The 72,089-nt window shown below is 39.4% G+C and overlaps 1 protein-coding gene across 4 annotated transcripts; it reads right to left on the reverse strand.

Annotated features, from left to right (window-relative positions):
• Positions 1–890: 890 nt before the first annotated feature.
• Positions 891–49,295, reverse strand: ATG5 (autophagy related 5). 4 transcript variants are annotated; one of them, XM_083348928.1, is made up of 8 exons: positions 49,137–49,295; positions 43,940–44,101; positions 42,399–42,526; positions 28,542–28,620; positions 26,757–26,919; positions 21,247–21,341; positions 10,057–10,174; positions 891–2,785 (listed from the first exon to the last, which is right to left on the reverse strand). In XM_083348928.1, exons 2-8 carry the CDS (start codon positions 44,045–44,047, stop codon positions 2,649–2,651), a joined length of 828 nt encoding a protein of 275 aa, XP_083205054.1. In that variant the 5' UTR covers positions 44,048–44,101; positions 49,137–49,295; the 3' UTR covers positions 891–2,648. The 4 variants fall into 4 exon arrangements, with proteins under 4 accessions (XP_083205054.1, XP_083205055.1, XP_083205056.1 ...); XM_083348929.1 differs by lacking the exon at positions 49,137–49,295 and adding an exon at positions 49,043–49,087; XM_083348930.1 differs by lacking the exon at positions 49,137–49,295 and adding an exon at positions 48,894–48,998.
• Positions 49,296–72,089: the final 22,794 nt, after the last annotated feature.

A 72,089-nucleotide genomic window follows, 5' to 3' on the forward strand; every position in this document is an offset into this window, starting at 1 on the left:
TTGCTGCTTTTCCCCTGTAATCTCACATGGCATCTCAAATAATGCTATGAAGCTGGCAATAGATTTGGGCACTTGTGAAAAGTTGCAGGAAGGAGGAAGAATTGCCAAAATAGAACCTTCTTCTGGTTTTACTGATTCTGAAAGTTTCTGTCAGCAAAGGAATTATCAGAAAGATACAAGTACAATGTTCTTTCTGTGACAGCATGTAGATTAGTTCTTCTGTTCTGCACATGTAGGTAAAAGGAGAGAATGCTTGAGCAAATCACATTTGTCCAAAACTGGACATCACTCTGGGTTTAAGAAGACACCAGCATTTCCAAATATAGAAATACATTGTTCTTTCAGTTATCTAAAGTATTGTGGGTGTGCAAATTAGGTTGATATCTGAACAGAATGCAGGTACAACTATTAGTTTAATAATGGTTTGAAGATGTAACAGCTTTGGAAAAAGTGACTTACAACCCATCCTCAAAGTTACAGCTGTCACACCACCCCTATGATCATGTGATTGTCATTGGGCTACTTGGCAATCAGTAAAAATCTACAACAGTTGCAGTATTTTGTAGCTATGTGATTGTGATTTGCAACTTACTGGCTTCCAACAAGCAAAATCAATTGTGTAAACTAGATTCACTTAACAACTACAGGAACAATTATCATAAAATCAGGTCCAGACATGTTGTGACTCCCTGAACCACCGCATTGCTTAGCAATTGAAATTTTAGTGTCAGTTGTAGTCATAAATCAAGGACTATCTGTGCTTAAATATTATTTTTCAATGCATTCAATATCATGAATTCATTTTAGCATCACAGTTTCAGTTTGAATTGTGACTAAACTATTGCAATATTTTATGCATAGGTGAAATACTTAAAAAAACACAATTCTGAGAATAGCAAATTTTATTTCAAGAAAACGTTCTACATTTTATAATGTCTAGTGGCCATGAAAAAAAATCTTATTTAGAAGATGATACAAGGCAGTTAGGTAAGAATTCAGTACACACTCATTACTTCTCTTATTTACTACTGGAATAAAGGAGGCAATTGCTACTGTTGGTAGGTCTTCATTATAACCAAAGTATGTGTCTAGAAGCTTCTTTTGGAAAGTTCTGGAACAAATGTAAGCCAAAACTATGAAGGAATTTCTAATACTTCCAAATATAATTTTAAATCATTGATTATAAAAATAAATCCCAAACTCCAGTAAGACCAGAAACATAACACATAATTTAAAAATGGCCTTGTGTCTAAATGTTTCTATGATAATAGTTGACCTATCCGCCTTGTTTTATGTTAGATGCCCAGAACTAATGTGCTAAAGTTATCTTAAGCCAGGGGTGCCAAACTCACAATGTCATGTGATGTGACTTTGCCATTGCCGGCAAGGGGGTGGGCGCAGTTTCGCTATGATGCATGCGGCCCGCGGGCCGGCAGTTAGACACCCCTGTCCTAAGCTGACAGAAGGTATTTTTGGAAGGAGAAGGACTCCTCCATTTGACTCTTGCTGAGGCTTCAGCTCACTTGAGATGTCTTCAGATGTCTTCAGTATCATCTACCTATTACTTCTTTGGGAATTGAAAAAAACCCAAGCCTTGAAATTTCCAAAATCTTCTTACAATCTATTTAGAAGGAATGTCAAACTTTTTTGCTGCATATGATCTCACCGCTTAACTGATACCAATATATTTCTGATATTTCTTTAAAAAAACATTATATTGTCCAGTAGTTTTGGGGGTCTGCTCAGTGCCATATAACTGGACATCTGGCCATATAACAGAGCTCCTCCCCACCTTCACCTTCTTATATTCACACTACTTTTCACTAAACCTTGTTCTTTGACTTGCCAGAGTAGGTAGTCGATTATATAGGAAACTGCTGGGGGGAAAGAAAGAAAGACCTTCCACCTATGGTGCTATTCTGCTGATAGAGAACCCAGTTATCCAATCATCTTGCAGCATGCATTCAAGAAGACATTTATCTGAGCATATTCAATATCACAGTAAATTATGCAAGAAACATTCCAGTATTATTTTGAACTAAGGCATAATAACGCCAGTAAGATTACTGATGCTAGTAATGTGTTTAAGATCATTAATGTAATTTGTGTAATACAAAACATGTGGTTGTTTAAAAATTCAGTTGCCAAGTACAAAAATGGAAAGAAACGTTGTGTATGAAATCCCAGAGAAAGGACGTTAGCATGCCATCTTTTTTTTCTAAAGAGATACCACACATTAATTTTTATAGGATACTCATCTAATTTTCTAGAATAAATCAGACTTTTATTTTAAAGGTAAGTCATTACAACTTTGGGAAACACCCTTTTATTGATTAATAAGAAACACAAAGTGGTGCATATTTCCACTTATTCCTCATGCTCTCCACTTCATATTTACCATTAGAAAAATAGAAGATTTGCAGTAGTCTTCATGAGCCACATTCAAAGTTAATGATGACATTGGGGAAAAAAGGGCTAATGCAAAAATTGGCCAGCTCAACTGCTGTTATCACATGAAGGATCTTTCTTCCCGTTCAGCTTGCAGGAGCAAGGATTTTTGGTCAGGTCAACCTCACCAAGCTTGATTGAACTTAGGTGTACATTTTGCTGTCCCCAACAATGGCTGATCCTCAGTCAAACATGACACTTCAATCTGCAGACAATGGAATAACACTGATGTGTAGAAAGTTATCGGGATAACTCATATGTTCACTTAGCCACTGTATTGGTGTCTCCAACATTGGTTCTATTCCATGAATCATCACTTGAGTCTTCTTTTCACCATCTAATTCACATAGAGAGGGAGAGAGAGAAATTGCTAAGTTAGCAATTGTCAGATTTAAAAAGAAACAACTATATTGTAAGTATATGATACATTGTTTCATAGTGAAATTCTGCAGAATCCTTGCTTTATTGCTACTGATTATTATCTTACTACAGTTCAAATGAGTTTGTAAAGGTACACGGAAAGTTCTATTAAATGAAGTTTTGTAATATTATCAAGAAACTGCTGGGTTTTTTTTTAAAAAAAAAACACTGTAATCTTACTACACCAACCTTTCTCTCATTGTGCACACTGAAATGAAAAGTAATAGTTTTAAGGCAGCTTCAAAAGATTTCTTAAATCCAAAGGTTTTAAATACATTTGAGTGGCAGTAATTTACAAAAGGACAAAGCATGTGCACAATTGTGGAATACTTAACTGGATCCAGACTAAATATGCTTATAGCAGATTGAATGAAATAGTTTGGAGCAGTTCTTCAAGATTTCAGTGAATCTACTACAGAATACGACTAAACTAGGCCCCATCTTGTACATGTCATAGAAATGAAATATGTACAAATAATACAGGGGTATATGAATATAAGGTTCAGAGATTATGCAAAGAGCTAAATTTGGCTTGGGTAGACATCAACGTTGGCCAGTTTAATTTGGGTTTAAATTTTATTGCAGAAAATCCAAATCAAATTGCCCTCATTGACCAGCGTTAGAAAACAACCAAATGTAATACTTTCTCGAAAGTTGCTTCTTGGAGAAAATAACCCTGCCATATTTCAGCTAAATACAATCTGCTAAATATCTTTAAATTGCTACTAAAAAAAACACCTTTTCATCTTTAAAAAAAGGTTTTAAGGTGCTTGAACGAATGTGTCTAAATGTAAATCTAGAAGAAACATATAGACTTAATTTTATTTGTGGCAAAATGAAACCTATCAAAGTTTCATATGAAAGCTACAAGGGGCTTTGATTACAGTATTTGGAGTCTTTTGAAAATGGGATTTCCACAGCTCTGCTTTCTAGGGATTGGGTTTTTTTGTTTTCAGAATGATATGCAGAGGGGAAGAAAGTGCCTCTGTTAATTGGGATGAAGCTGTAAAGAGACTATGATTAATCTGTTCTTGGCATCCTTCAGTCTCGAGAGACTATGGCATCATGCTCTGGAAAGAGGTCCTAAAGCTGCATCTGGTGTGGCTAAAAAGGCCAATTCGAGAGTGGCAGGCCCTTCCACACTGAGGGCAGATACAATCTGTCCCCTGTCCAGCCCCAGATTTTGCTGGTTCCAGGACTGCCTCTTTGCCTCAGCCTGCACACAAGTGTTTCTTCGAATTGGAGAAGGCCATGCTGCGTCTTTAGCCTCCAAGCTGAGCTATCAGAGGTCAAGGTTTCCCAGCTGTTAATGTCCATTCCCAAGGCCTTTAGATGCCTCTTGCAGATGTCCTTATATTGCAACACTGCTCTCCCTCTGGGGCGCTTTCCCTGCACTAGTTCTCCATACAGGAGATCTTTCGGAATCCGACCATCAGACATTCTCACGACATGCCCAAGCCAGCATAGACATCGCTGTTTCAATAATGTATACATGCTAGAAATTCCAGCGCATTCCAGGACTGCGCTATTTGGAACTTTGTCATGCCAGGTGATGCCATAAAATACATCGGAGACCGCATATGAAAGGTGTTCAACTTTCTCTCCTGCCGTACGTGAAGGGTCCAAAACTCATTGCAGTACAAGAGTATGCTCAAGACGCAGGCTCTATAGACCTGGATCTTTGTATGTTCTGTCAGCTTCTTATTAAGCCATACTCTCTTTGTAAGTCTGGAAAATGTGGTGGCCACCACATTTTCCAGATTAATCTGTACACCTGCGTTTATATTGTAGAGGTATTCCTGAGTAAATAATGCATATAGTTTCAAGGTGATAATTTGAGAGTTTTTCCAAGAGGAGCCTTCATAATTCAGGAGTTTCAAGATGGAGTTGATTTATTGGAACAATTTAGATAAGTATCTTGCATCAAAGAGAGGTCCTTAAAAGGAGAAAGTTGTAAGATTCTGGGAAAGATCAGCAATTGTGGGCACTTTTATTAAAAGTTTGAAGTGAATTGAATTAAACACTTAAGTGTGGCAGAGATAGCTACCAACAACTTGATATTATTAATATGACAGACCAGCAAACAAGAGTGTCCCCATTATTTTAGAAGACCTTCTAAAACCTTGGGAAAAGAGTCTGAAGAACCTTATTCTTCAAAATATCAAAGTCAAGACACTTATACCTATTTATACCTCACAAATCTGCTTGGGCTTTTCCAAAATAATTACTTCCATAGTGATTCACTTTATTTGTAAAATTCTTTTAAAAAGGAGGTATTCCTGGCTCCACTTTTATATACTTTTGAAAAGTTATAGAGATAAAATATTAAATACAGATCTCAGAAAAGACAGAGACATACAAGATCTGATATCTAATAAAGTATAATAACAGTGAGGACAAGATAAATTTATCCTTGATTTATTAACTATGGCAAGGTCTCTGACTGTAGATCATGCCAGAACATATAAATTATTAAGAGTAAGCAATACACCAGAAAACAGAATTATTCTTCCAATGAAATTTTAGAAGAACAAGAAGCTTATATAAGAACTGAATTTGGAAGAACAGAATAATTCACAGTAAGAAGTGAAACTGAGAGAAATATGCATTTTCGCCATATTTGTTTAACTTGTCTAGCAAATAAATTATCAGAATAATAAACTGAATAAAATTGGAGGTAAAAATACCAACAATTAAAAATAAGTAAATGATACCCCTTCTAAAGAAAACTTGGAAGAGCTCATTATGGAAATAAAAAAATGGAAAGTGAAAAATCTGGGTTAATATTAAGAAAACTAAGACAGTGCCAACCATCTAGCTTAGTGAACTCACAGTTAATAGCAATGAAGTGAAGAGTTAGGCCTGATTTAATGACATTTAACTAAAGCTATTTTGTTTCTTTTTTGGCATCTCTTGATTACTGTAATAAGCAGTACTATGCTATTAAATTTATGTACTGTATTTTTAATTGTTAAACTGAATTAGAGGAAGGTAACTTTGCCTTGAATAAATGTTGGAAAAGCACATTCAACATTACATCATCTTAAACCATACCTTAGACCAGGGGTGTCAAACTTGCAATGTCACGTTACATGTCACGACATATCGTGACTTTTTTCCATTGCCGGCAATGGAGTGGGTGTGGTTTCGCCATGATGCATCCGGCCTGTGGGCCGGCAGTTTGACACCCTTGCCTTAGACCAAACTATAAGTTTAGCCATTCTCAAATGTTCTCCTAGCTGAAAAACATGTTGAGGGAAAAGGTGTGTTCATTCAAATGGCAATAACTTGTCAAGTCAACTCATCTTTTCCTCAACACATTTTTCTATCCTATAACAAAATCTAAAAGTAGAATCCTATTACATTATACAATGAAGTCACTTTATGCTATTGTATTAGAAACACCTTACTTTCATTAACTAAACAACAGCTCATTATTTCCCAAATATTCACACTTACAATGAGTAACAATACTATTAAGATTTTAAACAATGCATTAAAGACAATAGGCTGCTAGTAGTAACAACTGATATTTGAAGTAACACTTGAAGTATAAATTCTTAACTTTATTAGGTATCCTATATTAGTTTAGATAATTCAACAAGCTCACACAAGTAAAAAGAATGCACAGTGAAATGCATGCATGCATGCATACACACACACACACACACACACACACATATACAGTAAAACAGAGTGATGTGTAATTGTTGGAAAGCTTGATTGTAGTTCTCCTTAATAATCCATGCTTTTACTATTTTGCCCAATTCTTATTACACACTATTTTTAATTATTTCAGCTGATAGCTAGGCAAAGAACCATTTATATATTTTCATAAGTTTGTTCAAATACATTTTTCCTTTTCTGTGGATTAGTGAAAATTTGCCTAATCAATGAGAAGCCTCTGACTAAAAGTCTGTCCAGGACATAACATTCTAAAAGATGTCAGTCACAGCCATATTGATGGCAGCCATCAACCAAATCACAGAGGGTTAACTGAGTCTGGATATGGCCAGAGCCAATACATCAAACCCTAACTTTAAAAGGGCAATTAATCTTAAGCCAAATCTTAAGAGCAAGCTACGTGATGTAGCAGTAAAAATGTGCATACAAGCCTTGATAGCTTTTATTCAATGATAATAAGCAGAAGGGCAGTATTATTCACAACAAATAATACAAATTCAAGTACCTCCACCCAGGCTCACACACAAATGATGGCAAACGATACCAAGGTTCAGCTACACTAATCATTACTTTAAAGCGTAACAATTGCTGAATAAAAGTGGATCAAACAGTTATGTTCAGAATATTAAGCAAGAGAGACTTCTGATCACAGAAGTAGCAGCAATACCGAAGTAAAGGATACTTTGCTGCTAAATTCATTTAGTTTCAGCTAGGGACCTTGACTTATGAACACAGAAAGCACAGGAAAAGCTTGCCATAATTACTTTAAATCATGACAGCCTGTGTCAAGGGATTTTTTTTTCTCCTTATCTACTATCCATGCAATTCACAGGGAGTGTTCCATAGCCCTCTGGCAAGTGCAACGTGACCAAACTCCATCCTCTTTACAGGTCATAGAAAGGAAGAGTTTGGCCTTATAAGGAGCCTTGGTGGAGCAGTGGGCTAATGCCTCCTTAAGTAACACCAGCTGCCTGCAATCAGTGCAGGTTCACATCCCACCAGGCTCAAGGTTGACTCAGCCTTCCATCCTTCCGAGGTCGGTAAAATGAGGACCCAGATTGTTGGGGGCAATTAAGCTGACTTTGTAATAATGCCGCTTGGGGGGGGGGGCGAAAGCCCTAATAAGCAGGCATATACATAGAATGAAGGCTATTGCTAAGCACATTGGTTTGTGCTTAAATTGTAAGCCGCCCTGAGTCTTCGGAGAAGGGCGGGATATAAATGGGATTAAAAAAATAATAATAATCTGTACTGTATTTCAGAGTTCTGTGAATCTCAGCAGTATGGCATAATTATAAGAAAGATTCTTTTTTTAAGTTCCCCAGCAATAACGTTAGGAGGAACCCTTGAGTTCTTGTTAATCTTGTTGGACGCCTCAGAAAGTATAACAATGAAAATCTGTCTCCACATATTAAGCTCCATGCTGTAAGAGAGAATTGGGATATAAAATGATTTAATGATATCTACAGAGTATGGTGCTGTGGTTTTCAACTAAAGTTTGTTAACTTTTAAGGAATGAGTCTGTAACTTAAAAGTATCCCACTCCCAGAAAATTCTATCATATAAAAAAACCAATGCCATATCCTCAAAAGAATGGCAGATTAAGCTATGTGAGCACACATCAGTGTTAAGAATGATTTAAAAAACAAGTTGGATACTGAATTAATTTAATTAATTTAATGTGGAAAACATTTATAAACATTTATAATTCTGCATACAGACTTGCAGCACATCCAAAATTTGGGTCTCTCCTAATGTAACTTTTTAAAAAAATACTTGATTTTGCCTGACTTGTTATAATAATGAAACTTTCTCAGAATAGACAGAAATTCCTATTGTGTTTGTTCTGATTGATGATTATATTGGCGGCCTCCACTAATTACCAAACATTTATTTGATTATAATAAATTTAAACTGCTAAATTATATAAACTGCCTTTGTACGCATACTAGTCTAGTGCCATTTCCAAAATTCTTATTCACTTTGAATATCTTGTAAATCCCTTTTCATTTCTACTTTCTTCTTGGTTGTGCTTCCATATATTAATAAAAGAAAAGACAAGAAAAAAGAAAATTCAGGTAATAACCTGAGCAGGGGTTGGACTAGATGACCTCCAAGATCCCTTCCAACATCATCATCATCATCATCATCATCATTATTATTATTATTATTATATTAATTTATCATCATCATCTTTGAATCAGGCATACAAAATTATGGGTAAGAGTTTGTATATTGTATGACAAATTCTGAATTGTATTATACGGTATTAATCTGAAAATTAGTCAGTGATTCTTCATGTTTGGGTCTTAGGTTCTTTCTATTCATAGATGATCATAGATGATTCTGTTCACAGATGATATTGTTCTTTATTCCTCCTGTAATTGTCCAAAACATATACATACTATTCCAAATGTTCCCTGAAACTTTACGAACAGATTTTACAGGGGTACAAAGTGAAATGAAACACTCCCCATACTCATATCCATAATGACTGAAGCTCTCTAAACCTGAGGTCTACTCAAGAAATGATTGAACAGTTCATAAATGTGAAATAGTTTGAATCAATTGATTCTAGACAAAGGTGTAACATAATGTAAATAATGCATTCTCAGGTAGAGAATGTTGAGTTGGTGCTAGACCTCCTCCTGAAGCTGATTTGTCTCCTCTTCCCTAGATATCACAACAAATTTCAAAAGCTGCAAACCAAAAAACAATTTATTCTGATCTTGCCAAACACAGAAAAGGAGCAGAGACTATATAGACTTGGCAAAGCCCTCTCCTTGCCCAAATAAAAATCCAAATAAAAATTTGATTCTATTGCTTCTGCTACTTGTCATCTATATTTCATGATGGGTTGTCCTTGAGTTATGACCATAATTGAGCTTGGAAATTAGAGTTATAAGTTGTGCTGGTCATAAAGCAGTCACCATGTGACTGGGCTCAATTTTATGACCAATTCTGTGGTAGGCATTAAGCAAACACCTAGGTTATTAAGCAAACAACCCGGCCATTAAGCAAACCTACTGTTCACCGTGGGATGGTTTTTGCTGGAAATGAGATATAAAGGCCAGTTTCTGGCAGAAACATCATAAATCGTGGTCACATGACTGGGAGCATTTCAAACAACCATATATGGGGACCAGTTGCCAAGCTCCCAAAATAAGGTCTCCTGACTTGGGGGGGGGGAGAGAGAGATCAGAACTTCAAAACTGGGTTGTAAGTAGCTTTGGGGGGTCTATTGTAACTTTAAATGATTGCTAAGCATGGGGTCAAGGACTACCTGTATGCTTTAGCTTCATTTCAACCTTCTAGACCAGGGGTAGGCAACCTTGGCTCTTTTATGACTCTTTGACTTCAACTCCCAGAATTCCTGAGCCAGCTACGCTCCACCCCTGCTCTAGACCAAGAGGTGGTTTTAAAAAACAACCCCCCCAAAATATTTCCCAAGCCCCCCTCTATAAGCAAGAAGAACATTTTCCATTACATCTTTTAATAGAATACCTTCAGAATTAATTGCAGCAGGACAAACTTCTTTTAGGAGATCACCCAGTGTATGTAGCTGTCCATCTACAGCAACAGGACGGAATAGCTTCTGTATAAAAGGTCGTTCTGGTGTTATCTAGCAATAAATTGTTAATATTAGTAAAAGCATAACTAGAATAGCTATACCTAATTATCTCACAAGAGCACGAGTGGTAAAATAAAATATTTCACGTAGCAATTGCACGTAGGCTTATATACCGCTTCATACTTCTTTATAGCCCTCTCTAAGCAGTTTACAGAGTCAGCCTGTTGCCCCAAAAGATCTGGCTCCTCCTTTTACCATCCTACTGCATTCTAACCATTGTGCTACCACGGCTCTTTTGAAATAATGCTTGCTTTTTATTTGAAATAATTTTTTTAAATAAAAATGCGGCAAAATTGTGTAATAAAAGTGCCATGGCGGATTAGAAAACACCACAAAACCTCAACTTCATGAAAATTCGGTATGTTAAACCACAATATAAAGCACACATTGCTGACAACTGTTTGTAGATCAGGTGGACGTTTTAAACATGAGATATTTTTCATTTAACAGTCGGAAAGGGGGATGGAAAAGAGAGATAGAGAAGACTGAGTTTTAAGAAACTTTCCAACATTAAGTTTAATTATTTTATTTGTCTTTAACTTTTGTATTGTATTGATGTTTTTAAATACTTTGTAAACCGCCCTGAGTCCTATGGGAAAAGGGCGGTATATAAATTCAATAAACTAAACTAACTAAACTAAGTTAACTTCTGGTCCTGACGTATAAGCTAGCAACTGCACATCACAAAATATTGAGTTTGGCAACAGTTACCCATGTCTTAAGTTACATAATAATCAGAAATCAACAAACTTTATAGAAACATATATTTGAAGAGCATTCCAAATTTTGATAATTATGGAATATAGTAACTATAGTGCTGACTGGTTCATGATACAGTAGTTGTATTATGCCTATGCTGAGAGATCTGTACCGTTTTTTTTAATGCAATTTGAAGGTACTCTTTTCAATTTTAAGGCCTTATTTATAGTGGGACATTTCAGACTGGTTTCTGGTGACTCAAGTAGCCACAATGGACTAAGGAAACAAACAAACAAAGGACTATGTTTGAAAGCTGTTGACCTAAGGGACCATATATTCAGTATGGGTACATCTGATCAGTGAAAGAAAAGACTCTAAGGTGATCTGACAAAAAAGAAAAAGAAATATAGCTGTTTGAAGCTTTGATTGAAAGGCAACACTGTGAAACTCTCTGAATACAAATGTGCAATAAATTGGTTTATCAAATTGCACTAGATAATTCTGCAGTGGTTGCAAGATTAGATTTTTATTACAAATTAATGATCTATATCAGACATGTCAAACTCGTGACGCAACGTATCGGGACTGTTTTGCCATTGCCAGCAATGGGGTGGGCGCGGCTTCTAGATGACGCGTCCGGCCCGTGGGCTGGCAGTTTGACACCCCTGATCTATATCAATTCAGCTCTTCAAATCATGTAAAAAAATTTGAATTGACTCTTACCTGATATACATCCCCGTGGAAAACCTCACTTATATTTGCTACTAGGACTTTACACTTTTGCTCTTGAGGAGTTAAGACACTTGTCTACATTTTTTGAGTTGCTTTATAATTATTCTAGGTAGAATATATGTATTATTTTTGACCCACAGTACCTCAAGAGTTCCAAAAATGGAAAGTTGTAACATCAAATAAAAGTAGTTTCACAAATTTAGTCTGGGAATTAAGTTTTATTTGAATCTTTAATAAAAATTTGTTTCATTTTGAAGCCTCCTTAAAAGAGCCTTGATCTATTTTGAAAACTGGTGTAAAAGAGGTAAAGCTCAGACTTCAGCCACATACAGTAAATTAAAAAAAATGCTAATGTTATTTCAAAGTAACATGTACCATTACATAGTAACTTCTTCCATAGGTAAGTTGACTAAATGTTAGTACTTCTTCCTAAGAACATGGGCTAACTGGCTTTTAAGCAATATGTATAAGCCAAACAATTTATACAGGATGTAATCATAACATAAAAAAACATAAACCACAAATTGTAATTCTTAAGAAATGAAAGCCAACAGACTTACTAGTCTTTACATCTACATAAAAGAATGGATTTCCTAATTATATTTAAACCACGGCAAATTGCCTTAAATGTTAAACCCACACAATACCCCTTATGATTTCCACATGTCTTTTTTTTAGCCATACAAAAACTGAAGTCCTTAAAGTTCCATTACTTCCTCAGTGTACCAAAATATCAGATTGTGTGCACTATCGTGTTGCCTCTAAATAAATAAAATATCCAATAGCAACATTTTAACAGTGTTGACCTTTGGTTTAAATTTGATTCCAAGCTTTTCAAATGAGTAACTATCAATTCCCTAAAAAACAGGTCTATGTAATACTATTTAACCTGCATTAAAGATATATTAAGATTTATTTACAGAAAAGAAAAACCCAAGCCAACATCGTTTCCAGAACATGTCTCTTGACTAAAAAAAACACATCCCCAAAGTTGACTTGACGTTAGACACCCAAGGTTTACCTAGAGAACGCACACACTGACCACTTTGGATATTTGGGACAGACTAGAGATTCTGCTAGTGTACCACCTACCTCTGTGGCCAATTCCCTTTATCTCACTTGAAAGAGGTCATCTCAAAATCTACAGAAGCACTCCAGTGGTCCGCATGGCCCCCATTTAGCCATTTAACCTGCCTTTAAGCAATCTTTAAAAGCTAGTTGTTTCCCAGGTCTGGGTCTAGGACTCTAGGTGATCTGGCTGAGGTCTCCTTTTAATGAGGGAAATGGAGATATCATGCATCTTTTATGGTTTCCCTCTATATGCCTATTTTACTTTACGCAAGAGCCTTGGTGGAGCAGTGGGCTAATGCCTCCTTAAGTAACACCAGCTGCCTGCAGTTAGTGCAGGTTCGCATCCCACCAGGCTCAAGGTTGACTCAGCCTTCCATCCTTCCGAGGTAGGTAAAATGAGGACCCAGATTGTTGGGGGCAATTAAGCTGACTTTGTAAAAATGCCGCTTGGGGGCCCCCAAAAGCCCTAATAAGCAGGCATATACATAGAATGAAGGCTATTGCTAAGCACATTGTGCTTTAGATTGTAAGCCACCCTGAGTCTTCAGAGAAGGGTGGGATATAAATGGGATTAAAATAAATTTAAAATTTTTTTTAATGTATTTGGGCTTTTGTTTTGTGAAGTCACTCACCACTATTTGAAAATGGGTGGCCTAGAAATGTGGCAAATAAATTATCCTGGAATTGGTGCAGACTTCTGGAATGTAGTTTTGTGTTAGTTCAACATGCTTCATAGCTATCATGAGAATCTTAGGCCTATCTCAATTTGTCACTGACCCAACACAGTTTGGATTTGGTTTTCCTTCCATTAAGCAGTAGGACAGTAGTCTGAATGTGGAGCAAATGTACTCCTCACTTGTCCTGATTATATCACTTCCTGTGGAGGTTAAAGCTTGCAGGAAATTATTCTCTATAAGGATGGAAGCCTATTAGAATGTGTTAAGGAGTTTAAAAAACAAAATATGGAGCAATACTTTGCCCCAAATGTAGCTGAAATCAAGACTAAACTATGCCCAGATTATGATTATTTGAAAGCTATTCCTGATGGTTCTTATTATTGCATCTTTTCAATACAGATCTCTTGCATTATGACATTTTCTAGTCCCTTTGCAAATACCAATGACAGACTGACCAACCTGTAGTTTCCCAGATTCTCCCCATCCTTCTAAATTTTGGGACATTTCCCCTCCAGTGATCATTAGGCACTACACTGATTGTCCAAAATTTTCCTTTATTTAGCTTAGCTGAGGAAGTAGAAGCAATGAAACTTTAAGAGAAAGAGACAGTGTGATGATTTTGAGGAAAGGGAATTTCCTGAAAAGACTATTCTTGAAAACTCTGTGTAATGATTTTAAGGAAAGGGAATTTCCTGGAAAGACGATTCTTGAAAACTCTGTCTCTTAAACAATGTCAGGGAAAATGTCTTTTAATACTTCATGTCTTCTTGGAAAAAGTTTGATTTTAGAAAAATACTTTCCCCTTGGTTGAATTATCAAGAGGAACTAAACTAACCGGTAGGGCTATGCAAAGCACATGGAAGAGGCCTTTCTCAATATATATTAATCTGTTTGTGGTATTGGGAAAAGCCCAAAATAGATGTACCTGCAGAGAACAACAGGGAATAGCTTTCAAAAACAATCCCTTGAAAAAAGCATAGCTCATTTAACCATTGGAAGAGAGATGCTCCATTTACGCTATGGTGTTGCAAAGCTTTTCTTTCAGATGACAATCTGACTTCTATTTCTCATCACAACACTGATCACAGGACAGGTAGTCCTTGATGTACAACCACAATTCAGACCAAAATTTCCATTGCTTAAAGAGACAGCTGTTACGTGGGTTTTGCCCCATTTGACAACCTTAATTGTCATAGTTGTTAAATGAATCACTGCTCTTGTTAAGTTAGGAACACAATTTTTAAGTGAATCTGGCTTCTCCGATGACTTTGTTTTGTCAGGTCACAAAAGGTGATCACATGACCCAAAGTCACCACAACCATCATAAATACATGCCAGTTGCCAAGCGCCCAAATTTTGATCACGTCACCACGGGGATGCTGCAACGGTTGTTAAGTGTGAAAAACAGTCATAAGGCACTTTTTCAGTGCTACTGTAACTTCAAACAGTCCCTAAACTAATGGTTGTACGTCAAGGATTACCTGTATTGCTTTTATTCCTTTCTCCAGTTATTTTTTTTAACCCAAAGTCTCTTAGAAACCAAATTTATTCACTTGCATTTTTGAACCAATGCGGATAACTGTGCTTTTCATCTGCCTTTCCTGTTTCTGTTATTTTTTTTAGCAAATTATATCCTTGAATTGCTATATTCCAAACAAAGAAATCATCAAGTCTCAATTATGCCTACAATATATTTGCCTTCTTGTATTGAGAATTAAAGCTTCTTTGGTTTTCAATTCATCAGTTTCACATTTAATTTCACTGTCAGTACCCCAGTGAAATAAATTTTATATTAATTATATTATCATTAAAAATCCATACAAGCACAGTATGTTTTGCATCCTCAAATTTCTGATAGGTACTAACAAGCAGGTTGACTAATTCAAAAAAAAAAGGAAGAAAGGATAGAAAGAAAAGATTTTAAACCCAGTCTATACCTTTAAGCTGCTACCAATATCTTTATTGTGAAATTTACAGTAAGGATGTAGAGGAAGCCAAATAAACAAACAGATTAATTTCCATGACTATATGAGGAAGTGGAAGCAATGAAATTTCAAATAAATAAATAAATAACAGGGTAATGATTCTAAGGAAAAAGATTTCCTGCAAAGGCTACCCTTGGAAAGTTTGTCTTTTAAAGAGATTGAATAAGAGAAGTAGTCTTTTAAACAATGCCAGGAAAAATGTTTTGCCTAGAAATGGGCAAGCATCTTTTAAAATGTATTGCTCATTAATAAATTACATTTGCATTGATGACAAAGACTGCTAAACACAATTGTATAACCTTGCTGTTGTATTTTTCAACCTAACCTGACTTCTTGGAAAATTTGTCTCATGCCAAACAAACGTATGTATATTGATGGACCAGTACCAGGTCACGGCAAGCCAGCAACCGGTCCACACAAACCAGCAAAGCTCCATCCGCAAGATGCAGGCAGCACACAAAACCACGCACCCTCCGGTCCATGGAAAAACCTCTCTCCACAGAACCGGTCCCTGGTGCCCAAAATGCTGGAAACCTCTGTCTTATGGTCTTGGATAATTATCTTCTGGTCTCCACCTTTCCCTTCCGAAAGAAGGGTTGGTCGTAGATGTTGAGATATGTGGCACCCTAGAAGAAGCAGGTGGCTTGGATCATTTCAATCTGTGTTCAGTCCTGGATATGGGATCAAGATGGCATCGGTTTTTGTTTTGCTGATCTACGTCAGGACCTAAATCAGTATAGTGCAGCTCTCCTTCTCTTCAGCAGTTTTCAATCTTATTGCACGTGACATTTTATGGAATTCTTTGGGGAGTTTGGGGACTGATTTCCACTCCTTCCTTTGTCACAATTTCGTTCTGTTTTTGTCAGGGAAGAGAGGTTAATCTAGCATTCCCTCACTTATGAGAGTCATTCCTTGCTCTTCTGCTTTTTAAGCTATACAAAACCCCTGGAAGGTCACTCAACAGTATATTGTGATATCCAACTGCAGATTGCTATCTTGGTTTGTGGGAGAAATCCTATTGATACTGTACTCCAGCGCATGGAAGCTCAGAGGGTCTGGATGGCAGAGAACAGACTCAAAAGAGAACTCAAGCAAAGCAGTTGTTTTTACATTGGAGTTCTCTTTCGGTAAGGGTCAGCAGTTTGGCGGGTCGAATCCCGAGTGCCGCGTAACAGAGTGAGCGCCTGTTACTCGTCCCAGCTTCTGCCAACCTAGCAGTTCGAAAGCACGTAAAAATGCAAGTAGAAAAATAGGGACCACTACGGTGGGAAGGTAACAGTGTTCCATGCGCCTTTGGCGTCTAGTCATGCCGGCCATATGACCACGGAGAGGTCTTCGGACAAGCGCTGGCTCTTCGGCTTTGAAACGGAGATGAGCACCGGCCCCTAGAGTTGGAAACGACTAACACGTATGTGCGGGGGAACCTTTATCTTTACTTTACCTTCTCTTTTGGTACCACTGTTATTCCTAGGCAGCAGGCCCTATGCATGCAGGAACAGGTTCATGATTGGGGATTCTTCAGAGCTTACAGCTCCTGCTTGAATATTGCCTATTTCATCCTTAAATAATACAAGAGGATCTAGCAACAGTATCTCATCACCTATACTAGACAGTCACATATACAAGTTCTCAACTTATAACCATTTAGTGACTGTTCAAAATTACAAAGGTGCTGGGGGAAAAAATGGTTTATTACAACTGTTGCAGCATTCCCAATCGGTAACAATCAAAATTCTGATAACTGCCACTGGTATGTATTTATGACAGCTGCAGTGTCCGAAGGTCATGTGATCCCTTTTTGTGTTCTTCTGATCAGCCAAGTCAATGGGTTAAAGCCAGATTCATTTAACAAGAGTGCCACTAACAACTGCGCTGATTCGCTTAAGCGATTGTGGCAAGAAAGGTTGCAAAATTCACTTTAACTGGTTTGTTTAGCAATGGAAATTTCAGGCTTAATTGTGGTCATAAGTTAAGGCCTACTTGTAGTACTCCCATGAGCTTCACATAGGTCTGCCTTTAAAACCAACTCCATAATTACAGGTAGCTCTACAGTACGATATATTATACCTACAGTCCTGTTTCAAGGGCAATTTAAAGGGCCAATTTTAACCTATAAAAAGCCTTCATAGCTTGCCACCTGGATACTTACAGGTCTCTTTCCCTTCTTCATTCTTGTAGTCCAGCATTTCTGGGATGCCATGAGAGCTGAAGCCAGAAGCCACTGCTTCTCTGTAGCACATAAATGCTATGGAACGGACTCCCATTAAGCTCAGACTGCCCACCCACTTGTAGCTTTTAGGAAGATGTTAAAAACAATCCCTATTTTTTCTTCTTACTTTTTTTTCCAAACTTGGGGTTTTATTACTTTTTTTGCTTGTTTGTTTTTACTGTAACATTGTAACAGATGAGAGTCATGTGATTTTAGTAGAATAAAAATTGAATAAATAAATGATACGCCTGTATTATATATTTCCAAAGTAATATATGTATTTACCTTCCAGAAGCTATAGTTCCCCAAAAGGGCAGAGTCAAGAAACTGTAAGTTAAATGAATTACTACGTACTTAAAACTATTTGCCTATAAACAAAGCATCCCCTTTACAAAATTCCTATCTATAACCATTTTCTAATATGTAATGCAGGGGTCTTCAAACTTGGCCCCTTTAGGACTTGTGGACTTCAACTCCCAGAATTCCTCAGCCAGGCACGCTGGCTGAGGAATTCTGGGAGTTGAAGTCCACAAGTCCTAAAAGGGCCAAGTTTGAAGACCCCTGATGTAATGCTTCCTCACACCCAGAAAACATTGTACATACTATATAGTTCCCACATACTCCTTTATTCCAGCAGAAATAGCAAAATAATTTCAAAAAGGATGTTCTGGGGAAAGAGGAAGTATAACTCTCAGGAAGAGTAAGAGTGGAACAAAACTTCAGGCATGTAAGGTAAGGTCAGGAGAAAAAATAATTAGGCAAGGAAGGAAAGAAACAAAAAACCCTCCCTTTAGATATACAAAAAAAGTTAAAATTCCCAAGCAGTGGCTAATTGAACTCGGCAGCTATTTATATCATGCTAATTCTTTGTTTTCAACTGTTTCTTTTCTTATCGACACACTGACCAATTATTTGACATAAAAAATCATGGCAAATAAAATTGTAAAACTAAATTTATAGCTATACTGTTAAAGTCTCTTGCATCCTATAGTACCACAATAGAGATTTCATATGACATTGTTCATTCAAAACAGATAGATTTATATAGTGCCACGATTAGTAGCTTTATTCTCTGTGAATTTAAATAAATCTCCTGCTTTTAAAAAATCTCAGTAGGTGGTAATCACCACATTTTATGGTAACAACTTGGTTAATTTAATTGTCCTACAATACAACAAGTAATTGGAAATTATCAGGCTTCATATAGCCTATAAAGGCTTTGCTACATACACTATGTCAGTTTGTTGTGCGTATATGTAATTATTTATATATACATACTTTAAAGTTACTTCTAAGGAACTTTGAAGCACTACTGCTTGTTGAAAGTTAATAATTATACAGTCCTAAAGGAATCTGAAACAAATACACATGTAGTGCACCCGTAACGGAAACCTTCAATTGCCACGGTCTGTTATTTAGTAAAATGTTATCATTATGTCTATAACAGTATCAAAGCAATGTCAGTGATACTTAAGGTAAATAATATGAATGTCTCAGAGACTGTGGTTAAATTAAGGGCAGTCATTAGAATTACACACACATCTGGAATGAAGCTAGACTTATTTATTTTTATATAGTAAGGATTATTACAATTTTGTCTAGACAATAGACAAAGATTTCGGTCACAAATAGTTAAGGACAATTTTCCTAATCATATGTGGGCAACAACCCATGTCTTCCTCACATCCTTTCATTTGGCAGGATATGTCGTAAGGAATAATGAAACTTTCCTAATCTCCTACATGATCAAGAGCAGCATTATTTCAGGAATGAGGGAGAAATTATGGCAACTGTTTAGACGGAGTCTCCTACACAGACAGACTGCTTGTGAATCTCTTAAACCTACCCACTACCCAACAAACTGATTTTATTTTATAATTTATTTAAGTTGCCTATTTCTTTCCCTAAGTGTTTGCATCATTTACAAAACAATACAAATGACTTAGGCATAGTATTACAATAAATATGCAGATGAATTATATTTTATCTGTGAGCAGAATATAGATTCTTTTTTTCTCTTGCAGGAAAACATTACAATTAGCCTAGGAAAAAAATTGTTGGGATAACTGCACTTACATAAGCCAGCAGTTATCACTACGTATATCAGACAGTATATAAAGTGAGAGCCAAAATATAGCTTGAGGTCCAGGATAGTTTAGATGGCAACCAGGCCTTCAAATGACTATTGGAGGTTGTTCAAAGTTCTGGACTCTTCCCTAAACTCTCCATCTTGCTTTGTTTTTGTAGATCCCTGTCACACTCCCCTTCCCCAACACGCACCTGACTCTTCAGCAAACCATAATCCACACATGAAAAGAGGGAGGAGCAGGATATGGGCAGCAAAGAGAAAGGTTTTCAATCAACCCGAAAGAACCTCCGACAGCTGCCCACCTATATAGCCAATTAAATGCCAGTGAATTCTTGAACAGAAAGTTCAATAAGGAATAGTACATTTTAAGCCCCGCTGCCTTTTTAACTGCCCAAAAAGAACTGAGAGGAAAGCAAGAAAATCCAAACACAGCTGCCACTGTGGATTTTGTAATGGGGGTTGGTGAATGTGAATGTGGACGTAGGTGATTGCTTCAGCCCCAGAGGCTATCCCACTGACAACCATCTTAGATCAATTCTAGAATTCAGTAAAATTCTATTACTTTTTCCTCCTTTCTCTATTTCTACCTCTACCTCTCTCTCTCTCTCTTTGTATTTTTAAGAGAGTGTAATTGGATATGATTCCCCGTTACTTCTTTCCTAGAATTGTTTAAAATAAATCAAGGAAACACCTGGATCTCCTTTCTTTTCTCTCTTTCTCCCCCAAAACTATTGCTTTGCTATTGCTTAGCTATTGCTAAGCACATTGGTTTGTGCTTAAATTGTAAGCCGCCCTGAGTCTTCGGAGAAGGGCGGGATATAAATGGGATTAAAAAAAAACAGGCATGTTTTTTTTCCTGCCGTTCATAAGCTGGCAAGCCAGCTCACATGTTCAGTAACACAATTTCCAAGAAGCTGACTGGCAAATGAGATTTCAGGATAGGTAGGAAGGGATAGGAAGCAGTCCAATTAGTTTTGCTCTAGCCATGTTGGTCCCCCTCTAAGGTTCTTGGACTCACCGAACGCTAACTGGTTGGTTCTATCCTTAGTTTATAGTACATCAGCTTCTAGATAACACATGTACACATACTTATCAAAATAAGAGACAAGAAAACCTTTCCTCAGATGATGTCTGAATTCAATAACCAACCGTCCACACTATATCCAAGGAGAATCAAGGTGTGTATAAAAGCTAGGATGCTTATATAATCATGGACCATCGACTGAGAGAGAAAGTCTCAGGAGAATGCTAATGGACAAAATATCCTCTGAATAAATATTTATACCGCGTACAACTAGTATTCTATTTAACCAGTATTTTTTCATTTTCAAACTCAGCGCCTGTATAGTGTCGGAATTAAAGTAATTGGGCCAGGAGTGGGGAAACACACACGGTGGTCCTCTCTTAGGCATGGACAGCTGGCTGTCTAGACTAAGAGGAAGTCACTTCCTCTCAGCCTAAACAGTCAATAGTCTGAATGCCCTATCATGCACTGAGAGTTTCCCTATAAGACACTGAGACACAGGTAAGGTACAAGACGAGCCAATCCTGTAACCAAGTGTAACACCTCTATTAAAAATAATAGTCATATATTCCCTGACCTGGTATATTCTAAATGGGATGTAGCGAAATCCATTCTCTTCTGCGGGATATTCCATGAGCTTCCGGTTTATAGCCCAAAACTGTTCAAATTTGTCTGAAAATAAAAAGCAATTACTAGGATTAAGAAAAACAACAGCAAAACTGCAAACAACTACATACAGAAATACAGGGAAACAGATATGAACGACCTGACTACACTGTTATAGTTGCATTTATTTCACATTACACCAAGTGGTGGGATTCAGATATGTGAACAACCGGTTCTCTGTGTGGATGCCGCTTCCGGAAGTCCATTCTGGGCCTGGGCAACAAAAAATTACCTACCGGTTTAGCCAAAGTGGTGCAAACTGACTGAATCCCACCACTGCATCTTACTCAGCCTTTGCCCAGGTAGGAAAAAAACAACAACCTTGTGCTGGCCCTAAATGCACAATTCAATGAATACTTCACTCTAGAATGTCACTCAATATTATGAAGTGATGGGTAGCTGTCATCCTGCAGATTAAGGATCTTTTTATTTAAAGATTTGAATATCTTGCTAATACTGTAGAATCGTTAATACTTCCTACTAAATTTATTATAAATAAAATATTTGCATTTCCTGCAGTTGTAGAATGTTCGCATTTTCCTAACATGATAATTGCAATTTATTGTGGCTGAACACAGTAAGAGAAAGATTGTACTCCTTGAGTGGATTCACGCTTTACATGAGCTATACTTAAGCATGGTTTATAAAATAGTCAATATTGACTAAATCACAATTAGTTATGACTGACCAATATGCTCAGTTATAAACTGCGCTTTATCAAATGTTTGGGTTCATACCAGTGAGCCAGAACTAAGGAAAGCGCAATCTGGATTGGCATGTAGTTCACACAAGGTAATTGGTTTCGGGATCCCAAAGAGCCAAACTCGAAAGTATGATTGGTCAGGTATGTTTCCAAGAAGCTCTCTATATAAACAGAAACATAAGCCTCTTGTGTCCTCTTGTCTGCATAACTCCAATCTTCTGAAAAATAACAAGAATGTACTGAAACAGTATTTTTCTTAGAGACTGGTGACTTATTTTCCTTATCTAGGAAACTCATGTTTACTTTATGAACCATTCATGACCTCTTTTATAACACTGTAAAACCAAAGATCCTCCTGCAGTCCTCTTTTAACACTCTCATCACTTGACAGCAATCTAGAGGCAGTTCTACCATCTCTTTTAAAAAAATCAACAGGGCGTTAATTCTGGGCCTGGGCAACAAAAAAAAAACTAGCTACCGGTTCTGCCGAACTGGTACGAACCGGCTGAATCCCACCACTGATTACATCCATATTCTTATGGAAGGATCACATTGAATTTTCTTAGGATGAATTATTTTTCAGCAATCAAATACTGTATATTAAAGTATGTTAAGACCAGTTAGAAAACCAGAGATTTTTTCACAAATAAGTTTAATATGGTGGTCCTAGTCTATTGCTGCAGATAAAATATGTAAATGTTCACACGCTTCAAAGTAAGTTGACTGGGATCAATTTACTTATTGAATAGCTAGTTAACATGCTACATTTTGTGATACCACATTTGCATTAAAAGGTACATTTTTTTTTCTATTTGGATAGGAAAGTGAGAAATAAAAAGAAAGTTTGGGAGCGCAAAGTTGCTTCAGTTTCCACAATTGACAACCTGCCTGAAGCTCACTCAGAGCTCCTAGAAGTTTGCCAACAGATGAAGGTGGCAGGCAAGGCAGTTAGTTATGCCAATCTTTGTGTCTCCCCAGTACCAGGAAGCTAAAGCTCCTGGCCAGCAAATCTCATGGGAGGCAACTTTATAGTGCCACTTATTTATACTTTTGGGTGAGAAACTTTAGCTTTTAATGTGTTGGGGAGGTAGGTGGGATCCCACTCTCTTACAACACTTTTGCACTCATGAAATGAAGGTTTTCTACAACAGGCAGTTTCAGGACATGTTCTAGGCCCGTGGTGGCAAACCTATAGCACGCGTGCCATAGGTGGCACGCAGAGCCCTCTCTGTGGGCACGCGCACCGTCGCCCCAGTCCTAGGACTTCAGATTAGTTTTATAAAACCTTTTTGCTTTAGGCCTCCATCGCCGTGTGCAAAGAAAAGAAAAGAAAAGAAAGAGGTTCAATCAATTTCAAGTTCTTGCGGGGAAAAAAAAAGATCTCACAAAGTTGGAATCGATTGATTGAACTTTTTAGTCCCACCCAGTCTGCCATTACCACCGCAGCCATGCCCACCCAATGGGCCATGTCCACCCGGCACCCGATGATACATAAGTGGGTTTTGGGGTGCAGTTTGGGCACTTGGTCTCTAAAAGGTTCGCCATCACTGTTCTAGGCAGAGGAGAAGCAGCTTAGAGTGGAAACACTATAGGCAATCTCATCAATGAAGCAATCTCATCAAATTGTGGAAAGAGTCTTCTCCTGCAGCACCAGCCCAAAGTAGATTGAGGTCACCTAAAGTGTTTTACTGACACAAGATAGATTGCCTCTTGGTTAAAAAAAAAAGAGAGACTAATTGATTCCATGGCCTGAATCACTTTTGATAAATAAACCTAAGTTACATCATACAGACCTATTGATTTGTTCAGTAACATTTCCAGACATGTCCACAGTTTGTAGATAGCTAAGAATTAAAGATTAGACCTCATGAGCGTTGGCCTCCTAATCGTGTAAATGCTGTCATTTAAAACATTAGCTAACGTTATTTTACTATCATTCTGGCTTAATATTTTTCCAGGCACTTTAAAGTTTTATAATTGAACTTAAAAACATCAGGTCTAAATAAATTTAAATATGAATTTGCCCCAAAGCTATCTAAAGTGGGGGGGGGAAGCTGTGTGGGGTAATGCTGAGTAGCATTTTTATTTTTATTTTTCTCTGATAGTTACATTCCCCTACAAAAATGATTTCTACTAACAATATTTTTGGTAGGCAAAAAAAAAAAATATCCCAGGGAACAAAATGCAGAGTGAAGCAATAGGCAACTGGAGCTAAGCCTCCATCTCACTACCCTTCATCCTTTTGCACTGTAATGTGATGGCTCTGACATACATTTATATTTTAAAAAACTTAAAATACCAAGCACCACATATCTGGTGCTGATCTTTCTACTGATATAGGACCCATTTTATTATAAATCAAAAAATTTGATAATAGTGCCAGTTCAATTTATTGACATCTTCTCTATTGGTATCAGTTTATTGATATCAGTTGAATGAGAAGAAATCCAACACAACAAATTTCACTCAGATATAATTTCCAGAGAGCTTATTGCCAGGGAAATACAAAAGGGATTGAAGCTTTGTTTCATTATGTAAGCAGTTTGCTCAAGATATACAAATAAAACACTTCAAGTAGGCAGTTTTCAACAGAAAGAAATATAATTCAACACAGAATTTAGAATACGTAGATATAGTAGGTACTTCTATTACCAGGGGTGAAACTTTTTATATATTTCTCTCATCCTTTTGTTTTTAATGCCATCTACATTTCACTCTAACAGAACAGCAAATTAACCAAGTGATTATCATGAAGTGCTATTTCACTCTTCTTACATCAATCTTTGTTGTGTAAACTCCCACCATTTACATGAATTTCTCTACAAGCTGAGAAAAATGGTATACTAAAAAGGAATTTTAGAGGCTTCTTTGTGTCAAGCAAAGAGTTATACCAGAAGGCTTATAGGTAGAAAAGACAAAGGCACAGTGTTTCATAGAAAAAGCAACTTGCAGATGTATCATCAACCATCAGGCAGTTGTAACAACTGCTACTTTCTTTTCTTTTTTTGTGGTCATAAATATTGTTTCACAGAGGAGTTTAACATCATCCCCTATATAATGAAAGCCATACTGAAAGATGCCGCATGTATTTTAAAAAGTTATCTTGGTTTCGTAGGTTCTTTCTTATTTCTCTTTTACTAATGGCTCAAACACAAAATTAGCCTTTGAAAGTTTTCAAAATATTATCTGTCGGCTTCTACAGGTGCAGTTTCCAGTGACACACATTGAAACCTATATACAACCAACATTTCTAGCCCACCTCTTAGTTTGGATTATCAAACCGTTCTCCCAAACAAGCCAAACCAACACTTCTGCTCCAGATCTTGAATGTCACAAATCGTAAGAGAAACTGATTAAACAATGCTAAGCAGTGAAACCCTAAACAGCTAAAACTCACTTTTTAATTATTAATATTTTCAAGGGTCCTCTTTCCGCACAGCATTTCAAAAACTAAACCAGTAGTGATTCTAGCTATTCTAATACTGCTGAGATGAAAATAAATTAAATAATGCATGGTTGGATAGTCTTATATAAGACTATATGAGAAACAGTTTTGTAAGAAACAGTTTTATAAGAAATAGCACTCCTAGGCCATTATTTAAAAAAAACAACACAGAACTATTGATCGATAAGGTCTCTCTCCTTACCCTGCTTTCATTGTTCCCTGTCCTCTGCAACCTGGTGTGACTTATTGTTGCTTCAAGCAATCAGTAACTATCAGTTATTCTTACTCATGTCAGCAGCCCACCACCAGGTTACTGCAAACCACTCCAACTCCAGATAACAGAGATGAGTTGTTCAGATCACTGCAACACAAAACATTGTATAGGTAGTCCTCGACTAACGATCACAGTTGGGAACCACAACTTCCATTGCTAAGCAAAGCAGTCAACATGAGTCATCACATGACTCTGCACAATTTTACTACCTTCACCCATTTACTTTGTTTGTCAAAAGCCAACCTGGAAGGTTGCAAATGGAGATCGCGTGAGCCTGGGAGGCTGCAACTTGCTGGTTGCCAAGTGCACTAATTTTGATCATGTGACTGCAGGGACTCTGCGGCGGTCATGGGACCAATCAAAAGTCACTCTTCTGAGCACCAACATAATTTCGAACAGTCACTAAGCAAATAATCGTAAGTCAAAGACTACCTGTCTATGTTGTAACTAGCCTGCCCTTCAGTTGGGCCTGTGAAGCCACATATACCTACTTCTGACTTTTTCTTTCCTCTTACTATTATCTCCTTTTTCTGGCACCGAGAGAAATTATCATTACTTGTATGGAGCCCAACTCAATGACTCTCAGTAATAAAGAACTGAATAAAGCTCCCAATTAAAAAAGAGATCTGCCCTCCTGTACCATATAATCTATTGGGCTATGCAAGTTTGATTTTTACTAGATCTATCAACATTTCACTATCTCATTGGCATTTTGATATTAGGGATGCAAAGTTAGTTTGCCATGATCTACTGCTTCTAAATCAAAAGGTGACAAAGGATAGCAACTGTTAACCTGTAGATCAATTGTTATAAAGTGATCTTAACAAACAAGATTGAATTATGTCTCAATAACATATTAGGATAATTATAAAATGTACACAGTATCTTACATTCCAATTTCTTGAATTCCTGAAGTATAAGTAGAAACTGGAAATGCCTTAGCCCAAAAGTTTATTAAATGACTGAATATACCATACTTCACTTAAAAGTGACTCTTACCATTTTGCAACCCCATCCAAAGTTGCTTATGATCCTTTTTTTGCATTTCATTGATTACTTGACTCTTATGCTTTAAGGCATCTGCTTCTTTTATGCAAGCCATGAAATGAGCTTCAATTACTTCCTTAGAGGAGCAATGCAGAAGATCTTTTTCTGGAAAGTTCTAAAAATATAACATCGTAATTCAAAATCCAAAAAATACTCAAAAGTAGTTTAGAAGAGCAAAGGAAAGCAAAGAACATTATAGGTAGCCCTCAACTTACAACCATTTGTTTAATGACTGTTGAAAGTTACAACAGCACTGAAAAAAAATGACTTATGACCATTTTTCACACTGACAACTACTGAAGCATTTCCATGGTCACATAATCAAAACTTGGATACTTAGCAACTCACATGTGTTTATGAGGGTTGCAATATGCTAGGGTCAGGTGATCACCTTCTGAAACCTGACAATTGACCCAAAGGTGCTTTTTTCTTGTTTGTTTGTATTTTGAAAATGTTTTCGCTTCTCTTCCAAGACGTTTCTTCAGTTCTGAAGAAATGAACTGAAGAAGCTTCTTGAATGAGAAGTGAAACATTTTCAAAGGAAAAAAACACGAGAAAATCCAGTTGCCTTTTGGAAAAAAGCATCTTTGGGACAACCATGACCTTGGTTGATTGAGTATCTATATAGACATTTTAACATCTGACAAGCAAAGCCAGATTCACTTAACAACTGTAGCAAGAAATGTTGTAAAATGGGACAAAACCTACTTAACAATTGTCTTGTTTGTAAATGAAAATTTGGGCATAATAGTGGTCATAAGTCGAGGACTACCTGTATTAGGAAAGTGAACATTTGATAACACATCAAGACATAATAGCTTTAATGAGGGAAAGATGTTCTACTTTACCAAACTTGCAACTCAGCAATAAACACACTAGATCATAGCAACTGGTTGCCAACAACGAAGAATTATTAATGATCTATGCACTCATTGGTGAGCCAAATTTTAGTAGTGAAATCAATATGCAGGACTATGGCTTATTGCTCGTAGTATATTAACCACATGTATCTATATGTAAGAGCCCTGGTGGTGAAGTGGTTAGAATGATGTATTGCAGGCTAATTCTGTGTACAGTCTGGCGTTCGAGCCTGATGGGCTCAAGGTTGACTCAGCCTTCCATCCTTCCAAGGTCGGTCAAATGACAACCCAGATTGTTGGGGCAATATCCTGACATTGTAAACCGCTCAGAGAGTGCTGTAAAGCAGGGGTCACTCCTGGGCCTCAACCCATTGGGAACCAGACCACGCAAGCGTTGGGTGAGCGGGAGAGCATGTGATGCTCCATTTGTGCAAGTAGCGGATGCATATGCGCCCGCTTGTGCAAAATCATTCCTTCTCCTACCTGCCATCACCACTCCCTCCAGTCTGCACGGCTGGAAAGGTTGGGGACCACTGCTGTAAAGCCCTATGGAGCAGTATGTAAGGCTAAGTGCTATATTGCTTCTATTGCTATTGCTATTATGCATGAACATGAGTAGGCATTTTTAACAGAAATTTCAATATTTCTGCAGTTCTTTTCGGTCCCCTCCCAAAGATATTACAACTACGTTTTTTAAGCTGATAGATTGGAGAGTATTAAAACATACTACTCTGAAAACAAATAATAATATACAAGTCCTTTACTTGTTATCTGTTGATATTTACCATTTCCCTTTCATTCCAGAAATTAAAGCACAAATCCTGCTTCTAATATATCATTTTGAAATATATATTAAAGAGATATATTGCTTATATACCTTAAAATGTACTGTGATATTCCATGGAAGGGTTGCATTTGAAGCATGAAGATCAAATAGTAAACCAATGGGATAGTGCCTAAAAAGCAGAGAGCAGGATAACAGTAATAATCTGCACTGCAAGAATTGTAACAGAACACTGTGACTTGTTTTGTGGTGCCTAGAGCCCCTAACAATGATAAACAAATCAAACTTAGCACATTCATTTTATTTATTTAAAAACCCTCCTAAATTCTGAAACAATGAATGCTTAAACTCCATTTCCTTTGTAGTTATTATGTCATCACATTCCCCATCAGGCTATGTTCTGCTAGTGGGGGGGAAAAAACCCTGCTAAAATGTGCAATCCCATTTCCAACAGATTAACAGTACAACACTTTGCATAAAGTTTTAAAACAAATAGCCTGCATTATAAGCCATGTTCATCAGCTATTTACTGTTCCTTGCAGTCCAGTACATAACCATTGTGCAGCAGGGAGTCATAATTTTGGAAATCGGTTACAGAAAAAGATCAAATGACATCCTAGTTACACCAAATACTTTCACAATGGTCTAAAGATCAAATGCTCACATATCTAGCATGATGGCTGCTGCCAGTGGTAATTACCCTAATGATTCTGACAAAACAATTTTAACCAGGTCATTAGCCAAATTCATTTCAGTGATAAATGCTGAACTGCCTTCTAGCACAGTTTTGAGGAATTGGATGTTTCCGCTCTGATTTTCAACTGTTTATTATTTGCAAACTTGGAATTGTGCTTCGTTTTTTATGGTCTGTGACAATAATCCAGAATTAGAAAACATGATTTAAATTTACTAGTTTCCTAAACCCATCTTTCTCCAATTTGAGTCCCTCCTGTGATTTGATCTATATTTAACCATCAGGCGTGCTGACTAGTTCTGGTAATAGTTGATAAACTCCTGACAGGATTCAGATTCAGAAAGTATACCTTAGTTTTGCATTTAAAATTAACCATTTTTTTTATCCAAATTGGTCATCATGAAAAAGTGTGCTATCTGAAAAATGAAAAGAAGAATTTGCATGCATTTCTCTGGTACACCAGAAATTCTATATTTACACCTACTTTGACATTCCTGGTTTGATCCTTTTAATAAACAAAAGCCGTTTGAGCAGAAATGAAGGAGGACCATACGCATCTTCACAGTATAGCCTACTTTCTGTTGTTTAGTTGGAAGTAAAATTCACTTGCTTAAATCAGATAAAGTGACATCACTCTTACAGAAAATTAGGCATATTAATAAACTGCTAAGTAACCACAACTCCTCCCACACTATCATTTCCAAAGAGAAATATACCAACATTGTAGGCATAACAGAATTAAGCTGGCCAGAGAAAAAATGAATTTGACAGATATCTCCAGATAAAAATTTAGTAAGCAAATTTGACATATTATATGTATGAATGTACTTCAATATATTTTTAAATAAGAATTGAGGCAATGCCTATTCCATATTATTTTTAATCTTTGGGGAAACAGCAATACAAGCAAAAGCAGCTACAGCTGTACACATATCACTAATCTTCTAAGATAGTTTTGTCTATGACACATTAATAATATTTCAGGAACAAAGATCTATCCAAGATCAAATATCTTCTAAATCAGGGGTGTCAAACTGCCGGCCTGCGGGCTGGACGCATCATGCAGAAGCTGCGCCCACCCCATTGCCAGCAATGGCAAAACAATCCCAATACATTGCGCAACGTCACGTGAAGTCGCAAGTTTGTCATGTCTGTTCTAAATTATTGAAAAGAAAAATTTGGAGAAAGAGCAAGATTGAAATTAAATAGAGAAGACAACTTACAAATAAGCAAAAAAAAACCTGTCAGAAAAAATAGATTTCCAAATAGTTAAGAAAGTTAAATATTTGGGAATATACTTAACAGCAAGATCTGCAATGATAAAAGAAGAAAAATTGTATAAAATTATTAAATCAAATAAAATTAGATTTGGAAAAATGGAAAAATTTACAACTATCAGTGTTAGCTACTGTGAAAATGAATATTTTACCAATACTCCTCTTTCTATTCCAAATAGTACCTATAAAAATAGAGAAAAGGTTTTTTGATGATCTGAATATACTGATCTTGAAATTCATTTGGCAACGAAGGAAAGCTAGAATTAAACTGAAAATGCTACAAGAAGCTAAAGAAAATGGAGGATTTGGACTACCGGATTGGGTCTTACACTACCAAGCATGTGCTATAACATAGCTAAAAGAATGGATAACTTTCAGAAATAAATGATTGTTATATTTAGAAAGACATGGCTTACAACTTGGATGGCGCGTCTTTCTATGGTATGAAAAGAATAAAATCCATAGATATTTCCAAAACCACTATATAAGAAATGCATTATTATCTATAAGGAAAAAGATAAAACTAAAAATGTATATGAAAATCCCAGATTGGTTATCAACGATGGAAGCATTTGTACACCCAAAATTGGTTAAATTTGAAAAAATCTTAACATATAAGAATATTCTGAATACAGATGGGAAATTAAAATCTAAACAAGAGTTGGAATATCAGTGTATTGACTTATTATGGTGGCCTCGACTGCAAATGCAATCGAGATATGATAAAGATATTAAAATATATGGTTTTTATAAAGACCAGACAATGTTTGATCAGATGTTGTTGACCTTTGATGAAAAACTGATTAAGAAATTGTGTAACTTTTTATTAAATTTGAAAATGGAAGATGAACAAGTGAAAGAAACAATAATATGGGCAAATTTTTTTGGATACAATATACAATTAGAGAAATGGCAAAATCTATGGGAAAGAAACTATAAATCGACAATGGCAACTTCGTATAAAGAAAATTTATATAAAATGTTTTATAGATGGCATTTACCAACTGCCAGATTAGCAAAAATGTTTACAAATATGTCTAGTAAATGTTGGAAATTTAATCAAAAACTTTGTACATACTCTCACCTGTGAGCAAAAGAACTTTGGACAAAAATACACATCTGATTAGAAAAAATGTTAGGGAAACATGTAGACTTTAAACCTGAACTTTTTAAATTAGATATAATCCCAGAAAACTTTGATAAACAAAGTGTATATTTAACATTACATGTATTAACAGCAGTAAGGATTGTATTTGCTCAGCACTGGAAAAATAAAGAAACACCATTGGACGAAGAGATAATCAAGAAAATACTGGACTGTGCTGAAATGGACAGACATACACTGCAAATAAAAAAAAAGAATATTTTCCAACATGGAACTTATTTTATCAATGGCAAGAAAAACGGGATAGAGAGTAAGAACTTAACTTGTATTACTAAGCAAAACAAATCAACCCAGATAACATGTTGTTCATTAAGCACTAATGAAATGTAATAGTAAATTAATAATTACATGCATGCATGCATACATACATACATACATCTCACTACTCACTGTACCACCTTGAAAATTCTTTTGTATCATTTATGTGAGAAAATGTTTTTGCTGAGATCTGCAACAGCACGAACTGCATAGCTACACTATGTTACTAACAAATCACAAAGGTTTATGGTCAAGAGTCTGATAATGATAGCAGCCAAAGTAAAATATCCAAGTTCCATAATTTTATAGGTAAATTACCACCAGTGCTATAGAGTTCTGCACTGGATCTGGATTGAGAAAAAGAACTCCTTCTTTATTTTACAGCACTATTTTGTCAAAGACAAACTCTTTACTGAGGTTGTTTCGCTTGTCTGTAAGGCAAAAGCGGAATAAATTTGTGTTTTATTAGGTTTCTATCAACCACTGTAAAAAGGAAGGGGGGAGGGGAGGAGTTCTAGCTAATAGATTGGCTAAAATACTGCAAGTACAGTTTTATAGAAGAACCCAGATTAAGAAAAATAGAAAATTTTAACTCCTCTACCTAAAGAGAATCAGATGTTACTTCTAAATTAACCTTCAATTCCAAAGAGTCATGTTTGTCTTTTAGATTTTTGAGAAAGTCATCGAATGAAAACCTCCAACCCATGTCTAACCTCATGTTCTGTAAGTTTTACTGGCAGTTCGTGTCAAACTTCAAGGTTGTGGCTGACAAAAACTGAAAGCGATAAATATTTAAAATGATTAAGCAGGCAGGTGGACTCTCTAAAGCTGCAAGATACATTATTAGACATAATATTTGCAACAGAAATCCTATTATTATTCAAAAATCTTAATTCTTCTCTTAGCAAAAGACACCAAAGGCTACAATGTTAAGATGTGCAAAGCCCCTCTCCAAAAATAAGTATGTTTTTATACTATAAGACAATGTTTTTGTACTATACAATGAAACTTTTACATTACTGTAATGATACAGTTTCTCATGTCATATATTTTTCAAGTGGTTACACAGCAGTGAACTGTAACTCTATATTTTTCATGATTTTCCTACTAATTTTCAGGGCATTTTGAAAGTTGTGGTAGTTTTAAATTAATCTAGCCCTCTTTGTCAAACTCGAGGAAAAAAAACTTTCTGTAATGCAAACAGAACACCAATTATCAGAATGGGAATGCATCAGGGATTTTTTAAAAAGTGAAATTGTATCATTCACTAAAAGAGAATCTACTATAATACGAAAATGCATCTAAAAGACTCTGGAAGTAAAAAAGATATGAAAGAGACTGTTCTTTACACAACAAAATGGCTGAGAGCTAGATCTAGATCTACACATCTGACCATATCCTCAAATCTATATTGTCATAAAACCCACAATCATCCATAAATGTTTGTTAACAATACAATAACTGAACATTAATGGAAGAAACATAAGATAAGATAAACATAACAAAGCACAAGCTAGAATTCCATTCTATTATGGGAATTCAATATTCCTTATTAAACATACGCATCATTTAATAACTTCAGCCTAGTAAAAATAGGTCATACTTTTTACTTGCTTAATTTGTGTGATCAAAGGGACCTACCATGTTCAGGAAAAGCTGAACATGGCATATATGATTATATGTAGTTATTTAGCACCATCTGCTGGTTGTGAAAAATTAAAGTCTATTATTAATACATATTGATAGAGGACAGGAAGGCCTGGAGGAACGTTGTCCATAGGGTCGCGATGGGTCGGACACGACTTCGCAGCTAACAACAACAACAACAACAATTAATACATATATCCAATAGGTAGTTGCAAGAGTGTTTCAGCTCTTCAAAGACTAAATCATTTATGGTGACATAAGTCACAATTGCCACAAAAATATGTTAGGTTTCAAAATGATGTTGCAACACACCATGTTTTTAAATAATATCAGGAAATATTACTATAGATTAATATAACCAAACTCATATCTGGCTTTTAATATAGAGTTTCTAAAACGGTAGGACAGTTCTATTAATCAATTTAAAAAACACCAGGGAAAAGAAATTCAACTGGAAACATTAGTTAATATTTCAGTATTATGCAACTGAAGAATTGCAAAAAAAAATCATTAAAAATAATGAACAGAATGATCTCCATGGGGGAAAAAAGTCTATATGAAGTACTATACACTAGCATAGCCCAAAAAGATGATCTACAATAGGCTAGAGATAAAAGAGATAAAAGGGAGAAGTAGGTAAGTGGGAATAAGTACAGTGGATATAGAAAGTGTGCACATCTCTATTAAAATGCCAGGTTTTTGAGATATAAAAAAAATCAGAGCAAGATAAATCACTTCAGAATTTTTTCCGCCTTTAATATAACATATAAGCTGTACATTTCATTTGAAAACAAACTGAAAAGTTTAAAAGAGAAAAAAATAAAAGCTTACAATAACATGATTGCATAAATGTTCACATACATCCTCTTATAAGTAGGGGCGTAGCTGTGTGCAGAATTAGCCCATCACATTCAAACTGATGGTAAATAGTAGTCAGCATACACCTACCATCAATTAAAGTGACTCTGGTCAAGCCATTTAAGTTCAGCTGTTCTAGTAGGATTTTTCTGACATTTATTCAGAGTTGCCTTTTATGGCAAAGGCAATGGTCTTCAAAGAGCTTACAAAGCATCAGAAGGAATCTCATTGTTGGAAGGTATCAGTCAGGAGAGAAGGACAAAAAACTTTAAGACATTGAGTATACCTTGGCACATAGTGAAGACAGGGGTCAACAAGTGGAAAAAATATGGCAGAACTGTGACATTACCAAGAACTGGATGTCCTTCTAAAATCGATGAAAAACAAGAAGAAAAGTGGTTTGAGAGGCTGCCAAGAGGCCTACAGCAACGTTAAAGGATATTTAACATTCAATGATATTTAACATTAAAGGAGCTGCAGGGATTTTTTGGCAAGTACTGGTTGTCTACTATACGTGGCAACAATCTCCTGTATTCTTCATATGTCTCTGGGCTGTGGAGTAGGTAGCAAGACAATAGACTTTTCTTACAACAACAGCAACAAAATATCCAAGCCTGGCTACATTTTGCAAAAATCTGCATCAAGTCTGACAAAAAGCAAGTGGGAAAATGTGTTATGGTCTGATGAGACCAACATTGAACATTTTGGCCATAATTCCAAAGTTTGTTTTGGGGGGAAAAAAGTATTGCGCATCACCAAAAGTACATCATACCCACAGTAAAGCATGGGAGTGGCAGCAATATGCTCTAGGGCTGCTTTTTTTCAGCTGGAACTGGGGCTTTAGTCAAGGTGTACGGAATCATGAACAGTTCCAAATATCTGTCAATTTTGGCACAAGACATTCAGTCCTCTGCTAAAATGCTGGAAATAAAGAGGAATTTGACCTTTCATCATGACAATGAAAATCTACAGGAGAAAATCAAAGTTTTGGAATGGCCCAGCCAGAGCCCCAACCTTAATCCAATTGAAAATCTGTAGGGTGACCTTAAGAGGGTTGTGCACAGGAAATACCCTGGCAATCTGAGAGATTTGGAGCTCTTTTGCAAGGAAGAGCGGGTGAAGATTCCCAAGGCAAAATGTGACATGCTGAGAGGTTCATACTCCAAAAGATTGAATGTTGTCATAAAATAAAAAGGTGCTTCAACAACATACTGTATTAGTGTAAGGGTATGCATCCTTATGCGACCACAATATTGTAAGGTTTTTCCCCTAAAAGATTTCAGTTTGTTTTTCAATTGAGTTATACAGCTTACTGTATGTTATTTTAAAGGTGAAAAAAATCTGATTGTCTTTTGAACAGGGGTGGATAGATTTCTACATCCACTGTATGATTATGTTGAGACATTGGACAAAATTCAGAGAAGAGCAACTAAGATGATCAAAGGCCTGGAGACTAAAACATATGAAGGTGAACTGCAGGACTTGGGTTTGGTTAATCTAAAGAAAAGAAGAAACAGGGGTGACATGATAGCAGTATTCCAGTATTTGAGGGGCTGCCACAAAGAAGAGTGGGTCATGTTATTCACCAGAGCACCAGAAGGCAAGACAAGAAATAATGGTTGGAAACTGATCAAAGAGAGAAGCAACCTGGAATTAAGGAGAAACTTCCTAACAGTGAGGACAATTACCCAGTGGAACAGCTTGCCTTCAGAAATCGTGGGTGCTGGCTTCAGGTTTGTGCACGCGGCACTTCCGGATGTTCAGGAACAGTCTGCTTCCTGCCGTCCGTTTCTTTATTTTTTGGAGGACTCTGAAAAGGGTCAAAAATCACCCTGGAGAGGCGATTACCAAGAGGAGGACTTTCCTGCGATCGTAGAAGGGCAGCAGCCCTCCGCTGGAATCCGGGATCACCTCCTTTAGCCCAAAGAAGAAGAGACCGGCCATAAAGATGGCCGATCATTAAGCCACTCCCTGCCAAAAGCCAAAAGCACTACCTAGCACTAAGAAGCAATCTGGAGGACCTGGGTGAGCTTTTACCTTTCTTATTCCCTTAACTATCTTCCAGTGGGACTTTCCTGAAAATCTCTTTCCCCATTTTTTGAGAAAATGGCGAATTTCTACTTTGGGAACAAATCTTAACGCCTCAAAGCTACAAAAGAAATTCAATTAATTCAGCAAAGAAATTAAGCAATTTCATCTCTATTTACTAAAAAGCTTCTATTTGTTGCTGGGAATCCACTATCCTATCTTTTCTCTAAGCTGTGAATTAAGGAAAAAATTTGGACTAATCCTACGAAAGTTCTATATTAATTTGGAAAAAGAAAAGAAAAGAAAATTCTTACATTGCATGTTATATGTTATTGATGACATCTTGTGGCGAAATCTGGTACAGCAAGTAAATTTCCTTTTTTTGTTGTGAGAGCTGACTGAATAACAGAGCTGTCCTTGACACTAAGATAAGGGTGGGAACACCTGGCACTGAATACAACTCTTCAGGAGGTGGAAAATCTTTGACTATTATTAAAACAGCCTCCATGGAAAATTTAACTGCAAACAATAACAAAATGGATGAATACATCCCACCACTTGATTATAAACTGATGCTGGACACGATTTTGGCAATGACAGAGAAAATTAAAGCCAAGCTGCAAGAAAAATCTGACAACTTAAAGCCACCAAATCAAATTTTGACTTTAAACGAGGAAAAGATAACCCAAAATCAAATAGAAGAAGTGGAAACTAACACTAAAATAGGAGATTTCAAAGAACAACAAAAGCAACCTACAGAAGACCTTGAAGTCCAAACTTTAATGGCAACTACGAAACTTACAACCCAAAAAGCAGCAGCACCTGAAGAAAACAACACCAAAAGTGAAGACACTAAAGGCCTTCAAATATAATATATTGAGAATCCAATTAATCAAACGACAACCATAATACCAGCTAGAATTGGTAGCTGGTATTAACCAATTGGTATATAACCAATTCCCAGATAGAATTGGAAGAACAAAAAGATTTGACTGATTTAATGACAACTATATTATATCAACCATCAAAAACTGAATTATCAAAGCAAAAATACAATGGTTACAAAGGGGACATCTTCCTTGCAAAACTGACATTTGGATACGCTCCCTGGATTCAAATAAGGGGTATAGGAAGAAAGGAAGATACATTTGAGATTTTAAAGATGCCAAGAGGGAAGCATGATTGGCACAAAAGGAAGGCAAGAGTTAGATTTAAAAAACTGAACTTGTTTCTCTTTTGGGATTTCTAAAGATAGACTGTAAAAATATCTTTCTATGGATTAAGGGGAATCTCTAAAAAATATAACTGATTTTACATTTAGCTTTTAGATCTGTAAAGGAAAACTAAAGTAAGCTTTTAGAATATAACCCCGAACTATATTATAGAACTTGGAATGACATATCAAAAGATAGTATTTTAATAATTGATGTATGGTAAAGATGACTTACAGAATATTCAGTGGTTACTTTTGAACTATAGTATAGAATCTAGAATTTTATATATAAAAGATAGTATTTTAATAATTGTTGAATGGTTAAGGCAAAAAATATATTTCTAATAACTGGTGATTTGTTAAGATGAAAATTAGATTTTAATGGTAAAACATAAGAATGCTTTGTAATGAACAATATAAGTTTTGTAGACAAAAGAATTATTTTTTATTGAAATAGGGATTTGTGGGTTACCCCAAAATTAAGCTTTTTCCTATATACTATGGGCTATTCTAGAATATCCTATTGCAATTAGATAAAATTTAAAAACAGGATATTGATATGTATTACTGAAAATATATTTTAAATTTTGTTGATTGACTAGGTTACAACTAGAAGTGTACTAACCTACCTATTTTGACTATGTAATAACTATGGGAATTAGAGTGGACATCTGTTGATGTAACCTGAACTATTTACAACCGGTTATTTCTTATTTTAACTACCCAACCACCATATTGTTTCACGAATACATGTATACGTAAATATTAAAAAATCAATAAAACTTGTATATAAAAAAGAAGAAATGGTGGGTGTTCTATCACTGGAGATTTTTAAGAAATCTTAGACTTATCTGAAATGGTATAGGTTTCTTGCTTGAGCAGGGGGCTGGACTAGAAGACCTCCAAGGTCCCTTCCAGTTCTATTCTACTCTACTCTACTCTCTAATCAATAGCAGGCTGTCCTCAGTGTTCCTAGGAGCTGCACTGTCTCCTACAGGTGAAAAATTAGAATATCGTGCAAAAGTTCATTTATTTCAGTAATGCAACTTAAAAGGGGAAACTAATATATGAGATACTCATTACATGCAAAGCAAGATAGTTCAAGCCCAGATTTGTCATAATTGTGATGATTATGGCGTACAGCTCATGAAAACTCCAAATCCACAATCTCAGAAAATTAGAATATTACATGCAATCAATAAAACAAGGAGTGTACATAGAAAAATATCGGACCTCTGAAAAGTATAAGCATGCATATGTACTCAGTACTTGGTTTGGGCCCCTTTTGCAGCAATTACTGCCTCAATGCAGCGTGGCATGGAAGCTATCAGCCTGTGGCACTGCTGAGGTGTTATGGAAGACCAGGATGCTTCAATAGCGGCCTTCAGCTTTTCTGCATTGTTCAGTCTCATGTCTCTCATCTTTCTCTTGGCAATGCCCCATAGATTCTCTATGGGTTCAGGTCAGGCGGGTTTGCTGGTCAATCAAGCACAGTAATCCCACGGTCCTTGAACCAGGTTTTGGTGCTTTTGGCAGTGTGGGCAGGTGCCAAGTACTGCTGGAAAATGAAGTCAGCATCCCCATAAAGCTCGTCTGCGGAAGGAAGCATGAAGTGCTCCAAAATCTCCCAGTAGATGGCTGCATTGACCCTGGACTTCATGAAGCACAGTGGACCAACACCAGCATATGACATGGCTCCCCAAATCAACACAGACTGTGGAAACTTCACACTGGATTTCAAGCATCTTGCAGTGTGTGCCTCTCCATTCTTCCTCCAGACTCGGTCCTTGGTTTCCAAATGAGATGTAAAAGTTGCTCTCATCAGAAAACATGACTTTGGACCACTGAGCAACAGACCAGGTCTGTTTTTCTTTAGCCCAGGTAAGACGCATCTGACGTTGTTTGTTGTTCAGGAGCGGCTTGACAAGAGGAATATGACATTTGTAGCCCATGTCCAGGATCCGTCTGTGTGTGGTGGCTCTTGATGCACTGACTCCAGCCTCAGTCCACTCCTTGTGAAAGTCCCCAACACTTTCGAATGGCCTTTTCTTGACAATCTTCTCCAGGCTGCGGTCATCCCTGCTGCTTGTGCACCTTTTTCTCCCACACTTTTCCCTTCCACATAACTTTCTATTAATGTGCTTTCATACAGCACTTTGGGAACATCCAACTTCTTTTGCAATTACCTTTTGAGGCTTTCCCTCCTTATGGAGGGTGTCAATGATGGTTTTCTGCACAACTGTCAGGTCAGCAGTCTTCATGATTGTGATTCCTAGTGAACCTGACTGAGAGACCATTTAAAGGCTCAGGAACCCTTTGCAGGTGTTATGGCTTAATTAGCTGATTAGAGTGGGACAGTTTGAGCCTAGAATATTGCACCTTTTCACAATATTCTAATTTTCTGAGATTGTGGATTTGGGGTTTTCATGAGCTGTAAGCCATAATCATTACAATTATGACAAATCACGGCTTGAACTATCTTGCTTTGCATGCAATGAGTCTATCTCATAGTTTCCCCTTTTAAGTTGCATTACTGAAATAAATGAACTTTTGCACGATATTCTAATTTTTCGAGTTTCACCTGTATATGCTTGGCCATGCCATATATAATTATGGATAAAGCCCAGAACACTGAAGTAAGAAAGCTGAATCTGCCTCTTTTCTGCATCAACCCAGATTCTTCAAATTTCATAAAGCTGACAAAACAGCAATTGTAATATATTCCTGATCTTAAGCCCTATGGATTCAAGAGATGAAGAACATCTACAGCACTCTCCCTTCATTAAATAATGCATTTGCTATAAAAACAAGATAGCTGTTGGAGAGATGTATCAAAATTCTCTTTTGATCACTCAGCTTTGAAGAAAATAATGTAATTAATTATTTTATAGGATCAGACATGATACAAGAAAGCTTGTATCAAGAACAGATTTTAAATAATAAATTATAGTATTTAAAATGGATTTTAAAAAAGGACATGGAAGAGATGAAAAAAACCTGCAATTGAAATGAATATAAAATGAGTGCAGAGCAAGCAAATATGCACCTCCCAACAGCATGAGCAAAGTTGATATAAAGAAAAAAAAATGTGGAAACTGCTTGGAACGCAACAAGAAGAGGGCACTTTGGACAGACTCTTAGAAGTCTATGGTGTTTGGATGTTAGTAAATATGAACAAGGATGCCTAATGATGTGAAATGGGGTGTGAATAAGTAAAATAGTATCTGAAAATGATAACCCCAAAAGTGAGTATGAGAGAACAATGTGCACAGAGGAAAAATATGGTTCCCAAAATTACAGGCACGAAAAGCAAGGAACAATTACAATTAAAATGGGAAGAAAAGTTGGAAAGTGATTTTGATAGAAAGATAGAATTACACTGAAAATGGATGAAATGCACAACACTTCTAACAGTGCGAGTATAATTAAAAATAAAACTTATGAAATAACTACCAAGTTAATATCCAAGAAGAAATAGAGAAATGGAAATCAAAAATGTTGTGAGAATGTTTAAAAAATATTAAGATACAGATGTTATTGCATTGTTCATATTATACATAATGGGATTAAACATTTTAGGATAGCTTGCAATTGTATCCGCTCCCTTATTTGCCAAATGTATAATACAATAATTAAGGTGCATGCAAATGTATTATGTCAGGAAGAGACTATAAGAATATGATATCTGTTCTGCCCCACCTCTTCCTTGCTAAAATGCTAATTACTTGGTATTAATAATTAAGTACCATATTTAAATATAGGTAAAGGTAAAGGTTCCCCCGCACATGCGTGCTAGTCATTTCCAACTCTAGGGGCCGGTGCTCATCTCTGTTTCAAAGCCAAAGAGCCAGCGCTTGTCCGAGGACGTCTCCGTGGTCATGTGGCTGGCATGACTAGAAGCCAAAGGCGCATGGCACGCTGTTATCTTCCCACCGTAGTGGTCCCTATTTTTCTACTTGCATTTTTACGTGCTTTCGAACTGCTAGGTTGGCAGAAGCTGGGACGAGTAATAGGTGCTCACTCTGTTATGCAGCACTCGGGATTCGACCCACCAAACTGCCGATCTTCTGATCGACAAGCTCAGCGTCCTAACCCACTGAGCCATGTCCCTATATTTAAATATACTTAAAGCTAAACAATTCCAAGCTCTTTTCAAATTTTATTTGAGATTAGCAAGATTCTTGCTTAATCACATCATTGCCACTCAATTATGGATATGGTTACAGTTATTTATATCCTAGAAAATATGAGTATGCAGTAGCAGAAAAAATACTGATAGGCATTTTCTTCTTTAGTCTGTGCCAGTAGTTTACCAACCAGGATTCATATCTAAGATAGCATAACCAAAATTTGAAACAAGCAAACTTTCATTTAACCAGAAATCACAATCAGTGCTTCTTCAAGAAGGTTCCATGTGTGCCAAAATAAAAGAAAGATTGATGTAAATAATCTCATTATTCACTCCTGAAATAAGCAATGGGAAAATTATCTCTGCAAAAGACATAAATTTATTCCTAAAATAATAGACAAATGTTAAAACTTTAAATCCCTAAACTATAATTTTATTTTAAGAATTAGCTCTAGATATATGCAATCTTTTAAGAACATACCTCATGCAAAGAACATTTCTTTGCCACACTGTGCTTAACAAGGTTTTTGTTTTAGAAAAGTTCAATACCATCTTTTATTTGATTGTGAAAATGTTAAATGGTTGCCAGCAAATCTACCTTTATAAAGCATTGGTGGGAATTTTTCACTTCATTTAAGATTGCTGACATCTAGAAAATATGCATTCAAAAATTTAACTCACCATTTCAAAGGGGTACCTTCATTTTCAAACCATATTTCTCCAATGTCCTCTCTTCTCATAACTTTTTGGAAATGTTTTTTCACTTTGTCAGTTACAAGTGTCAGGTAGCTTATCCTAGGTAAAAGCAGCTGGAGAAAAAATTGAAAAATGGATTCTGCACATTTTGTGAAATGGTATCAAACAGAATGCATGGATTTAATTCAAAAATTGTAATTTAAACTAAAATACACACTATAAAACATAAATGCACTATATGGGGTTACTACAGAAGGAAAGAGAAAGATAGAGGAATCTTTCCTATTCCACTATTATAAAATGTTGCTAAAACAATAAGGCATTATTGTTGTTTCAGCCCACAAATACAAGGCTGGGAAATTACAAATAAGCACATTATACTTTATGGGGCAAAATCTGCATTTAATGCCTTTGTTTTTTTTTTTTACAAAACTCAATAAAAAAATTGTGATTCCAGCCAATTAAACATTAATTTCAGTATATGTTATGTGATTTTAAAAAACATACTGCACAATAACACCCTAAAATCCACAGAAGAGAGCTTTTTTTATTTTTAGGAGACTGACATTCAAGCAATTAGGCTGAAAGGGCATAAAAGTTAACGATATAATCCACAATGCATAATTTCTTGCATACTAATTAAAGATTCAGACAAACCTTCACTGACAGAATAAAAACTTCATAAGAAACATATTTCAAATGGAATTTGGACATACAAGAAGATGTTATGTACAATAATCATGAAAGACAGTAACATTTGTCAATTTGCATTTCATTAATGAATTCTTGTAAGTAAAATAGAAAAATAAATCGTCCCATCCTCATACTGCTATCTCAAAAAAGAAAAGAAAAGGAATGGAAAGAATAAGAGAACAGAATGAAGAAACAAAAAGAAAGTCAATAACAGGCCAACTCGAAATTTACAAAATGGCGTGCATGTGGTTTGGTTTCTCAGAACTCTTCACCAGGTAAGATAGTAAGTGAACAGTTCTTAGGAAGTCAGAAACCTGAATTAATCTAAGAAGATCTTACACAGAATGGATTTTTGTTAACTGTAAATTACGAAAGATACTCCTTCAGTTTTTTTGTTCCCTAACATACTTTATCCTTTCCCGTTTGACGAAGTCTAGCTCACAGAACTTCACAGAGATTGAACAAATGGCCATGTTTGAATATATATTAGAAACATGGGACAATGTGCCAGACAGAATGGAAGAATCAGTCCTGTAACAAAATGAAATCCTATTATCAAACTTAATGTTGATAATGCTCATCTGAAATAAAAAAATCCAATGTTTATTGACATAAAAGACGTATCCAATGAACCGTTAATCATGTGTTAAGATGAAATATACAAGACAGTGACTAGATTTGTACATCCTAGGTTATGGTTTACTGAACCGTAAATTACTAAATAATTCTCTGGGTTGATATATCACACTAAGCCACAATATGACTTTGTATGATGTGTAAACCCAGCTACAACGTTCTTCAACTATAGCTCTTTCATGGAATTAAACACTTACATAGTATGGTTCCGCTTCTCTTTCGGTACTCTCATCTTGATATAACATAAAACAGGTTGGTATTCTTCCAAACCACACATCTCTGAGTACATCTTTGTCATCTGTCATTCTTCCAGGAAGTGCAGAAACACATCTAGGCTAAATTATTCCTTAGATAACCCACTACAAACAAAAAAACAAAGAGTCAGCTTTTAAACCCACATGATTATCTGAATCATATTACCCCTTTAGTTATTTACGTAATGCATAAGGATTTTTTCTTCTTGAATCTTCAAATTATGGTTAGTTAAAAACGGTATTAACTATCTTCACATTATATAGCTTCTTAATGTGCAATGATACTCTTTATGAATTGATAACTTATGCTAAGAATTTCTTTAGTTAAAAATAATAAAACTTATATAATAAACCAAATATAGTCTAAATGCTGTGGTGATGAGACTTCTTCTAACTCATTTTTCTGTTTCAGCAAATGGTAGCTTTGAAGACAAAAGTAATTTTAGTAGGAGTGCAATGAGAAAGGAAGACAAGAAGAATATGCCCATGAAAATCAGAACAGATTTGAAAATTCTTCTTAAAGCTAGAGATATATTTGCTTTAAATAATGAGTGACTTACCAAGTCCATTCTAACTTCTCAGTACACCACCAAATAACAGCATGCTTTTACTTTAACTAAAATCTGTAACTGTCTAATATGAGGGCTTTATTTACAAAATTCTCTAAAAAAATGTCCTCATTTTACCAACCTCAGAAGGATAGAAAGCCAAGTCAACCTTGAGCAGGTCAGAATTGAATTCTTGGCAGTGAGTTAGCCTTTTTGAGTGGCAATAAGAAGGATTCACTGGAGAAGAGCCTAATGCTGGGAAAGATTGAGGGCAATAGAAGAAAGGGACGACAGAGAATGAGGTGGCTGGATGGAGTCACTGAAGCAGTAGGCGTGAGCTTAAATGGACTTCAGAAGATGGTAGAGGACAGGAAGGCCTGGAGGAACACTGTCCATAGGGTCGCGATGGGTCAGACACGACTTCGCAACTAACAACAACAATGGCACTAGGGCTGAAATTGTTCAAAGGGAGTGGGGTAACACGCCAGCAGTCAATTTAGTCATTTTCTGGATTTTTGACAAGCCGACCCCAAAAGATTTGCCATCTCATACACATGCATACATACATACATACATACATACATATCATTATATATATATATATATATATATATATATATATATATATATATATATATATATATATATATGCATATGCATATGCATATGCATTACACACAGATGAATAAACAGACAGATATATAGATAGATATTCTTGTGAGAGTAGACATTAGAATTTCATTTTTTTCATGTGTTCACAGGAAAAAGTGATAATAAAGGTTATCCTTATCTTTTGTTATCAAACCTTTTGCCACTCAAGCAAGCAAGCCGTGGTGGTGCAGTGGTTAGTAGAATGCAGTATTGCAGGCTAACTCTGCCCACTTCCAGGAGTTTCATTCTGACCTGCTCAAGGTTGACTCAGCCATCCATCCTTCCAAGATCAGTAAAATGAGGATCCAGATTGTTGGGGGCAATATGCTAACGCTGTAAACTGCCTAGAGAGGGCTGTAAAGCATTATGAAGAAATATATAAGTCTAATTGTTATTGCTATTGCTATCACTGCTCTAGACCATTTTGGAGCCAGCTACAAGTCATTGAGTGGCACTGTGATTCTGGAAACAGGACATTATTTCAACTCTTTTCCTTGTTTTGGGGAGAAATTAACAGGGGAACTGTAAACACAAAGCATCTGAGAAGGAAACATTTCCTTTCCTCAAGTTCAACTCCCGAAACTATACTGAAGTTCATGAAATATACCTCCAAATCTCGTAGTGGGATCCACAAATTGATTAGCGGACATTAAACAAGCTTAATTTCAGCAATTTCACCCCTTCCAACATCTGCATTAGCTTTCCCCAACTCAAGCACTCTCTGGCTGACAAAGTGTGGACTTGTACAAATAGTTCTCGACAGTTCATTTAGTGACTGTTCGGTTACAATGACTTATGACCATTTTTCAGTTACCACCTCTGTAACATCCCCATGATCATGTGATCAAAATTTAGATGCTTGGCAACTGGTTCATATTTATGACCAGGGCTTTTTTTGTCATAGAGTGCACCAGAACGGAGTTCCAGCACCTTTTTTCAACGGATTTTCCAGAGTTTTCCAGATTTTCCCGGGATATCTGCAGGACCGTCTGCTGCCGGGGACGACTTCCCATCGCCCAGTGCGCTCACACAGAGAGGGCCTCCTCAGGGTGCCGTCGGCCAGACAATGTCGGCTGGCGACCCCCAGGGGGAGGGCCTTCTCTGTGGGAACGCCAGCCCTTTGGAATCAACTCCCCCTTGAGCTTCGGATGGCCCCGGACCTCCGGTCCTTTCGCCGCGACCTCAAGATGTTCCTTTTCCATCAGGCTGACCTGGATTGATGATGGGTTTTTAAAAGTTTTATTTTAACTGTGTAATTAATATTTGGGGCTGTTATTTAATTTTTTCTTAACTTTTGTACTGTTGGTTTTTTATTGTTGTTAGCCGCCCTGAGTCCTCTGGGAGATAGGGCGGCATATAAGTCCCATAATAAATAAATAAATAAATAAAGTTGCGTTCTTTTCCTATTGATTCCCTTCCTATCCTCATTTGTTTTTGAAAATGCCCCGCTGGCAGTACAGTGCGAGTGAGGTCCCCTCTGGCGCTGTCTGCCTCCTCTAGGAGGGGCCATGAGGCGCCGGACCACCACAGCCAGAGCATGGCTTGATTGGCTCGGTCAGACCATGTGCTGTGGAAGCTGATGATGGCGGTGGGAGACACATAAACATGGAGGCCATCTTTCACAAGAGGGTGAGCGAGCCTTTTGCTTTGCCTTACAGAAGGTTTGGTGTGAAGTTAAAAAGAGGCGAAGTGAGAGGAAAGAAAGGCAGCTGGCGTGGAAGCTTGCCCTATAGCGAAACTTTGCTGTTTCGGTTCCTTGGATAGTTCAAAGGCTAGGATGTCTACGAAAATCTCTTTTTAGTCTTTTACTCCAGAATATGGTAGAGGACAGGAAGGCCTGGAGGAACATTGTCCATAGGGTCGCGATGGGTCGGACACGACTTCGCAACTAACAACAACAACTTTATATTCAAACTGCAGAGGGGAAGGATAAGAACAAAGCCAATGTCTTGTGATTTGGAGGTATTATTAATTATTATTAATATATATTATGTATTGGTCAGATGTAAAGGTAGACCTACAGTATGAGGTTCAATCAGATCTATTTATTAAATTTGGTTTAACTTAAAGGTAAATTAAAAGTAATCTGTTCACTGACAAAATTTCAACTTTGTTTCAAGTCAATATCCATATTAAACTCCAAACTAAATGGGTATGCCAGTGGTAAATGTCCCAAAAGATTAATAAAATGCCTTCTTGTAATTTAAAGCCACACAGCGCATGGTAACATTAATAGTATTAACTTACTTTGAACAAAATCCTAGTCTTTTAGATACACTAAAAATTAAAGGTGTTTTTTTTCCCAACTACAAAGGTAAACCTTGTAGGGTAGGCAAGGCAGGTTGTATGACATGTGTGAGTTCTGGCACTTTTTTTTTGGTACAAAAAAGCACTGCTTATGACCATTGCTGTGTCCCAAGGTCATGTGATCACCTTTTGCAATCTTTTGATAAGCAGAGCCAATGGGGAAGCCAGATTCACTTAACAGGGTTACTTAACTTATCAACTTATCAAAGAGCCTTGGTGGAGCAGTAGGCTAATGCCTCCTTAAGTAACACCAGCTGCCTGCAATTAGTGCAGGTTCATATCCCACCAGGCTCAAGGTTGACTCAGCCTTCCATCCTTCCGAGGTAGGTAAAATGAGGACCCAGATTGTTGGGGGCAATTAAGCTGACTTTGTAATAATGCCGCTTGGGGTGTGTGTGTGTGTGAAAGCCCTAATAAGCAGGCATATACATAGAATGAAAGCTACTGCTAAGCTTGTAAGCTGCCCTGAGTCTTCGGAGAAGGGTGGGATATAAATGGAATTAAAATAATTAAAAAAATAACTGCAGTGATTCATTTAACAACAGTGGCAAGAAAGGTCATAAAATGGGGCAAAACTCACTTAACAAACGTCTCACTCAACAACAGAAAGTTTGGGCTTAATTGCTGCCTTAAGTCGAGAACTACCTGTCCTCCCATAGGAAACTGGGGAGGACAGGTAGTTCTCGACTTAAGAACCCATAGGAAACTGTAGTGAATGCTGGGAATTTGTCCAAACACCTGGAGGTTGGTGAGGTAAAGGTGGGACGATTAATATAACGGCAGACAAATCATGTATACCGGCAGGGCTTTTTTCCCCTCATAGAACGCCCAGAACGGAGTTTCGGCACCTTTTTTGGATGGAACCTTCTAGGGGTAGGCAAGGCGGGTTGTATGATATGTGTGAATTCCGGCACCTTTTACCAAAAAAGCCCTGTTTACCGGTGTTACTTAGAATCGGGGATGGGCCAGCTGGCATTACCCAACAGTTTGGATCTCCTAACCCGGAACTCACCAAACAGCCACGCTAAGTTGGGGCTTATGGGATTTCAACTTAGTACCGGCTGATTCAGCAGACGGCCAAAGAACTCGGGGGAAACGCCAGGCAAAGCTTAAGCCGGATGCAAGCTCTTGAAAGGCAAGGGCTGCTCCCTCTTTGGAAACCCACCCGAGTTTCCCAAATTCATTCGGGGGCGGGACGGCTCACTGCGCGACATTCTTACGCCGGGAAGACAACGGCGGGGCAAGGAGCGCGTATTCAACGCATCTCCTTGTACGATTAATAAAGCACAGCCCGGCAACGCCGCAGGGAAAGCCCCGCGGCGAGGAAGAGGAGGAGGAGGAGGAGGAGGAGGAAAGGGGCGCGAGGCAAAAAAAAAAAAAAAAAAGCAAACCAGAACTGTCAGTCTCGCGGCGGAGAGCGGGAGGGGGGAGGAGAAGAGCGAACGTTCCCCCCACGCGCCACACACACATCCGGCCGCATGCCCCGTCCTGCCATCCGGACGCCCCGAGACCAAGAGAGGGAAGGCAACGCAGCCGTTACCTGTCAGCTCGTTTTCGTCTCCGGCCGCGCCTCCTCTCCCCCTCCCCTCCCCAACCCAACCCAGTCCTTCCGCTCTCCGCTGTCTCACACGTACCTCTCCGCAACGCGCCAACTTCCCTCAACCTCACCCCGCCCAACCAGGAGGCCTTAGTTTTAAAGACGCCGAGCCTTGGGGAAATCACGTGACTCAGCTGGAGTCTTCCAAACCTCCACGGAAAGCTCCGGCGGGGCGATTGTTTTGGTTTCTGTGGCAACCCGGAAGTGCTGGATAATCATAGAGACGTACAGAAAAAACGATGCCCTGGCGAGCTGAGTTCGGCTTTGCTGATGCTGCCCTCCAGAGGGTAGTATATATATTCCCCCCCCCCCAGATTCATTTACGGGAGGCCTGGCAAGTGATCTACGGCGCGCGAGGCAGCCGATGAACTAAGCCTCCTCACCTTCCTTGCAATCGGCTATGGGAGTCCCGGCTGCTGGAAATTGGAAGTTCAGCAAATTTACAGGCGGTGTAGAGCAGTGTATCTCAACCTTGGCGGCTTTCATATGTGTGGACTTCAACTCCCAGAATTCCCCTGTCTGAGGGGATGTTAAGACTTGAAGTTCGCACACCTTAAAGCTGCCCAAAATTGAGAAACAGTAATTTAATTTAATTTAATTTAATAATATTTGTATACCGCCCTTCTCCCGAAGGACTCAGGGCGGTGAACAGGGCACATATAAAAATACAGAATACAAAAATTAAAAAGAGAATTAAATACGAGCCCGAACTAAAAACAGTAGAAAAATGTAAAAAATCCCCAATAAAAACCCCAGCGCATCCCCCATCAGGCCAGGCCGGCTTGTTCAAATAGGTAGGTCTTCAAGTCGCGTCGGAAGGAGCGAAGGTCAGGTGCCATCCAGAGCTCAACCAGCAGCTGATTCCATAAAGCCGGGGCGCCCACAGAGAAGGCCCTCCCCCTGGGGGCCACCAGCCGACATTCTCTGACCGGTGGCACCCTGAGGAGGCCCTCTCTGTGGGAACGCACAGGGCGAAGGGAAGTTGACGCCGGCAGCAGGTGATCCCCAAGGTACTCCGGACCCATGCCATGTAGGGCTTTAAAAACCATTACCAAAACCTTGAACCTCACCCGGAAGACAACTGGCAGCCAATGCAGCTCGCGGAGCAAAGGTGTAACATGGGAGTACCGGGAGACTCCCAAGACAACTCTCGCGGCTGCATTCTGTACCAGCTGGAGCCTCCGAGTGGTCTTCAAGGGTAGCCCCATGTAGAGAGCGTTGCAGTAGTCCAGACGAGAGGTCACGAGCGCATGAGTGACTGTACACAGGGCATCCCGGTCTAGATAGGGCCACAACTGGCGCACCAGGTGAACCTGGGCGAAAGCCCCCCTTAGTCACAGCCACTATATGATCTTCCAAAGTAAGCCGCGAATCTAGTAATGTAGAGTTTTGAATTGAACCAGGAAAAATAAAGTGTGCTAATTTGGCTAGAGGGAAATTTAAAACATCCTGTTAAGATGATCATTCACTATATGATCAAAGAAAATAAAGTAAGATATTAGAAAGGTGGCTGAGGTTATTCTATATTTATTCATCCAAATGATTTATTGTCTCCACGAGGCTTACACTTTAAAATGTAATGACAGGTAAACACCAAACTTTCTAAAATGGAAGGCCCAGGGAAAAAGGAGTTGAAGACCTAAATGGGAATAACTTCTACAACATACAACTTGGTATGTTGTATGAATCCAGGCTTGGTGATTTGTAAATCATACTGTATAATTTAGTGACAGAACTTTGCAGATTTATTTTAGTCATTGAGCCATGATTAAATAAACTGTGGCTTAGCTTGTTATCTGTGTATTTGTATATGTATTTGGTGGTGTTGAAAAACAATAGCCACAGGTAAGAGAAAAGTAAAGAAAGCCCAATTTAATATACTATAGCTATAAAAAGACTATTGGGCAAGTTGCAACTTCCATCAATTTTGAAGCAGCCAGATAGTTTTATCTATGTGCAATTCCAAAGGAAATATATTTGCATTGCTTTGAACATGTATATAATTAGACATTCAAGGTGGGGTTCTGTGAGAATGACAAGCTTGGGTGAAACTCAACGTAACCAAAAACTAGACAAACTGGTTTCCAGTGCAATAAATAAGGCAGAATCTTGTACAATAGCTGGCAAGTTGAACAACTACAAAGGAAAAAAAGTACGGTAATATAATACAATACATTATGGCAGAGAAATCTTCAGATGATAAATCAGGAAGAATTCCCACTGGGCATTCAAACATAAAGTCATCTATGAAAATCCCTTTCTAAAAAATATGTATGGTCTGGCAGTTAAGTTTTCATATGGATTCTTTGCACATTCCAGGAAATACCGGTAAGTCCATACATCTTTCATCACAATACAAACACTATTACTTAATATGTGTTTGATGTCAGGAAGCAAGTACAAAAATAAGGCGTTTATCACTTTGATATCACAATGTACATTTTGTTATTTAATGTCACTGTAGTTGGAGAAAAATTCTTCTCCCTAAAGCTTCCTTCTCAAATAATTTGACCCCCAAATGAAAAGACAGGATTCATTGGAAAAAAACCTGATATTGGGAAAATTGAAGGCAAAAGGAGAAGAGGCGGGCAGAGGATGAAATGGTTAGTGTCATTGATGCAATGAACATGAATTGGGCAAACTGGGAGACAGTGGGGGGGGGTGTCTGCCGTGCTATCATCTATGACTGTGATGGCAAACCTTTTAGAGACCGAGTGCCCAAACTGCAACCCAAAACCCACTTATTTATCGCAAAGTGCCAGGGCTGCATTGTGGTGCCCTCGGGGGGGGGGGGCATGGCCCACTGGGTGGGCGTGGCTGCAGTGGTCACAGCACACTGGGTGAATGTGGCCGGGGCCAATCCCTTGCCATCTCCGGGGCATCACCAGGGGCCCAACGCCACTTGCTCACTTACTGCCCTGTCGCTTCCAAACGCCACATGCTCACTACTCTGGCGAACTCTGCTGGGGCAATGTTACGCATGCCCACAGAGAGGGCTCTGAATGCCGCCTCTGGCACGCGTGCCATAGGTTCGCCACCACTGATCTATGAGTGGTGAGGTCATGAAGAGTCAGGCATGACTTAGCAACAAAAAATGACTGAACAACAAAAAGCTTCCATAAAGGATACGTCTTTAGACATTGCTTCAACTAATGAAGATTTTTTATTTGAGTGAATAGGTTTTTAAAAATACTGATTTTTTAAAAACTTCCCCCCCCCCCCAGGATCAGTTTACAGTACTTCCAAAATGCAAATTTGTTAAAATACAACATTATTTAAATGGAGGCAAAAAAATAAGCATGATAAATCTTGCAGTTTACTGTGAAATAAAATAGTGTGGTAATGGTAGACAACTACAGCTTCTTTAAGAGAGTCAGGACCTGGGTTGCTACAATAAAATGGATTATAACACACAGCTGTTTTTCTGCCATTCTGTGACGCAAGACTGAGACTTGTAGTCAGAGGAGGTTGTTGGTCAGGTAGTTCATTCTTTAGTATTTGTTTTAAAAGGGACTCTAGCATGCTGGAAGCAAAATGCCATTCTCTAGTCCTTTTTTTCCAAAAATGCTTCTGGGCCCTCTTACCCTCACTCCACATAACAACCTTGAACATAAAAATAATGGCTGCAGCCTGATGCTTTCTTTGAAACTGACTGTTTCCCCCACCCCAAGTAAAAAGGGAAAGGTAAACTGACTTGGTAAACAACATCCTAGACCAGTGATGGCGAACCTTTTAGACACCGATTGCCCCCAAACTGCCCCCACCCCACCTGCCTGCAGGGCCACCTGACGCCTCCACAGCCCGCCACAGATCACACAGGAGGCCCTGCAGCGCCATGGTGGCCATGCCCTCCACCTGTACCCTGCAGCATCTGTGCGCGACGGTGCGCAAGGGTGGAGTCTTGTCCCTGCTGCCCGGCTGCCGTTTCCTTGGCTGCGCTACTCCATGCCGGCCTTGCCCGGGGTGACTCTCCGGGGGGCTGCTGGTGAGTAGGGGTTGCGGGAGGGAGGCGTGGCTGGGGCAACGGTGCACATGCCCACAGAGAGGGCTCTGCGTGCCGCCTCCGGCACACGTGCCATAGGCTTGCCACCACTGTCCTAGACTGTTAGAGGGAATGCTGGGGAACAACCTCATCATTTTCTCTTCTAGTAAATAAATAGCAATAGCACTTAGATTTATATACCACTTCATAATGCTTTATAGCCCTCTCTGTTTACAGAGTCAACATATTTCCCCCAATAATCTGGGTCCTCATTTTACCAGCCTTGGAAGAATGAAAGGCTGAGTCAACCTTGAGCCGGTGAGAATGAAATGGTTGATTCCAGGGCATGCCATTGTAGCAGTTATTTTTTCAGAACACATTCTCAAAATTCCACATGGGCCTGCTAGTACTAAGGCAAACTGAGGATATCAGAACTTAGTGTAGTGTGTAAACCCAACTATGATTCTGGTCAATTTCACGTGAAAAGAAAAAGATAAACACAATCACTTTTACTATAATTGACTGGGACGACTAGAAAAATGCATGCACATAATGTCTATGCTGTTATAAAGCCCAGTCATTACCCAGAACATTGGAAGGTAAAGACAGCTATACTTCTGATTAAATGGGTTGAGATATTTGTTCTTTAAATGTATCTACTACCATATCTCACAATTGTTTATATATTCTTTCATTCCATAAGTTAAAAACAAAATACTTTTTCTTTTTAAATAAGGAAAAGTTATAGGCTGGCGTGTGGTTTTCCTGTGGCTGAGCAACTTCTGTTAATTGAACTATTTGCAATTTTAAACCAATCAGTAGTTTAGCATTGTATGTAAACCAGTTAATATAGCTTAGTAAAATGTATGAATCTGGCCAAATAGTATAGCAATGTTTTCTAACTTTCTGTCTTAATGTTATTTCAAGAATCAGATTGCAATTGAACTGTCATTATTATAATTCATGCAGTGTGCAAATAAATTCTAAATAATTAATTGGATTATTCTGGGTAAAACTGAACTGTATTTGTTACACTTAGTACAAAAGGAAGTGGCTGGATTAAGTGAAGGACTCATTTTTGGAAAAAAAATAGTTATCACTTCCATAATGTAACTTTATTCATACAGAATTTTGCATAAAGTTGTCCATTGGTATCATACAATATGCTCTTGCAAACTTATCTTGACACCACTAGGTGTCATAATGTTTCTATCACTTCTGTAACTTTTCTCATATGATAAAAAGCACTACAAATTCAAAAACATTTGAAGGAAAACTCTTCATTTAATGAACAGTTGTTTGACAATTCATTAACCAAAATGTTTCAAGAGGGCATTGCTAAATTTTTTCTGATTTAAAAAATAAGTCAGCAAATAGATGTCTCCAATCCTCACAGACTGACTACTACATTTGTTTAAAATAATACTCCATAAAATCCCAAACAAAAATACCAAAAATATTGGTCTTCCCCTTCCCCTGATATTATTGCGTGTCAGTGCTATATCACCTGGATTTTGTTGGCTGATTTTTTTAAAAAAAATGTAATCACTTGCTAGAAAGGTTTACTACCTTAACCATGATTTATTGAATAAGCCACATTGATAAGCTTACATATTGCATTAAATTTCATACAGACATGATATATGATTCCTGTCAATTTCTTTGTTGGAGAAAGCTGCAATATTTCAAATGGCCATTGTATTATTGACTAACAGTGCTCATTGCATAATGCAAATTCCACAAGGACTTCAAATTTAAGTTATGCATGCATTAAACAACACCAAATGGGAACTCTTAACTTCTATCTCTCTCTGCTGCATTCCTCCTATCTGCTGCAATATACAAAAACCAGATGAGATGCACATCATAACATTGTAGCACAAAGGCTGTTCTTTTTATACTTGCAGCATCGTATTGTGAACATATATGTAAGGGGTGGGATTTGCAGCATGACATCATGATGCACATTTCATCCATGTTGATTGAAACTATTATTTCAACCAATCTTATTTAATTATCTAATATAATTTTTGTACTTAATTTAATACTGTACCTTTTACTATTAATATCACTTTATTAGTATTATATGTAAACTGCTTAGAGTCTATTGATATGGGGTATAAATTTCATATACAAACTGTTAGCCATATGAAATCTCATGTTGCTTCCACTATGAATTGCACTTAAGCTTAATGTTATTTATAAAAGGATCTAGTGGTAGAAAGCTAATAATATATCTTGAACCCTCAATGTATTCCGATAGTTACTCAGGTGCATCAGATTAATCCTATGTTAAAATTGTCGTGGCTTGTGGCTTAGTCAAATTGGGAGAAAAAACATGAGAACATTTAAAACTGCCTCAGATAAGGGTTTAAGATATAGTTGGTTGCCATGATAAGTTTGTGCCATGGTTCAGTACAACTATAGAAAGGCCTACAATTGCAGAAAAATTTGAATATTATTACTCAGATGTTTCCTTTTCTATATATAGGAGACACATTTTAATACATATGACTAGAACTGAAATCTGCAAATCCATACTTTTTTTAATATTTTAAACAAAAGATTCCTGCAAGTGTGACAGCATTTCTAATAAACCAGGTTTTCATCTGTGAAACACACATTTGTTTAAACAAAATCCATCAAACGTATTAAACTTATCCCAGAAGAAGTTAATGAATAACCTAATTATTTGGAATTATGGCATGGCTGAAAACTTACACAACTGCTCTAACCAGTTCTAGCTGTGTAATGGACAGGCATTGGTAACACCATACAGCCTACTCGATTGCAAATACCGTATTGCTAGTGTTTGCTCAGCTCAGCTCCCTGAAGTAAAACTACGGCTAAATAGAGCTTATGTTTTCACTGGCATACATGATGAGGTGAACGGACTGAATTATATCATTAGACAGATTTATTTATAAATGTGCTGTTATTAGAAACACAATATTATACAATATATACTGAATCTTGTTTAGTCCTATACATATATTCAGAAGTGTAAGTATTAAACTTATTTATCCTCTTAGGTAAGCTTGGATAAACCTCAGTAAAGAAATATTAATGTATTCAATTTTATTTCTAGCATCTGTTGTTATGATTAATGTTGGTTATGCAGTCAGCCATATGTTTAGACTGGATTTGGCATTCTTGTCCACTTATCAAGTCCTTTCCAAAAACTAGGATAGGCAGATGTTATTGTTTAATATTATAGATATCATTACAGAATGTCTAACTAAAGGTGCCTTTTGCAAATGACTGATGATTTTGTCAGTGCTGATGATGTTTAAATGGTACTACAGATATTTTAGGAGTGAACCCAAGGCACCTATTAATTACTATTGGTACTATCTTTGATTTCTGTTGCCACAGTCAAGTAACTTCTATTTGCAGTTCTTTATATTTTGAGATTTTCTCCAGTTCTTTCTCTTCTCTTCTGTTGTCTCCAGTTACTGTCACATCCACAATCCAGACTTTTTTGTCTTATCAACAACTGTTATGTCTGTGGTATGGCAGGTGCTTGTCTGTTGGAATTCCAAAATCCCAAAGCACTTTAGCCTTTACATTTTCTATTACTGTGTCTATTTTGTGGTCCCACCATTTCTTGCTTGCAGGCAGATGGTAAGTCTTGCAGATATGCCAATGTATCATTGTTGCTGCATTGTCATAGTAAGTATTATATTATTTCTTCCTTCACTGAGTGACATGCAAACAAGTAAAAGATAGTGCTTTGCTATTATCCTGAAAATAATAATTGAGATATGTTTTGCCAAGTGTCAGGGCAGTGATCAGATGCCCAGGCAATTGGTTCTTTTGGAGCCAGCGACATTAAGCACACCAGTAAATAAATGGATGTTAAATTTTATTATTAGCTTAAGCAAACAGATTTAAAAGGATAACATTAAAAGACATACATACTAAGCAAGATGACACCAAATCTTACAAGCTGCCAGGAGCTCCTTAATAATGACAGCAGAGATGCCCCATGGGCAGCCAGTTTCCACAGTACCTAATACTAGGTTTTGTGTAGAAGCTCCTCCCTAACAACAACCCCACACTTTTTATCAAAACCTGGCATCATGACTTCATGGCCTTGCGGTCAGAAGATTCAGAAGATTCCAAAACCTGACCTTGGCATATGACTCTGGTCAGAAGATTCCAAAACCTGACCTTGGCATATGACTCTGAGATGAGAATTGAAAGTCTAAGACTTTCACAGCAAGAGAAACCTCCTCCCCCGTCTCCTTTGTGCAGCAAAGGAGAGTGAAAAACAAGCAGGCTAGCTCACAATGAGCTCTAAACGTCCAGGCATTTCTTAATATGGAGAAATCAAAACAGGTCACTAAACTCCTTGAAATAATAATGGTTCCTCCACTTTGCCACTACAAGATAATGTAACGGCAGGTTTAGTCTTTTAAAAATATACAGGAAGGTCAGAGAACATTTATTAAGTACAAACATATTCCCATATTTTAAACCCAAGATTTGGGTTTCTTTGATTCAAAATCTGCTTCTCTCTCTGTTTCCTGGATTGTGAGTCAATAACGGGTAATAAACTAGCCAGATCTGATTTCTGCTGGAGTTCCATCTAAGGGAACTGACAAAATAATTTGGTAAACAACTGGTTAATATTGTTATGTTACACCCAGTGCTTTTTTTCTAAAAAAAAAAAAAAGTTGCCGGAACTCTGAGGTGCTGTCACTGGGAACGATGCCGATGTCTTGCTACGGCATCGCTGCCCATCCTTTGCACACCTGCCCCTGTGGCTCGGAGCCACATTCCCTCCCCGCAGTTGCCACGCCACAGCCCGTGCTGAGCCCCCACCCGGAGCTGCTCCGAACCCCGATCCAGAGCTGTGTTCCTTGTGGCAGCGGTCTCTGGTGCCAAACAGCTGATGGCCTCCGGCACTGGCACTCGTTCACTTACTGCCCTGTCGCTTCCAAATGCAGTAAGTGAGTGAGCGAGCACGTGGCGTTTGGAAGCGTTTGGAACCTATAGGGCAGTAAGTGAGTGAGTGAATGAGCAAATGGCGTTTGGAAGCGACGGGACAGTAAGTGAGCAAGAGGCCTTTGAAAGAGACGGAGTGAGTGGGGGAGAGACTGATCGAGGTGCCTTTGAAAGAGACATAGGAGTGAGTGAGAGCGACTGGAGGCTTTTGTGAGCAAAGTGTGAGTGAGTGGGGGGGCTTTTGCGAGCAAAGGGTGAGAGAAAAAGGGAAAAGTGACGGGGAGAAGAGAAAAAGAAAAGGCACTGACTTCTGACTTCCTCTGTTACAGGAGTAGAAGGAAGCATTAACATTGAACCTCAACTTTTTTGCTTTTCTATAATATTATAAACTAGCCAATTCTATAACAATAAATGAATCTAACCAATGAAACCCAAAATACCCCCCCTTTTTTTTTAGTCATCAAGTTTTTGAAACCTTGTTAAGCACTGGTAGTGCTTGAATATTGTCATGTCCTAAAAGTGGTACAATTTTTGAAAAGGTTGACAAACCCTGATGTAAATGCAGCCTAAATTGTTTATTGCCATCCTATTTGAGATGGTGTAGTTGGGCAGCAGCAGGGAGGGGTGCAAAGTTCCTGCCTTCACTGCAGACAACTTGCCTGTGCAACGTTTGTCGGCTGGGTCTTTTGGCGCACTCAGCAGCAATTCCTATTGGCTTTCGAAAGCCAATAGGCCAGGTGTAGGCAACCTTGGCTCTTTTATGACTCGTGGACTTCAACTCCCAGAAGATGTTACATAACATAACATCAACTGGAAGACGTTAAACTGTCCTTCTGTTTCTTTCCTTCCCAAAAATTGTGTTAATGAGTCCTGTCTAAGCTCTGCTGATCAGCATGTCCTGGATTGTTTTGCCGCAAAACGGAACGGTTTGCAAGTTGCAGTTGAGACAGTCCATCTCATTTTAGATATATCACATATAATTGAAGATTGTAATTAGTTGCATGCGCACGTTCAGCAAGTGTGATGTATTTGTGCTGGCATTTCTAGGCCTCTTTCCAACCACATCCAGAAAAATTTGTAACAAACATTGGAATTCTCAAGGCCATGTTTGGTATTTCCCAGCAATCTGTTACTGGAAGGAAAAAGCAATCCGTGCTGCGTTACTGATCCCAGAGAAGCATTTGCATGTATGCAGGTATCCTTAGGGTGCCATAGTTATGGATGAGAAATATTGGTTGCAAAGTTGGCATTTCTGGATGTAATACAGTTATTTTGGACTTATTTTTGTTTCTTTGCATGTTTGATATTTTTAAAAAGGCATATGCTACTGACTATGCTTATGCACATATGTAACATCTTTTGCTAGGATACATGACCACTGCTTGTCCAGAATGTGAAAAGTGAAAGATTGTGACTAAACAAAATTTTAATGTACAGATAATACCATCGGAAATTATTTTAGCCTTTTTAATAAATGTTGTTATTGATGTTAAGCTCACCATGGAAAACATCATATATTGTTATGTATATACTAGGTTAATTATTTAAAGACTGAAGCGCAACCTAACTAGATTCTAAATAATCTATTTTTCAAAACACACAACAGTCCAAACAGTAAAAGTAAAGTCCAAATTAAGAATATTTCATTCTTAAGAATTGTTTACTTTAAAGTGGTTTAGATGGTTATAGATTCAAAATAGTTTTCAAGAGTATGTACAAATGATACTATTTTTTTCTAGCATCAGCTAAATTAGACATATTACATTGAGAAAAATGTTTCTCATTTCTTTCCTGTTAACTTTTTGATTTCAGTGCAGAGATGTTAACATAGGAAATAGATTATTTTGTTATCTAATTTTACCTTCCAAAAGTCAGAAGCAGATGAAAATATGAGATTCTTTCCTGTTGGCTTTTTTGAATTAGCTCTTTTAGATTCTAAAAGTTTAGTTCCTAAAGACGTAACCTTTTTTTTATTGAAAAGTTTTACAGTACATTTTATCTTTAACAATTCCCCCCTCCCCCCACCCCTACCTAACCCTCCCTGTCCCTCCCCCCCATTTCCCCCTCCCCCCAACTTCCCAGAGCTAAGTACAAGGTATAAAAACAAAGAACAATCATAAACATCCATATGCTAACAACAATAAACTATTAATTCTATCGCTCTCTAGCTCATATAAGATAACTACAAGCAATATTAATATTACATATAAAAAGAAAAAGAAAAGAAAAAAGAAAGGAAGACTTATTCAAATGCTAAATGAAACTTTTTAGTCCCATATTTGTTCTGGATATAATCAATCCATTTTTTCCACTCCATAATATAACGTTCTTGCGAATGATCTTTCAAGTAAGCCGAAATCTTTGCCATTTCCGCCAGGTCAGAAACCTTTAGAGTCCATTCTTCTATAGTCGGCAGTTCCTCCTTCTTCCAATATTGACCTATTAAGAGTCTTGCTGCCGTAATTAAGTTCAACATCAGCTTAGTGTCCACAACAGTAGCATCTGTAATTATACCCAACAAAAACAATTGCGGACAAAACTTTATCCTTTGCTTGAAGATCTTCTGCATATTCCACCAAATTTTTATCCCAAAAGCCTTAACCTTTTTGCAGGTCCACCATATATGAAAATATGTTGCATCTTCGCCACCACACCTCCAACATTTTGGCTGATAATTCGGATACATACTTGCAAGCTTTTTAGGATCTAAATGCCATCTATAAAACATTTTATAAAAGTTCTCTCTTAGGTTTTGGGCTTGTGTGAATTTTACGTTCCTCACCCAGATCTTTTCCCACATGTCCATTGTAATAACTTCTTGAATATTCTGGGCCCATTTTATCATACAATCTTTAACAAGTTCTGTTTCTGAGTCAATTTCTATCAATGCAAGATATATCCGTTTGATATGTGCTGGACCCTGATTTCTAATTTGCTTTATCAAATTAGTAACCTTGTAAATAATTTTAATATCCTCCTCTAGTGCAGGATAGGCAACCTTGGCTCTTTTATGACTCAAGGACTTCAACTCTCAGAATTCCTGAGCCAGCATGGTTCAGCTTGGAAACCTCTCTCTTTCTCCTCAGCGTGGCTGGCTCAGGATTTCTGGGAGTTGAAGTCCACGAGTCATAAAAAAGAACCAAGATTGCCTATCCCTGCAATAGGCTTTCGAAAGCCAATAGAGCAGACATGTCAAACACCAGGCCCGGGGGCCAGATCCGGCCCACGAAGTGGTTTCATGTGGCCCGCGAAGCCATCCTGGAAACAGTGAGGGAACGGCCCCCACTGCCTTGGCCGTGGCCCAGAGACCCTCCTTCTGCCAGAGACCCTCAGATCTGTCCCACTCCTGCCCAGGCCCCCATAGGCACCCTTGATGCGAACAATGTAGAGCTGGCCATGCCCACCCAGTAGGCCATATGCGCTCTAGCCACACCCACCCAGTAGGCTACGCCCACCCTGGCCATACCCACCCAGCCCCCTGAGGGCAACCGCAGTGCTGATGCGGCCCTCAATGAAATTGAGTTTGACACCCCTGCAATAGAGGGAGCTTTTTTTTCTTTTTTTTTCTTTGCAAAAAAAGGTGCCGGAACGCCATTCTGAGCGTTCTGTGAGAAAAAAAGCCCTGGTTACACCAGATAAATGGATATATTTATTATACTATTTCTTATTAAATAAAGTCAAATATTTGGCTTTTAACCAACTAACCATAATATTGGCAGCCTGCTTTCTTGTATATGCATGAAAAAGAAAACTCTGGATTACAGGGGTGGGGTGGGGATAATTAAAATGCAAATGTTAAGTCTAGCCAATGATCTAAGTCTCTATTTTATTATATCTTAAATAAATTAATGTTACGGATCACAGCAAATTAATAAATATAGGATACCATTGAAAAGTCTAAAATATACTTGAACTAGGTAGTTTTAGCATAATTCATTAGAACAATTTTGCAGTGCTGACAATTCTCTGCCATTTCTTCATTACTACTGTGGCTTCCTGCAGCACAAAAAGGTACTGAAAATTAAGGACAACCTAGACAGGATGCATTTCACCTTTCATTAAATTTGTGAGAAGAAACTCAAGTGCTAGTTTTGAATAGTCTTAATATATATCTTATGAACCTAAAAGATATAAATTTAAACCTGGCAGAATTTAAATTCCACTGGGTGGGGAAACTTGTAAGAGAGGCTGGTAACCACATAAAACTTCACCGTCTCCATTATATGCCAGTAAATCCAATGTAATTATATGAAAACAAGGATTCCAGACATCAAAGTATGGTTAGTTGATGAGACATATTAATTTGTTCTTTTAACATCTACCTTTTATATAATATTAAATTATCACAGAACTCTTGTTATTGATGCATCTAGTTAATATGTCTTGAGGTGATAATGTCTTTTGAAGACAGGACAGTCTCAGACTATATAATTTTGTACTGATGTACCTGATAGGATTGTACTGTCAGACTCTTCTGATTAGGCAACATTAAAACAAACGATCACTGCAGATGGGGACTGTAGCCAAGAAATTAAAAGACGCTTGCTCCTTGGGAGGAAAGCCATGGCAAATCTAGACAGCACACTAAAAAGCAGACACATCATCCTGTCAACAAAAGTGCGTATAGTCAAGACTATGGTCTTCCCAGTTGCAATGTACGGCAGTGAAAGTTGGACCATAAAAAAGGCTTGAGGCGTTTGAACTGTGGTGCTGGAGAAGACTCCTACGAGTCCCTTGGACTGCAAGGCGATCAAACCGGTCAGTCCTAGAGGAGATCAACCCTGACTGCTCTTTAGAAGGCCAGATCCTGAAGCTAAAACTCAAATACTTTGGCCACCTAATGAGAAGGAAGGACTCACTGGAGAAGAGCCTAATGCTGGGAAAGATTGAGGGCAATAGAAGAAGGGGACGACAGAGAATGAGGTGGCTGGATGGAGTCACTGAAGCAGTAGGCGTGAGCTTAAATGGACTCCAGAAGATGGTAGAGGACAGGAAGGCCTGGAGGAACGTTGTCCATAGGGTCGCGATGGGTCGGACACAACTTCGCAGCTAACAACATCAAAAACAAACATCTTCTGTGTATTATATCTGTAAACAACTTTAAAATATAAGTTAACAAGTTATACGATGAGGGAAACCAATCTGACAGAAGAACACGCGGGAACTTTGACAGCTGTCAAAGTTCCTCGCAGGACGCAGGCGCGACCACTGACAGCTAGCGGTTGTCAAAACACCGAGCCATGCGGAAGCCGGAGCTGTCAAATACAGACGACGCGGATTGGTCCGGATAGACGCAGCGCCAAAACGAACGATCCTGATTGGCCCTCACTGACAGCTGCCGGCTATGAAAGCCGGGCGAGTTATTCGGTTTTGCCTTGCTCTAAATCACAGGTCGGCAACCTGCGGCTCCGGAGCCGCATGCGGCTCTTTGAGCCGTCTCTTGCGGCTCCCAGCCGCCCGGTGCGCGCGCACCTCTTCCAACGGGCAGTGGTGCGCGCGCACCTCTCCAAATGGAGAGTGGCACCGCCCGTTTGGAGAGGTGCGCGCGTACCTCCGCGCGAATGGGCAGCGGTGCCACTCTTTCAGGAAGCCCGCCGCGGCCCGTCTGTGAAGCTGCCGAAAGCGGCAGCTTAGCAGACGGGCCGCGGCAGCTTCCGCAAAGAGCGGCGCCCCTGCCCATTCCGAGAGGTGCGCGCGCACCTCTCCGAACGACCGGAGGTGCGCGCGTACCTCCGCGCGAATGGGCAGCGGTGCCGCTCTTTCAGGAAGCCCGCCGCGGCCCGTCTGTGAAGCTGCCGAAAGCGGCAGCTTAGCAGACGGGCCGCGGCAGCTTCCGCAAAGAGCGGCGCCCCTGCCCATTCCGAGAGGTGCGCGCGCACCTCTCCGAACGTCCGGAGGTGCGCGCGCACCTCCCCAAACCTTTGGGGAGGTGCGCGCGCACCTCCCCAAACCTTTGGGGAGGTGCGCGCGCAACTCCGGTCGTTCGGAGAGGTGCGCGCGCACCTCTCGGAATGGGCAGGGGCGCCGCTCTTTGCGGAAGCTGCCGCGGCCCGTCTGCTAAGCTGCCGCTTTCGGCAGCTTCACAGACGGGCCGCGGCGGGCTTCCTGAAAGAGCGGCACCGCTGCCCATTCGCGCGGAGGTACGCGCGCACCTCCGGTCGTTCGGAGAGGTGCGCGCGCACCTCTCGGAATGGGCAGGGGCGCCGCTCTTTGCGGAAGCTGCCACGGCCCGTCTGCAAAGCTGCCGAAAGCAGCAGCTTTGCAGACGGGCCGTCGCCATCAGGCAACCGGGAACCGGTTCCATCTCATTTTTTAAAAAATGGCAGCCGCGTGCGTCCGCGCATGCGCAAAAAACCTTTTTGCGCATGCGCGTGCATGGACACACGCACGCGGCTCCCTCTTTTTTTAATTTGTGATGGAACCGGTTCCCAGTGGCTCTTTTTCTTTTTTAGGTTGCCGACCCCTGCTCTAAATAAACAGTTTGTTTAGTAGCCTGTCGTCCCGAGTGGTCCTTCGGCTACTTCACTGGCGACGAAGGTGGGATCGCTCCTGAGCTGAAGTCACGGCCGTGGAAGAGAGTTCCGGCCAGAGCTGTCACGGAAGTTTTAACTTCCAACAGAGCGAGACCTAGGACCGGACGACATGGCAAACTTCGGCCGCGTGAGGGAATTCGATACCCGCCATCCCGAGAGATGGCAATCACACTTGGGACAAGTCGAGGGATTTCTCCTCGTCAGCAAGATCACCGAAGACAGAGAGAAGGCCGCCGCGCTTCTATACATCAGCGGACCCCCAGTATACGACGCTGCCGTAGGGTTGTTTAGCCCGGTACCCATCACCGAGGTCTCCTACGCGGACCTGGTAGACCAGCTCACTAAGCACTATATGCCGGCCCGCTCAGAACTGTACTGGCGGGTACAATTCGCCCTGAAGAAACAACGACCAGACGAACCCGCAAACGATTTCATCGCCGGGGTCAGACATGCCGCGCGGAACTGCCATTTTCCCGACCTAGAAGACCGCATTAGAGACCAGGTGGTGATCGGGTTGAGGGACGAACGTCTACAGAAGAAGCTGACATCCAAAACCGACATGAGCCTGGCAGAATTGACCAGAGAAATCATGGCCTACGAGTATAACCACAAGAAGAAACCGACTACCACGACCCCCGAGAGCCCAGCGACCGTATACCAAGAGAGCGCAACGCTCAGCGACAGCGACGAGTCGGTGGACTTCACTGACGGGGAAGCCCTTCAGCGCCGAATGGAACGCAGACAACAGAGAAGAAGCGACACATCGGATCGCCGAAGATACAGGAACCCCCCTCTGCCACCGCCGCGCTACGAGCAACGGGCCGCCTGCGCCAGCTGCGGGGGCAATCATGCCCGAGGAAGCTGCCGGTTCAGAAATGCTAAGTGCCACAATTGCGGGAAGACTGGCCACATCAAACCGGTGTGTCGCAGCCAGGGCCGCGACAACGTCAATGATTTGGAGGCCAATTCCCCAGGTAGGCCAGCTACCCGGCCCAACAGAGGCAAAACGACAGGGGCCCTGGTAGAAACCATTGATAGGGTAAACAGCTTAAGCTCAAAGGTGAGGATCAGGGTAAAAATTCAGGGGGTGCCCTGCCTCATGGAGGTGGATTCAGGGTCAGCAGTCTCCTTAATTTCATTTGAAACGTATAAGGAGATCTGCCAACAAACCAAGGGAAAAATTCCTCTGAAACAAACCCAGGTCCACCTAGCAGATTTCCAAAAAAACCCTATTCCTCTGGAAGGGAGGGCTAAGGTTGCTGTGGAGTACAAAAAATTCAGGGGCCCCTTAGAAGTTCTAGTAACGCCAGGGAACCGCACCAACCTGATAGGACTGAACTGGTTCGGCCCTCTAGGAATCGCCATAACAGGGGTAAATACAGTCCAATCACCCAGTCTCGAAGCCGTTTGCAACAAGTATGCAGACGTCTTCGATGGCACGCTAGGAAAATACACCGGTCCCCCCATCTCTTTACAATTAAACCCAGCAATCCAGCCCATAAAGATAAGAGCTAGGAGAGTACCCTTTGCCCTCAAAGAAAAAATAGAAAATGAGCTAGAACGCCTCGTAGGTCTCGGGGTGCTCGAACCTACGGAGGGGGGAAGCTGGGAGACCCCAATAGTCACCCCTGTTAAACCTAACGGGGAAATAAGATTATGCGCGGACTATAAGGTGACCCTCAACCTAGCGCTCAGCCCCCATGCTTACCCGGTGCCAGCGGTAAGGGACGTATTTGCTTCCATCCGCTCCGGCGCCATTTTCGCCAAACTTGATCTCACGCAGGCGTATTTGCAACTGCCTGTCACAAATGACACCGCGGAAGCCCAGACAATTGTCACCCACCGCGGTGCCTTTAAAGTAAAAAGGCTCCAATTCGGCATATCGGCAGCCCCGGGTATCTTCCAGGGTATCATGGAGAAAACCCTGAAGGGAATACCCGGGGTCTGCCCCTATTTTGACGATGTTCTCATTGCCGGAGAAAATGAAGCAAACTTAGCTGACAGACTGTCAGCTGTGCTGAGCCGGCTCAGAGAAGCCGGTCTCAAACTGAAAAGGGAAAAGTGCTCCATTGGAGTCACTTCCACAGAATTCCTAGGGTACAAAATAGACGGCCAAGGCATCCACCCCACCACTGAAAAACTAAGGGCTATTCAAACAGCACCAAGCCCAAAGAATAAACAAGAACTCCAAGCCTTTTTAGGATTATTAAACTTTTATCACGCCTTCCTTCCCCACAAAGCCACTATCGCAGAGCCTTTGCATAGGCTCCTGGACAAGGGAACTGCCTGGTCCTGGACCAAAACACACGAAAATAGCTTCCAATCATTAAAAAAGATTATTTGCAATAGTTCAACGATCACCCTTTTCAGAGAAGACACACCAATATGCATCGCTTGCGATGCATCTCCCTATGGGATTGGGGCAGTGTTAAGTCATTTATACAAGGACGGCACCCAAAGACCCATAGCCTTTTATTCACGCACTCTGTCAAAAGCAGAAAGGAACTACGCACAAATAGACAGAGAAGCCCTAGCAATAGTCGCAGGGGTTAAGAAATTTCATGACTACCTCTATGGGAGACCCTTTACTATATTCACAGATCACAAGCCCCTACTAGGGATATTCACGTGGAATAAAACAACACCTCAGATTCTCTCACCGAGAATCCTACGGTGGTCCACATTCTTATCGGCCTATTCTTATCAATTAATCCATAAACCAGGGAAGGAATTAGGGCACGCAGACTGCCTCGGCAGACTGCCAATTCAAAACAAGGACCCAGACCCAGCCCCAGCTGGACTGATTTTAGCAATTTCTCAACTTCCAGACTGTCCCCTCTCTGCAAAGATTATAGCTAACAACTCAGCTAAAGACAAAATACTCAGCAGAATTCTCAGGTGGGCCTCAACAGGGTGGCCAGCACAAAACCCTCACTCCCAATTCCAGCCATACTTCAACAGGAAAAATGAAATATCTTCACATAGGGGATGCCTGCTATGGGGAAATCGAGTCATAGTACCTAATAAAAACATAAATCAAACATTAGACATCTTACATGAGGGACATCCTGGCATTGTCAAGATGAAAGCGATGGCCAGGAGTTATGTATGGTGGCCTGGCATAGACAAAGAGATAGAAAAATACGTGGGAGGGTGCTACACCTGTCAAGCAACACGAAACGAGCCACCCCAAGCACCAATTCACAAATGGGAGACTACAAAAAACCCATGGTCACGCATACACTTAGATTTTGCAGGACCTATCCAGGGACAGAGTTTCCTAATTGTAGTGGACAGCTATTCTAAATGGTTAGAAGTCACTCCCCTTAGAAAAACTACGTCAGGAGCCACTATACAAGCCCTAAGGAAAATATTCGCCACACACGGCCTCCCAGACACCATAGGTTCAGACAATGGCCCTCAATTCACCTCTCGTGAATTTCAGATCTTCGCTACGAAGAATTGTATTAGGCTGGTCACATCTGCACCATTCCACCCATCGACGAACGGGATGGCTGAAATTATGGTGCGCTCCACAAAAGAAGCTTTGAAAAAATTCGTCAAGGGGAACTGGCAGCGGCGACTCAGCCAGTTCCTAATGGCACAACACACAACGCCATGCACAACAACGGGCAAATCACCGGCAGAACTCAGATGGGGGAGGAGGCTGATAACGCGGCTCGACAGACTACATCCTGACACCTACCCAGAAGAAAACGAACAACCCCATCCAAACCGCACACTGAAACCAGGGCAAATGATATGGGCACGATCATATACGGATAAAAACAAATGGGTCCAAGGGACAGTGTTTAAACAAACAGGACCCATTTCCTATCTCATATCCACACGAACTCACGGCAATCTACGCCGCCATATAGACCAACTCAGACCCAGATAACCACCACACACCCCAGAACCCCAACCGGAAGAACATGACCGACAACCCCCCCCAGAAATACTACCGATGCCTAACCAAGAGGAAGAGGGGCAAAGAGACGCACTACCGGCAGAACCAGACATCGCCCCACTTCCACGTCGCTCCGAAAGGAACCGAAGAGCCCCCGCCTACCTAAAGGACTACCAGTGGGCAGGTTCCAACGACCAAGGGGGAGGGAACGCTCCAGGGGAGGGGTAAGGGGTGTATTATATCTGTAAACAACTTTAAAATATAAGTTAACAAGTTATACGATGAGGGAAACCAATCTGACAGAAGAACACGCGGGAACTTTGACAGCTGTCAAAGTTCCTCGCAGGGCGCAGGCGCGACCACTGACAGCTAGTGGCTGTCAAAACACCGAGCCATGCGGAAGCCGGAGCTGTCAAATACAGACGATGCGGATTGGTCCGGATAGACGCAGCGCCAAAACGAACAATCCTGATTGGCCCTCACTGACAGCTGCCGGCTATAAAAGCCGGGCGAGTTATTCGGTTTTGCCTTGCTCTAAATAAACAGTTTGTTTAGTAGCCTGTCGTCCCGAGTGGTCCTTCGGCTACTTCATTCTGTTTCTCAGGTAAATGAAAATAAATAAAATAAATGGAATTAGTTTTTAATCCAGTGACAAACTCATGGTCCCTATAATCATTTTTGCAATACTCAGTAAACCTTTAGGTTCCACTGGTGAAATTTGACATCAAAATAACCACTTTCCTGGAGGGAGGGGAGGAGCCAAGATGGTGGACAGGCAGCAAAGGCTGTAAAGAGCTCCTCCAAAAGTAAAAGCTTTATTTTATTTTACTTTATTTTTATTTTAACTTTTTAACCTCTTTTAATATTGTATTTTTAACCTACCCCTTTTTAATCTATTTTAACCTTTTTTTAACCTTCTAAACCCATTTTAACCCATTTTTTAATCTTTTTAAACCCAGTTTTAAACTTATTTTTAAACCTGTTTTAACAAACTTGAATGGGGAAAAGGAGGAAGAGCCAGCATTCTGCAGCAGAGTTTATCCAAGCAATTGAAGCAGCAGAAAATGGAAGATTATATTGCAAACAGTCTGTTCCAGTAAGTAACTCATTCGCAGGCACCGTATCAGATAAATTTAATTTATGTGACTCATTGGAATGGGACTTACAAACCAAACTGGAAACCAAACAGCATGTAGAGCTGTCCTCCTCCCTCTCGGGGGATGACTCCCGTCCTTGGAGCCCAGCAGCAGTCTTCTTTGCACAGGAGGGAGATGTAACAAATTTAAAGGGGGAAAATGTGACAGACTTCCTCTCTAGACAATGTTTGCTTACAGCCCAAACTGTAAACTCAATATATGATCTTTTGTCAATTGTCATAAATAAGGTTGACTGCCTGAAAGAATCTTTCGCAAAGTTTGTTAGGAGCCACCCAAATACTGTAGAAGGACTTGGGAGGACAACCATGGATAGACATGGGATGGCTAATTCAGACATCAAAATAACCAATTCTCTGCAACACATTGTTTTGCTTTGTTTTTAACTGTTTGCAAAAATAAGGGATAAAGTAAGTATGTAAGATCTCTGGAAGGTTTAGCAGGGTAGGGCTGAGGAATTTGTGTAGTATCTGCAGGACAAAATCGCTCAGATCCGGACTGGCTTGGACTCCGATTGGGCAGAGTCTGGCGGAGTGGAGAGGGCAGGCCTTGATTATACCATTTGGGATGAGTTTGACCCTGTGACTCTGGATGTGGACAGGATCATGCGTAAACTGAGCGCTACCACTTGTTTATTGGACCCATGTCCCTCCTGGCTGGTTTCGGCCTCCCGGGAGGTGGTGGGGCTGGCTCCAGGCAGTGGTCAATGCTTCTTTGACAGAGGGTGTCTTCCCCTCCGCCTTGAAAGAGGCAGTGGTGAGGCCCCTCCTCAAGAAGCCTGCCCTGGACTCGGCCTCGTTGAATAACTACCGTCCTGTCTTCAACCTTCGCTTTGTAGCAAAAGTTGTTGAGAGTGTGGTGGCGCATCAGCTCCCGCAATTCCTGGAGGAAGCGGACTATCTGGACCCGTACCAGTCCGGTTTCAGACCCGGCTACAGCACGGAAACGGCATTGGTCGCACTGGTGGATGATCTCTAGTGGGCCCGGGACAGGGGCTGTTCCTCTGTCCTTGTCCTACTTGACCTCTCAGCGGCTCTTGATACCATCGACCATGGTATCCTGTTGCGACGGCTCAAGGGGTTGGGAGTGGGAGGCACGGTTTTACAGTGGTTCTCCTCCTACCTCTCAGGCCGTTCATAGTTTGTATTGGCAGGGGGACAGAGATCTACCCCGAAGCCCCTCACTTGTGGGGTGCCTCAGGGGTCAGTTCTCTCCCCCTTCCTGTTTAACATCTACATGAAGCCGCTGGGTGAGATCATCCGTGGCTTTGGGGTGAGGTATCACCAATATGCGGATGATACCCAGTTGTTCATCTCCACCCCAAGCCAACTCAGTGATGCCCTTGACGTGATGTCTCAGTGCCTGGAGGCGGTGCGGGTCTGGATGGGAAGGAACAGGCTCAGGCTCAACCCCTCCAAGACCGAGTGGCTGTGGATATTGGCATCTCGTACTGTCCAACAAGTTCCTTCTCTTTTGATGGGGGGAGGTATTGCCCCCCTCAGAAAGGGCTCACAACTTGGGTGTCCTCTTGGATTCACGGCTCAACTTGGATGATCATCTAACGGCCGTGACCAGGGGGGCCTTCGCACAGGTTCGCCTAGTGCGCCAGTTGCACCCCTTTTTGGACCGAGATGCCCTATGCACGGTTACCCACGCCCTCATCACTTCTCGTTTGGATTACTGCAATGCTCTTTACATGGGGCTGCCCTTGAAGAGCACCCGGAGGCTTCAACTGGTGCAGAATGCGGCCGCGCCGGTGCTTATGGGAGTATCTCAGTACTCCCATGTTACACCACTCCTGCGCGAGCTGCATTGGCTTCCGGTTGCCCTCCGAGTGCGATTCAAGGTGCTGGTTATTACCTTTAAAGCCCTACATGGCTTAGGCCCGGGGTACTTGCGAGTCCACTTGCTGCCATTTTCAACCTCCCATCGCCCGGTTCGCTCTCACAGAGTCGGCCTCCTCAAGGTGCTGTCGGCCAGGCAATGCCAGCTGGCAACCCCCAGGGGGAGAGCCTTCTCTGTGGGCACACTGACCCTCTGGAATGAATTGCCCCCGGAGCTGCGGACGACCCCTGACCTTCGGTCCTTCCGCCGTGACCTGAAGACGTTGTTCCAACAAGCGGGCCTGGACTGACTACGGTTTTAATTAGCTTTTTACTGGTTTTTAAATTGTCACATAATTATTGTATTTATTATTTTTTAAATTTTTTATTTTATGTTTTTAATTTTTATTGTTGTGTGCCGCCCTGAGTCCTTAGGGAGAAGGGCGGCATATAAATTTAATAAAATAAAATAAATAAATAATAATAAATTTTTGGTCCTCAAACCCATTACAGGTAGTCCTCAACTGACAACCACAATTGAGCCCAAAATTGATGTTGGTAAGCAAGACATTTGTTAAGTGAGTTTTGCCCCATTTTACAACTTTTCTTGCTGCAGTTGTTAAGTGAATGATTGCATT

The sequence above is a fragment of the Vipera ursinii genome (genome assembly GCF_947247035.1).
Source record: "Vipera ursinii genome assembly, chromosome: 1".
Classification (NCBI taxonomy): Eukaryota; Metazoa; Chordata; class Lepidosauria; order Squamata; family Viperidae; genus Vipera; species Vipera ursinii.

Coding starts and splice junctions, on each gene's coding strand:
- ATG5 (XM_083348928.1), bottom strand. CDS start 44,047: ATGACAGATGACAAAGATGTACTCAGAGATGTGTGGTTTGGAAGAATA. Junction 42,527..43,939: donor GAGAAGCGGAACCATACTAT/GTAAGTGTTTAA, acceptor TTTTTTCTCCAG/CTGCTTTTACCTAGGATAAG. Junction 10,175..21,246: donor TCCCATTTAGAATATACCAG/GTCAGGGAATAT, acceptor ATTTATTGCTAG/ATAACACCAGAACGACCTTT.